The sequence below is a fragment of the Ostrea edulis genome, chromosome 10 (assembly GCF_947568905.1).
Source record: "Ostrea edulis chromosome 10, xbOstEdul1.1, whole genome shotgun sequence".
In the NCBI taxonomy this organism is placed as follows: domain Eukaryota; kingdom Metazoa; phylum Mollusca; class Bivalvia; order Ostreida; family Ostreidae; genus Ostrea; species Ostrea edulis.
The window spans coordinates 19493061-19565149 of NC_079173.1; the positions used below are offsets into that span (position 1 = coordinate 19493061).

Genomic DNA, 72089 nt, shown 5'->3' on the forward strand with positions numbered 1-72089 from the left:
ATTATTCACCAAATAACACCTACCGGTTTAACTAATATAATCCCCAAGATCTGAAGAAAAATTCGGCAAAATAAACAAGGGGATATTGTTTGAAAGCACACCTACAATGAGCGTTTCGTATAAACCGCCATTGTGTCGTATACACGGACATGGGAACGATGATTGCCGAACATAATCGGGTGGCTGAGACCGAGGCCATATACAAAGACGGAAACTGGCGCGAGTAACTACACGTGTCCTTTGTTTTAAAATATTACGTTGTTTCATGAATGACTATAGAAATACTATGCAAGTGTAAAAAGGTAATAATTACGCAAACGTGCCACTCAAATGAAATTTCGATTGTGAATTTTCTATAAAATTGGCACGTTAAACTGTTTACAAATCTAACACGTGTTTCGCTTTTTCCGAACTGGTGACCTCCAAGGTCAATGCACATCGGAGGTTACGAGCAGGAATTACTGTCAGGATGACACTGATTCATGAATCGACATTTTCTGCTGATTTCATAGGTTTATTGCTTCAGATTCACTTTGATTCTATTAAGTTATATATATTCAATCACATATATGTTGACTATTTGTTCTTTTATTTTTTAATTTATTTTCCGTCAGTTACAGCTTGTATTGCTTTAAGGTCATCTCCGAGGAATGTCACATTCATACCTGATGCCGAGCGTTTGGCGATGGAGCTGTTACTACCTGTTTTAACGACTTAGGTCTGTCGCGGCCGGGATTCGAACCCCGGCCTTTCGCATGCGAGGCGAACGCTCTTACCTCTAGGCATAATGATATATAGGGCTTTTAGTTTTGACCTTTCACCTTAGAATTTCAAAAATGATCACCTTTGTATTTAATTTGGATTGTTTGATTGATTTATGTTTTCCGCCACACTCAACAATTTTTCAGTTATTTGGTGGCGCCCAGTTTTTATTGATGGAAGAGAGAACCCAGATACAATGTACCTGGGAAGAGACCACCGACCTTCCGAGAGTAAACTGGGAAACTTTCTCACTTACCGGCGCGAGCGGGATTCGAACCCTAACCGGTGAGAGGCCTTGTGGTTTTGAGCGCGATGCTCTAACCATTCGGCCACGGAGACTCTGGATCCCAACGTTCAAATTCAACATAGGACACAATCTGGTCTAAACAGTAACGTTTTGGTTTCATACCAACAGGGGATGCTTACTCCTCCTAGGCACCTGATCCCACCTCTGGTGTGTCCAGGAGTCCGTGGTTGCCCAACTATCTATTTTGTATTGCTTGTAGGAGTTATGAGATTGATCACTGTTCGTTATCTTCACCTTAATCCGATGACATAAAATTATTTTAAAATTTTCCCCTGATTATTGTTTAACGTAAAGAAATTTTGCCGATCCATATAAACATGTGTTTGTGCACACCCAAGTTACCCCCCCCCCCCCCCCCCCCTCCAATGTGTTCGCTCACGAGCTAGCCTGTTAGAAGTTACGTTGTGTTATCAGGCTCCGTTGAAAAGGTACACTGGTGCATGCGCAAGCTGACGTTTTCCCTTAACATCCGTTTTAACTCAACTTCTATATTTTCTTTGTGGATCTTACGACTCATTAGGACATTCTCTAGCAGTCTACATTTAAAATGCGCAATACATGCAGTTTTGGTACGGGATTTATTTTACACTTTGCAGTGAATTTTTCAGCATACGATGACATTTATCCAGTGGTTCATATTTTCATGTATATTTGCGAACTCCTCGTTTCTAATTTTGTGTCTGACGCAATGTATAAATACCCCCCCCCCCCCCCTCTCCAATATCGCTGACATTCGAAGTAAAAAGATCTAGAATTCTGGTAACTTGAAAAAAAAAATCGTAAAGTGAATGGTGTATATAGAGAAGGTGTGGGCGACGTACGATTTCACACTAACCAATGGTATAAAGAAGAAGAATGTGTGTTTTAAAGGAGACTTACATTATATAATTCAGTTTAAGGAGGATTGATTGTATATTGTTAAACGTCCCTCTCGAGAATTGTTCACTCATATGGAGACGTTGCCAGTGAAGGGCTGCCAAATGTAAGCCTATGCTCAGCGCTTACGGCCTTTTAGCAGGGAAGGATTTTTATGGTGCCACACCTGCTGTGACACGGGGCCTCGGTTTTTGCGGTCTCCTCCCAAGGACCGCCCAATTTAGTGTCTCTTACGACAGGCAAGAAGTACTGAGGACCTATTCTAACCCGGATCCCCAAGGGACGTTTGAGGAGAAATAACACCAGTTCTATGGATGGAATGTGGAGATTATGAACAAAATTGTTTTGAAATGCGAGACTTCCTGACTTTAGTTTTAAAAAGCTATTAGAAGAAAGCAATCTGGAAGAATTAAACTCCTACTAGACTCGAACTATGATCTACAGCTCAACAGCCGACACGTTAACCTACTGAGCTACCCAGTTAGGCAATTAGATTTACTGAGCTACTCAGCTAGGCAATTAGATTTACTGAGCTACTCAGCTAGGCAATTAGATTTACTAAGCTACCCAGCTAGATTACTAAGCTTCACTAAATTACCCAGCTAGGCAGTTAGAGCTACCCAGCTAGGCAATATTTACTATTAAGCTACCCAGCTAGGCAGATAGATTTACTAAGCTACCCAGCTAGGCAATTATATTTACTAAGCTACCCAGCTAGGCAATTAGATTTACTGAGCTTCCCAGCTAGGCGGTTAGATTTACTAAGCTACCCAGCTTGTTAATTAGATTTACTAAGATACCCATCTAGGCAATTATATTTACTAAGCTACTCAGTTAGGCAATTAGATTTAATAAGCTACCCAACTAGGCAATTATATTTACTAAGCTACCCAAGTAGGCAGTTAGATTTACTAAGCTACCCAGCTAGGCAATATTTACTATTAAGCTACCCAGCTAGGCAGATATATTTACTAAGCTACCCAGCTAGGCAAGTAGATTTACTAAGCTACCCAGCTAGGCAAGTAGATTTACTAAGCTACCCAGTTAGGCAATTATATTTACTAAGCTACCCACTAGGCAATTAGATTTACTGAGCTACCCAGCTAGGCAGTTAGATTTACTAAGCTACCCAGCTAGTCACGATTTACTATTAAGCTACCCAGCTAGGCAATTAGATGAAGAGACATTATTTGTCGAAATGCGCATCTGGTGCATCAAAATTGGTACCGTATAAGTTTTACATTATGACCCCTGGGTCGAGGCCTCTGCTGGTGGACTGTTAGTCCCCGAGGGTCCCTACAGCCCAGTAGCTAAGTACTTCGTTACTAGCTTGAAAATACAGATGTATATTTAGTTGCTGTTATAAAATTTAGAAATTCATTTCAAAATTAAGGATTATCTCCCTCATGCATAGCTCTTATCCTTGGACGAATTTGTCTCCACTTGTTTGGCACGCTGTTTTTGGCTATATTTAGATCTAAAACTTCATATTTATTTCGGATTTCAAACATTTCGGTTGAGCATCACTGAAGAGACATTATTTGTCGAAATGCACATCTGGTGCATCAAAATTGGTACCGTATAAGTTTTACATTTACTAAGCTATCCAGCTAGGCAATCAGATTTACTAAACTAACGAGCTAGGCAATTAGATTTACTAAGATAGGCGGGTAGATTTACTAAGCTACCCAGCTAGGCAAATATATTTACTAAGCTACCCAGCTAGGTAGTTAGATTTAGATTTAAAAGGAATATACATGTATAGCTAATATCTATATTTTCATTCATATTCCATAAGCTGTTCTTGGCACACTGATTTTGACTGCGGATAACTCCGTTTACCTGATCAGGATATAGGGCTCATGGCGGGTGTGACCGGTCAACAGGGGATGCTTACTCCTTCTAAACACCTGATCCCATCTCTGGTGTGTCCAGGGGTCCGTGTTTGCCCAACTATCTATTTTGTATTGCTAAAAGGAGTTATGAGACTGATCACTGTTCGTTATCTTCACCTAGCATAAGGAAGTCGGCCATCACGATGATGTGTTATTTCCTCCTTAACTGGCTATGTAAGAATAGTTGATGTAGAAGGGGGTTACCACCCCTTTTACTTGGAAATTGTTACGTAAAATGCTGTTTTGTACTATTTTGAGGGTTACAATCCTCGTATTAAAAAAATGACGGGTTTATAACAAAAATGAGAGTGATTTGTGACGAGGCGAGTATAGTCTTTCAAAGAGGCGATAAGTTAATGTTCTATATCCCTACAAATACACCGAGTTCGGAAATTAATTGTTCGTATCATGAAATTCTACCTTTATTTTCATAAAGAAGCATTGTGTCAGCCGTTAAAAGCACTACTTTGTGTCTCGGATTACCAAGGCGGTAAAGAGAGTCCCTCAGTGCCCTCGATAACTGTTGATTTAAGTTTATAAATATTTTATTCAATATAGAAAACGCTTGAACAGCAGACTCTGTATGGGCCTTTGAACGTCATTCTGAATTCTGTTGATGCCATAATGTTCGCGCTCTCTTATTATACCCCCGCGAACGAAGTTCAGGGGGGTATATAAGGAATCACTCTGTCTGTCTGTGCAGATTCGTGTCCGGGCCATAACTTCTTTGTTCTTTGACATAGGCATGCCATATTTGGCACACAGGTGGATCACCATGCGATGATGTGTCGAGTACCTTCATGACCTCTATATGACCGTGACCCTTGACCTCAAGGTCAAAATTAAAGGTTGTTTTTTTTTTACAATGGATTTTTGTTCGGGCTATAACTTCTTTGTTCTTTGACATAGCCATACCATATTTGACACATGAGTGTATCACCATCAGACGATGTGCCGGGTACCTTCATGACCTCTATATGACCTTGAACTTTCACCTCACGGTCAAAATTGATTATAGGGTTTTGACATACTCATACCATAAGACATGGGTGTGTCACCATGAGACTGTGTCCTGCACATTCTTGACCTTTGATCTCAAGATCAAAATGATAGGTTTATACCATGGATTTGTGTTCGGACTATATCTTCCATTTTCTTCTACAAAGGTATACCATATTTTTACAGTCAGGGAAGAGGTAATTTATGCCTATTAACAACACCCTTTGGGAGATTGGGGTAAGCGGGGGTATTCTTAGTGAGCATTGCTCACTGTACCTCTTGTTTTGTTCATATTTTGCACATTAAATATTTGATGTCTTGTCTTCTCCTAAACATTGTGTAATTGGTGATGTTGTATGGTTCTAAAAATCATTTTAACAGAACTCGATTGTATGCAAAGTGCAGATAACGAACAGTGATCAATCTCATAACTCCTACTAGTATTACAAAATAAAGAGTTGGGCAAACACGGACCCCATGACATATCAGAGGTGGGATCAAGTGCAAATGGATATTTATAACTGTAACATTATACAATTATTGCTGTTTTTGAGGTCAATACGATGAATTAGCCACCTGAGGAGTACAATATTCACCGAACCCGAAGGGCGAGGTGAATATTGTACTTCGAAGGTGGCTAAATCATCGTATTGACCTCCAAAACAGCAGTAATTATTCTATTATATGATTAAATGATTAAAAAACCCTTCAAGATTGTTAATGTGACGACCGGAAAACAAACCTGCTGAAATCTTAGCCGAACCCAGTGAGAAACGCGGAATTTCATTAGACAGCAAAAATAAGTATAATCGATCGCGTCAAATTGGAAGTTCCCGACCTATTTTTGGTCCTATGTGGAAAAAATAATTCCTTATGTTCACCTGGAAGGTCACGTGCAGGTAAACATAACGTAGTATGATTTCTGCATTGTTGGATCTCAGCCAATTAGAGAGCTAGGAATTATTCAATCATATAATAAAAATATTTATTGCGAAAAGGTGAATATAACGAACAGTGATCTATCTAGTAACTCCTATAACGAACGCTAATCAATCAATCTTCAAGACATTTTCACGCGTAGAAGAAATGACAGCATGTTTTCTGAAACACACCGAGCATAAATAGCATTTCATGCACCCTCACGTGGAGGTTTATGTAATAAAAATCTCATTCATTCGCATAATTATTCAGATCTGATATATTTCCTGTTTCGATGCCAATGAAATCTATGAAAACGGAACATGAAAGATCCATTTTCAAATGTGGAGCAATAATGATAAAAGCGAAGCGTTGTGTCATTACATCATCATCAAAGATGATTACTTTTATCATTCATCAACAATTAAACGTTTATCAATAAAGGACAAGATGTTTAACCATGGCATGACAACAACCACTTCAAATGCACGATGAAAAACGATAATGTCGAGCAGTTATTTTTTTTTAATAAGTCAGACGTCATCAAATGATAAATATTTGTTATGAACCATAACAGTGCCGACGTTTTCATCAATTGTATAGGGAACATATCAAAACAAAATATGATATGTTTGAAATGATGGTTAATGTTTGTTTGGTTTTTTTTTGTTTTTTTGTTTGGTTGGGTTTTTTTGGAACTCCGCCGCAAAAATTGCAAATTTTGTTATAAATTGTGTAGTTTGTATCCCATTATCATGAAAACCTGGAAGGATTGATTCCGTGTGTCATGTTGACCTTGATAACAGGGACCACTCCTTGAGATGTACCCTGTGAAGCGCTGCTGATTTGCTTCGTGACCGAGATGTCGTGTGATCGAGTCCGACATAAAATGTAAATGTAGGTATGTTTTGTGACCCGGTCTGATACTTTGCCAAACACAGGACATTTCCGCGGGTCTGAAACCTAAAATACCAAGGCCCCATATCACGACAGGGGTGTTAGCATGATACATAGCCCATATTGCTGGGACCATGAGCGTAATGCAAAGGTCTAACTTTGTTGACATCTTAATATGAGGGGGAAACTTATTGATTGATGTTTTCCGCCACATTCAACAATTTTTCAGTTATCTGGTGGCGCCCAGTTTTTATTGGTGGAAGAGAGAACCCAGATACAATGTTACTGAGAAGAGACCACCGACCTTCCGAAAGTAAACTGGGAAACTTTCGAGCGGGATTCGAATCCGCGCCGACAGAAGTGAGAGGCCGTGTGATTTTGAGTGCGATGCTCTAACCACTCAGCCACGGAAACTTATTTAAGAAACATGAAGGAAATAAAGAAATACAAACGAGCAGTAATTTCAAATCAAAGAGTTGTTACAAAATAATGATCTCGTCAAATGTAAGTTAAAGAGACCAGGAATTTAAAAATTATCTAACATTTATTGGTATATAAAAATATTTCAAGTTTCACAGTGAATGGTTTGATGAAAGGTGAAGATAACGAACAGTGATCAATCTCATAACTCCCACAAAGAATACAAAATAACCAATTCGGTAAACTCTGACCCCTGGATATACCAGAGGTGGGATCAGGTGCCTAGGAGGAGTAAGCATCCCCTCTCGACCGGTCACACCCGCCGTGAGCCCTGTCTTGATCAGGTAAACGGAGTAATCCGTAGTCAAAATCAGTGTTCTAAGAACGGCCCAACAATCGGTATAATATCGAGAATTCCCAAGATCAACACAAAGTTACATTATGTAACAATGAAATTAGGAAACCAGTGCTAATATAGATAAACAAAAACACGAGTCAAGCCGTATGCAAGCAGATAAAATGGAAATATCCTATGGCTCTCTCGCATCCGTAGAACATGAGTCAAAGATCTTATCATATACGCTTAGCAACACAATAGAGAATAAGCTGAATCCGGAACGAATTTGATAAATCCGGAACGAGTTTCCCCGTTTGGTACCTTATCAGGTAAAACCCAGGTAAACTCGTCACGGTCTAATAAGGATACACTATTCGAACACGCACACGACAGTATCTAGAGTGGGACCAAAAGACGACAGAATATGCAAGTCAGTGCAATGGAAGATCCTGCGTAGTAACCGTAGATGACCCCCCACCCCCACCCCCACTCCCAAAATGACTATCCAGAAGGGAAACAGGGGTATATTATATCTTAGGAGTGACATTTAAAAACTGCAAGATATTATTTGTCAGGAATTAACAAAGAATCAACTAGCTTATATGCAAGGTGAAGATAACGAACAGTGATCAATCTCATAACTTATATTTAAGACCAAGGTGTCAACATTTCACATTTTGTTCTCTTCAAACTAAAAGGTTGTTTTCTGTAAGCTAAATTGAACATTCCTACGCAACATTCAGACCTGGGTGAGGATTTCTGGCCAGAAAGTGTGCAATGTAGACCTTGGTTTAGCGAACGTCGATGGGGAGAGATTTGCGCGTCGGCTCAAGAGCGTGATGAATGGTAAAGTGAAACCCGCAAATAGTAACGGATTCGTGACATTTGAAATAATTGATGATGAAGTTCATTAACTAATTTGCGCCCAACAACCAAGATGTGTGTGTGTTAACGTGGAATGTAGGAGGTGTAGTGATATCAAGTCTGCCTCTCACCTCTGTTAGACACTACAGAATGTAACAAAGCCGTTATATCGGAGCACAAGTTTTAAAAAAATCAACACAATGGTAAAATGTAGACACCATTCATAAAGAATATCTCAGCATTGCCAAAGTAGATGTCAATGACACATATACTGAATGTAATATTTATTTCATTGGTATAGATGGAGTCGGATTTTTTTATATAAGAAAATCCCTCATGCATGCAGTTCTAGGTTTTTTCACTCATATGGAGACGTCATCATTGCTGACGAAGGGCTGCAAAATTTAAGCTTATGCTCGGCACTCACGGCCTTTCAGCATGGAAGGATTTTTATGCCCCCGAGATCGGGGGGGGGGGGGGCATATTCTTTTTGTCCTGTCTGTCATTCTGTAACCATATCTGAAACTTTAACCTTGCTATTAATTTTTGAACAGTAAGTGATAGAGCTTTGATATTTCACATGAGTATTCCTAATAATAAGACCTTTCCGTGGGTACTAAACCTTTTGACTTTGACATTTGACCTACTTTTTTTTTTTTTTTACATTGCTCATAACTTCTAATTGAAATATCAGAGCTTTCATATTGTACATGAGCATTTCTTGTGTCAAGATCTTTCTACTGGTACCAAGATATTTGTCCTTGTGACCTTGGCCTTCTTCGGAATTGGCCATCATCGGGGACATTTGTGTTTCACAAACACATCTTGTTTTTCGTGCCAAACCTGCTGTGACATTTTCGCGGTCTCGTTTAAAGGACCGCCCCATTTAGTAGCCTCTTACGACAAGCAAGGGATATTGAAATTCAGATTGACTCAAAAAAGTTATCTGACTGGAACTGAAAGGCAGTAACAATAGTCAGAGGCGGATCCAGGAATTGCGGTTACCGGGGGGGGGGGCTTTTTTGAGGCAGGGGGTCTGAAGGCCTCCGGTGGGTCATGGATGAATCCCTGGTGAGGGCGAAGGCTCCTGGATTTTACAGATTTTAGAGGGCTTGAAATATGTCTCCTATTTAGGCATTTGTACTATTTTCCATCTTTTTTATAAGGTGAAATTAATAAAATGACGCAAATTTTAAGGGTTTTTGGAAAAAATTAAGTCCTCCCAATAACGTACTTCAAGAAATCAACAGATTTTGTCATTTATTTTCCGGGAGTGGAAGAAATTATTGCTTCTTTTATCGTTTAGTACATTTTTCTAAACAAGATACCACGATTTACCTTAAATTTGAAAATTTGAGGGGGGGGGGGATTTAGCAAATGCTATGGTCGTTATAACAATCTATTTGCCAATACAACCTATCACTGGGTCAAATACTGTCTGACGTGTTTCATGCCGATTGTTAGGCCGATCTTGGTACACTGATTTTGACTACGGATAACTCCGTTTACTTGATCAAGATATAGGGGTCACGGAGAGTGTGACCAGTCGACAGGACATGCTTACTCCTAGGCACCTGATCCCACCTCTTGTATATCCAGGAATCTTTGTTTGCCCAACTATCTGTTTTGTATTGCTTATAGGAGTTATGAGATTGATCACTGTTCGTTATCTTCACCTATCATTCTCTACCCAGAGTTATGTGTGCGCTACTCGCACTATACCTCTGTTAACGGCTTTTTAGTCCCCTACCGACGAAGTCGAAGGGGACTTTAGGTTTGCGGTCCATCCGTCCGTCAGTCCTTCAAATCAGTTTTTCGGACTTTTTCTTGACATGCTTGTAGATATTCATTTGATATTTGGTACATCGCTTTGCCATATCAAGGTACACATCAAGTTCGAATTTCGTCTCGGTCCGTTGTTTTTTCACTAAGTTATGGCCCTTGAACTTAGAAAAATAGCATGCATGATTAGTTTTCCGGACTTTGTTTTTTGACGTGCTTGCAGATGTTCATTTGATATTTGGTACATTGCTTTGCCATAACAAGTTACAGATCAAGTTCGAGTTTTGTCTTGGTCCGTTGATTTTACGTTAAGTTATGGCCCTTGGACTTAAAAAATAACATGAATTATCAGTTTTCTGGACTTTTTTTTAATGTGCTTGCAGATATTCATTTGATATTCAGTACATCATGATGATTGCTTTGCCTTTACAAGTTACAGATCGATTTTGAAGTTTTCCTTGTCTAGTCTTTGTACCTGGATAGTAGTTGATTTCCAACCATTCCTATCTTGGTTTCCCAATCTTCCCTTTTACCATAACCTTGGTCTCATAAAGAACTTTGAATATTGATGCAGTCCAATACTTTTTGCCTCCGGTAGGGGACTATGTATTGCTATGCAATGCTCTCAGAATGCTTGTTACAGAAATCTTGTAAAGCTTTCTAATATCCAACATAGTTTTGGACTAAATATTTAGTCATATCATAAAATGCTTTTGGTGCAATTAAATTGATGCTTACTGTAAATTGTTTAAAACCGGTGTTTTCTGATCCTAAATTTGGAACTACTTCGTACTATGCGTATGAATGTAGGATATGTAATGTAAATATGGAATCAAAAGTAAGAAAGGCTGTAAATAATGCTGTCACTTGATCCCAAGCGTTCCGTGTTTTAGCAACACCCACAGCTAAGGTAATAGCAAGTGTATTACTGTGTACTGGGTTATATATAAAATATATACGCTGTAGCCGTGTCATACAATGTGTAGGTCTACCATACTGGTCAACCATTTTTCTTATCTATGTAATCGAATCTTATTCGGGCTCGTCATTACAGGTAAACGCGAACGTAGATTCTTTGTACATCAATGTCCGGTTTAATTAACCTTTCATTTATCAAACCCGGCTAATTTACACGTCTGACATTCCATGATTACCCACTGGATCCTGTAGTCCTGTATATCGATTTTTCGGTCATGATACAAAGTCTTCCTGCATGCATGGGGACTATGGTAGGACGTTGCCTGCAGTTATTTCTCAAGGTCAAACTTTCATGAGAGTCATAGAGGAAAGTATAACGATTAGATTAAGATTATGAAGCGCGGTGTTCATAAAATGTTTCCCAAGGTGTTGATATCAAGTATATTTTGTCCCGTGGAGATCCGGTTTAGAATAGGTCTCAGTACACCTTGCATGTCGTAAGAGTCGACGAGATGGGGTGGTCCTTCGGATGAGACCGCAAAAACTGAGCCCCCGTGTCACAGCAGGTGTGGCATGATAAAAAAACCTCACTGCTCAACGGTCGTAATCGCCGATCATAGGCCTAAATTTTACTGTCCTTCACCGGCAATGGTGACGTCTCCATATGAGTGAAAGATTCTCGAGAGGTACGTTAGATAATAATCAACCAATCAATGTATTTCCACTGTATAACTAAATGCAGGTATACAGTATAAAGTGTTGCTCATACCTGCTGTTATCGAAACCTTATCGGCTGTAAAGGAGTGCCATGGATTTAGACCTTAGGACAATGAAAGTTTCTCTTATTCATACGCACAATGCAAAGTAGTACCAAGCCTGTCGCGACAAGGGACCTCGGAATTTAAGGTCTCATCCAAAAGACCGACTACTTCCGGGAGCGTTTTCCAAATATAACAGTTTGACACCCCCCTCCCAAAAACAAACAACAGAAATTAGGAATGGCGTTACATTTTCTTAAGTGAAACTACACAGACAAACTCGCATGATGATGTCAGAAAAATTGTTTACATTTCTTGGACTATCAAAAAGTACATCTTGCCCAATGGCGACCTGTGAAAAAAATAATAGTCTTGGAAAATATCGTGCTAATTTTTTGTTCGATGAAACTTTTGTTCGACCCATGGGATCTACGTGTCAGGCAATTTGATAGTATTTACGACAGAATTTCGTTATCCACTCCAAACAGCAGGAATTGCCACACACAGAACCCGATTTATTAGTAAATTATTGTCTGCATGCACTCTAGGTCTGGTAGAGCGCCTCATCTTATTGATGGTGAAATGATATTTCTTATTAGATTTACGAGGACATCCTATCGGTACATCGCGGGTCCTGCCTATTGTAATAAATAGTCTTGTACAGCTGCATACGAATGAAAGCAAAGATTGCGTAATTCAAAACGATGTAATTTAGAAGAAAAAAAATTCTACATGATTGACAAACTTTTACACTTTTATACTTTAAATTCTCGAGCTAGACGTTAAGCAAGTTACAATCAATCACTCTCGCTGTTGTCGCCTTGACCACCCTTCATTAGTTCTGGCTTTCAACTCGACATTAAGATCGCCGACGATGCATTACCACTGCACATTTTCATTCTTCTTACCGAGGGAGGTTGGTTGGTTGTATATTGTTTAATGATACTGACAAACAAGTTTAAGTTAAAGGGGTTTCAACAGGATGGGAAAACTTCCCCTACAGAGAGATATTCTCGCGAAAACGCGATTATCCCTCTCTAGCGAAAGTATGTATATCCCTTACAACTGAGAAAAACACCCGTGGAGTACATATCTTCGTGTTTCAAGTGAAAAGAATAAAATGTGCTAAAATATCTGATACTTTTGCAAATATTATGTAATTTAATCAAAACTGAATCACTCACTATTTACCTTGGATTTCAGACTCCTTCCCTCTTACGCATCAACTTTGATATGACATTTCTTGACTTCATTGTTAATTTTATAGAGACACGCGTCATGCTGAAAATGTATGTCGCACTTATTCAATAAAGACACCAAAACACCTCTTTATAGTAATGTTTATTTCTCGCTAAAGAGGGATAATCGCGTTTTAGTGATACAATCTCGCTATAGGGGGAGTATCCCAACCTGTTTAAAAGCCTCGTTTCCAGTCAGCATTTCGGAAATCCTATGGTCGTTATGATGATCTCATTTGCAAAATTTTTAATTGAATACATCCTGTAATTAGGTGGAATATGCTGACGTTTCACGGCCGTGCATACTAATTTTGATTACAGATTACTCCGTTTAGCTCATCAAAGTAAAGGAATCACGGCGGGTGTGATATATTCAATAACCCGATGTGTTAATTTTCTGAAAAGGCTTGGAGGACAATTGTTCTACACATCTTGTTCTCAACCATCAACATAAAAAATCCCGGTCGCGACAGATCTTTGTTAAACACCACTCTGATTCCATGCACAAGCACTATGAAGTTGAAATTAAAAATATGCTGGAGTTCCTCATTGACAATATTTTCGTAGTCTTTGGTGATCAGCTTTTCCAACAATCTGTTGCAACTCCCACTAGCACAAATTGTGCTACTTTGTTAGCTGACCTGTTTTTATAATCATATGAAGCAGAATCTAGAAAAAAATATCTTACTGTAGCCTTCAATGCGACATTTGGATATTTCGACGACGTATTATCTATTAACAATGCTAATTTTCATACATATGTCGATCTGATATATCCCTGTGAATTCGAAATAAAAGACACCAAAGACTCGTACACTTCTGCTTCATACTTAGATATTTTAATCAAAATAGATGTTCACGGCAATATAACAACTCAACTTTCTGATATACGGGATGAATTCAGCTTCTCCATCGTCAATTCCCAAATTTATTTAGCAATATTCCATTTGCACTTGCATATGGTGTTTATATCTCTCAACTGATTCGATATGCAAGAGTTTGTTCTGCGTATGATAAGTTTTTATACGTCCGTCAAAACACGGGACGTACGAGGGCTGTTCGATATGTAAAGTGTATTGTACCACAGCGCGATAACGCTTTGTTCGATTTCGTGGATGATGATACTCTTGAATAGCTCTATTCAATACCTTTTCAACGATATAAACACGATCCTTCATCTCCACATAGTTTTAAAATTATACCGTAAATCTGTTTATTTTTGCTGTCGATTAATTTTTAGCGTTTTTGCGAGTCAGTTGGATTTGCAAAAATATTTTTCTCAAAATTAACTCTTAAGGATGGGTATATATATATGTTCCTGCATAAATTCGCAAAAATGATAAACACAAAAATAAATATATATAGGCTTTTTATTCATAATCGCAAAAATAAATCGACGCAAAAATATCCAGATTTACGGTAGTCATTTCAATAGAGCCAGTCGTTGACCACTGTTGTAAAAATGGTTGGGAAACGGGTTGAGAATATTGAAGAAATTAGAACTTATATGAAAGTTCGCACAAACCTCGGTCATTCGGTAATGAAGATTTTTACTGCATTGGGGAAGGTGATGGATCTGATAAAGTATCTTATGAGACAGTTCGTAGGTGGAGAAAGAAATTTCTGCCTGGCTCAAAGTCCGTCAAAGATGTAGCAAAATCTGGCCGACCTGTGACTGTAACAGGCAAGGCAAAAGTCAGGGAAATAATTGAAAGTGATGGTAGATACACGATTCGTGATATTGCCAAAGCTGTTGGCATATCACTATCGCGGGCATTTCATTTTGAAACGTTTTTGGGAGTATGAAAGAGTTCTGCCAGATGGATACCGCATATATTGACAGATAACCAAAAAAGGGTACGAGTACAAACCGCTAAGCAATTGCTCAAAATGTTTCCCAAATTTAATCAAAGACAATTTGCAAACATTGTTACTGGTGATGAAACATGAGTTCACTATTTCGAACCAGTAAGATTGGAAACAAAATATGGCTAAAGACGGTAGAAGTCCTGTAGTTGTCAAAAGAACCATAAACACAAAGAAGGTTCTTTATTGCATATTCTTCTCATGTGATGGTATAGCCGTACAAATTTCGGTGCCGAAGGGCAAAAGTACTTTACCGGTCGGTATTATGTTACATTAAAAAACCTCAAGAAATATTATCATACCGGTACATGTAAACGACGCCCTTTGTCAGGATTTAGGCATGTTCGTCTACTTCATGATAATGCTCCATCACATACATCTGAGCTTGTGAAGCAATTTTTGAAGTCGGAGAGCAAAACTTAAAAAGTTCTTATCTGGTCATCGTTACAAGTCTAGACAAGCCCTTGGCTCAGTCAGTGCCTCAGAGATCTACCTAAATCAGCGTACCGTGACGCATTTCAGAAATGGATTCAGAGATTGAAATTATGTATTTCAAACCACGGAGAATACTTTGAAGGGATGTAGTGTTCATTTCACTATTCAAGTCGAATGCTTTTGAGATATCGTACAATACAAATTACATATCGAACAGCCTTCGTATTATGTTATGGCGCTGTTCGTCCGGATCCGAGGTCACGATTGTCAGACTTTTTTCCGTAACAGATGCATGTTCGACCTTGAAATTTGGTCACAATTTCTCCCTCAAGAAGTGTAAGAGTGAGTTTGCACTTCAGCTACTTTAGGGCTATAAGTAGGTCAAACAGTTTTCCGGACTTTTATTTTTCGTTACAGATACAGATATTGCCCTGAAATTTTATGCTTCCACTCTCCGAGGGGCGTATATTGTACCGTTTGTGGTACTCGTCCTAAATCGCGACAGGCTACTGTCAATCCAGTTGATGGTGCAGGGGTTTCAACAGCGTCGTTTAAAGTAAGAATTTCGCAAGATCTATGGTCGTTATAACAATCTAGTTTGCCAATACAACCTATCATTGGGTCAAATGCTGTCTGACTTGTTTCATACCGATTTTAGGCCGTTCTAGGCACACTAAGTTTGATTACGGATAGCTCCGTTTGCCTGGTCGGGGTGTGGGACTCTCGGGGTGTGTGACCGGTCAACAGGGGATGCTTACTTCTCCTAGGCACCTGATCCCACCTCTGGTGTGTGTGACACGCTAACGACTACTCAACTGTTCAATGACCGTAAGCGCCGAGCATAGGCTTAAATTTGATGCTCTTCTCTGGCAGTGGTGAGGTCTTCATATGAGTGAACATTCGCGAGAGGTACGTTAAACAAGATACAACCAATCAAGCAAATACTACAAATGTAGTAACCATTCTCACAAAAACTCTAAAGACTAGAATAAGAATGTTTGCATCTGCTTGACACGAGTAAGAATGCCAATTTCATCACCTATGTGCATACTTAGTTTTACTCATTCAGAAATATATAAGTGAAGAATTGGTAAACAATGACAGTCATTAAGATTTCCATCTGATTCGAGAGATGTTTTTATGAAATGGGCCACATTGGCCCAAGTGTTACATAAAATGGCATGCATTGTCATTTCGGTAAAAGGAATTATTGAAATTGTGAATTTCGAAACTCACTGCAAAGGCCCTTAGCACAAATAGTGTGTAAAAGGTTAAAATCAGTCTGTACATCATGCACTGTAATCAAAGAACAATAACTCGAGCATGAACGTTGGTTTGTTCTATCGTCCTTCTCGAGAATGTTTTCATTTATATGGAGACGTTACCATTGCCGATGAAGGGCTGGAAATTTGGGCCTATGCTCGGTACATGCAGCCTTTAAGTACGAAGGGATCTTTATCGTGTCACACCTGCTGTGACACGGGGCATCGGTTTTTGTGGTCTCATCCGAGGAACGACCATTTAGTCGCCTCTTTTCTACAAACAACAATGATTTAAAATGTACATCTTGAAAAATTTGTTACAATTTTTACAGTCATATTTAGGTACGGGCGAGTGTCACAGGGTAATGCACTTTGATTTCATTTGATATTAGCACGTGTGTACTTACATATGTATGTTTGTTTCAGACTATAATTTACAGTGCCATCAATACAATATTGAAAACAACGATTGTTTTTCTTTATGGTTACTTCGAACCCGATAACATATCACATATGATTGAGTTCAACATACATTGTACGTTGCGAATCTTGTTGTGTAGAAAGTTGATTTTATTGTTTTAGCTTACCTGAGCTGAAAGCTTAAGTGGGCCTTTCTGATCACCCGTTGTCTGTCGTCTGTCCACTTCATACTTTAGAATTCTCCAAAACCAGTGGGCCAATTAAAAAAAAACAAAACAACGCAAATCATCCTTGAATGAAGGGGATGCATGCCCCCTTCAAATATAAGTGAAATATTCTCGAACAATATTCAATCAAGTCAAAATATGAATATTGCGATGAAATGATTGAGAAGTCAATCATTCCAAAATCAAATTGGTAAATTTCCGGGGACAGATAAAGTAAATGCTATCCTAAAATTGTTATTCAATATTGCGTCATCACATTTCTAGTGTCTGTAAATTAATAGTTGCAGTTCAAAAGTGATGAACATCGTACAGTAAATTGCAATTTTGATTTAAGTCTGAGTTTATTTCATGATCCCAGGGCCAGGCCTTTGGGAGGTGAGAAAGTAATACCGTCAACGAATAAATTCTCCAGTTTCATACACTTAACAGCGACGGAAGTACAATGTACGAGGATCGATGAACAGATCCGCCATCAAATATGTAGGTTTGGTATATTTTGTCCATACCTACAACAGAAAATAAAAATGCCTCTTCACTATATCTACTTATTCCGGCTTGGTTTTAAATTTTACTTCGAACATTTCAAATCCGGATGCAAGTGAAAACCACTCTTACTTGTGGTCACGTGATCCCCACGCTTCCCAGTTTTTCTTCCAGCTGTGTTTGGGTGGATTTCCTGTTCAGAATTTAAAACAGTAGATTTGGTTGTTTATACATGTATGTAGTATTAATAATGTATATGCAGTATCAGTCATGTATATGTAGTATTAGTCATTTATATGTAGTATTAGTCATGTATATGTAAAATTAGTCGTGTATATGTAATATTAGTCATGTATATGTAGTATTAGTCATGTATATGTAATATTTGTCGTGTATATTTAGTATTAGTCGTGTATATGTAGTATTAGTCGTGTGTATGTAGGTAGTATTAGTCGTGTATATTTAGTATTAGTCGTGTATATGTAGTATTAGTCATGTAGATGTAGTATTAGTCATGTATATGTAATATTTGTCGTGTATATTTAGTTTTAGTCGAGTATATTTAGTATTAGTCGTGTATATGTAGTATTAGTCATGTAGATGTAGTATTAGTTGTGAGTATGTAGTATTAGTCGTGTATATGTAGTATTAGTCGTGTATATGTAATATTAGTCATGTATATGTAGTATTAGTCATGTATATGTAATATTTGTCGTGTATATTTAGTATTAGTCGTGTATATGTAGTATTAGTCGTGTGTATGTAGGTAGTATTAGTCGTGTATATTTAGTATTAGTCGTGTATATGTAGTATTAGTCATGTAGATGTAGTATTAGTCATGTATATGTAATATTTGTCGTGTATATTTAGTTTTAGTCGAGTATATTTAGTATTAGTCGTGTATATGTAGTATTAGTCATGTAGATGTAGTATTAGTTGTGAGTATGTAGTATTAGTCGTGTATATGTAGTATTAGTCGTGTATATGTAATATTAGTCATGTATATGTAGTATTAGTCATGTATATGTAATATTTGTCGTGTATATTTAGTATTAGTCGTGTATATTTAGTATTAGTCGTGTATATGTAGTATTAGTCATGTAGATGTAGTATTAGTTGTGAGTATGTAGTATTAGTCGTGCATATGTAGTATTAGTCGTGTATATGTAGTATTAGTCATGTATATGTAGTATTAGTCGTATTTATGTAGTATTTGTCGTGTATATGTAGTATTAGTCATGTAGATGTAGTATTAGTCGTGTATATGTAGTATCAGTCATGTATATGTTATATTAGTCGTGTTTAACTCGTATGTATGTAGTATTAGTCGTATTTATGTAGTATTAGTTATGTATATGTAGTATTAGTCTTCGTGTATATGTAGTATTAGTCATGTATATGTAGTATTAGTCATGTATATGTAGTATTTGTCGTGTATATGTAGTATTAGTCATGTTGATGTAGTATTAGTCGTGTATATGTAGTATCAGTCATGTATATGTTATATTAGTCGTATATATGTAGTATTAGTCGTATTTATGCAGTATTAGTCATGTATATGTAGTATCAGTCATGTATATGTTATATTAGTCGTATATATGTAGTATTAGTCGTATTTATGCAGTATTAGTCATGTATATGTAGTATCAGTCATGTATATGTAGTATTAGTCCTGTATATGTAGTATTAGTCATGTATATGTAGTATTAGTTGTGAGTATGTAGTATTTGTCGTGTATATGTAGTATTTGTCGTGTATATGTAGTATTAGTCATGTATATGTAGTATTAGTCATGTATATGCAGTATCAGTCATGTATATGTAGTAGTAGTCGTGTGTATGTAGGTAGTATTAGTCATATATAAGTAGCATTAGTCGTGTATATGTAGTATTAGTTGTGTGTATGTAGTATTAGTTGTGTGTATGTAGGTAGTATTAGTCATGTATATGTAGTATTAGTCGTGTATGTGTAGTATTAGTCGTGTATGTGTAGTATTAGTCCTGTATATAGTTGCGTATCTAGTTGTTTATCCCTTTCTCAAGTTACAACAGAAGGAACTTGATGATTCAACCGTTACATCTTGCATTCATTGGTCGTATTTCTACAAGATTTCATGATATGCTATGTACATATATAAGGAGATAAGACTCGAACGTGTAAAATTATGTTAACGTATGATACGGGGAATAAGTAAATACGCAGATGAAAAAAAACCGCCGGAGCAGTCAATTTCGTTAAAATATTCACAAATAGTCGGTTGGTTGATTGATTGTATGTTTTTTAACGTCTCTCTCGAGAATATTTCACTCATATGGAGACGTTAGTGGATACAAATCCATTTTACATAGGTTTCCTTCACAATTTTTGTAAAAAAAATGTCCTATCATTAAATCGGAAAAGTTTTTTCTTCAGAATAGAAGAAAGTATATAACTTGTTCAGCACATTTTATCAACAACTGTTGTATTACATTCAATTTTTCTATTTTGTACTGCTTATAGGAGTTATGAGATTGATCACTGTTCGTTATCTACACCTTTCATTCAACATAGCAAATAACTGGTCTGGTTCATCCAGACGCCCCTCAGCATATACACAAACGTCGCGACGACCCAGATTAAGCAGTACCATCCAAGGACAGATCACTCTAAGCACGAACAGTACGCAAACATTTCATCTTCCTTAGAACTCCCTTGTATTTTTCAACCGGACAAGAACGAATGTCTACTTTTCAGTCTTGAATTTAGAAATCTTTCCGTGAAACACAAGTACATGTATTTCTTAGTTACGAGTAGTTGTAAAGGGGAAAGTGCATTGAGTCTTTATTGAAGTTTTTGTTAGTGTACATAGTTTCCTTAATGAAAACAAATTACTTACTTTGCTGCAATCTGATTTGTTCTTTTTGGTGAAATGGTGGCCATCGATTTACTTTTCTGTAAAGGATTAACCAATCTATATTGAGCAATATTACATGATAATACATGGCACCAATTGCTTAAATTTTTTCCGACACTTCTAGACAAAATCGTTAAAATTATTCAACCACTATGTGAGAAGAAACTTTTGAGCTTATTCGCAAAGAATGTTTCAAAGGTACACAAATGATCAAATGACCTTCAACTTTTGACCTACAAACTATGGAGTCACCCTGTGGTCATATGTACTCCTCATAACAAGGTATATGGTTATATAGCTCAAACTGCATTTAGTAGGATTTTATCATCCAGAACCATTTCTTACCTCATGTGACCTACCGACCTTCACCTTTTGACCTCAAAGTCAATGAGGAGGGTCATCAAAGCGATTTGTGTTGGGCGTTCCATCGCTAAAGCCGAAACTATTATTTATGATTTGATATTTGATAAATTCACATCTCTAGAAATCAAGGTTTTAGAAATAAACGAACGACAGAGGGACTGAGATGAAGATGAAAGAAAGGAATCATAATAACAACATTTCGCAAGTTCTATGGTCGTTATAACGATCTTGTTTGCCAATGCAACCTATCATTGGGTCAAATGCTGTCTGACGTGTTTCAATGCTGATTGTTAGGCCGTTCTTGGCATACTGATTTTGTCTACGGATAAATCCGTTTGCCTGAGCATGATATAGGACTCACGGCGGGTGTGACCGGTCGACGGGGGATGCTTACTCTTCTTAGACACCTGATCCCACCTCTGGTATATCCAGGGGTCCGTGTGTGCCCAACTCTCTGTTTTGTATTGCTTATAGGAGTTATGAGATTTTTCACTGTTCGTTATCCTCGCCTTTCTTAAATTAAAGCCAAATAATGACACACTTCAGGGGCGGATCTAGGAATTTATGACACATCAATTACTGCAGGAGTTTCATGCATTGTAAGCCTGCTATTTGTGATCAACCGAGCCAGTGTTTTAGATACGTACTTAGCATTCGGTTTATAGGATCCGTTTTTACAAGGGAAACTCCCAAACCGAACTATCAGATACGCCCACAATAGCACCAGACCAGCCAACATAACACAGGCTATCGTCACCCAGGCAACGTTCCGAGAGTCCTCCAGGAAGGTCATGTATCGGTCAGTAGTGGTGGTGGGGGCCGCCGTGGTGGATTCAGGAATGACCACGGTCACGACCGCCGTATCTGTCAATGAAAAACGGGAACGTTAATCTTCTATCACGAAGCATTCAAAGACAAATATGAAATACTATGGAGTAAATTGTTACTTTTTAAGAGCACTCTTTGTTTTCTTATTGACGTAGACTAATGAAATACTACAATGTTTAGCGGCTGGAGTGGCATTTTCTCAACTTTGAATACACAATTCATGTGCACCTATTACTGTGCGTATCTATTGCAGAGATATGACGATTTAAACATGAATTTTAACATATTTATACTTTATATATACGTACATGTAATATTTGCGAACACAAATTGGCTAATATATGTCTCTGCGACATATTGTTTTTAAAAAACGGAGACAATTGTTGAGACTTCTAATTATAAGAATGGAGTTTATTTCATCCACATTTTTACGGGGGTGGGGTGTCACACTTGGCCTAAGAGTGTACATGTACATGCGTATAATGCTCGTTCGTTTCACAACCAAAGGAGTGTTTCTATGCAGGCCCAAAGACAGAATCAGAAACGAGATTATCATCTGCATGTCTAATTTCACCACTGATCGATATCTAAGTAGAATTATTTATGTAGATCAGTAATGTAACCCACTAGCCTTGCAGTCCCCCCGTGTCCTGCACGATGGTCGTTATGCTAAGCGTGGTTCCGGATGAGAAGGAAGTCAATCCATTCTTCACGTAGAAGTCTCCGTTACTCTGGACTCCGAAGTACTCGTTGCCCAGTCCTGTCTGGTTCAGCGAGTAGGAAACTGTGCCTGTTAAAATAACTTCCTGTTTAGCGAGTACAAAACTGTGCCTGTTAAAATAACTTACTGATTATCGAGTACGAAACAGTGCCTGTTAAAATAAATTCCTGTTACAATAATCTCCAGCCAAATATTACTGACAATTTGTTGGAAGACATCCGACACAGGTGATTTGTTCGGAGACTTCACAATAAGAAAGAACACGCCATTTTCTTATACAAAGCACACGCCCATTTACTGCATAATTTGAGTACTTCAATCCAAATTAAATCTCTAAAACTATTTGGTGCAATGATAAGAAATAGCAGTGTTTCGACTGTGCGCAAAACTATGGGTTTCTGTAATCTAATGTCTGACTTGGAGTTCTCGAAAAAATCTCAAACTTAAGTTTGAGTTTTCTTTTATTTGAGCAGTCAAAATTGGAGCAAAATCTCAGCCTGAAGTTTTCGATTTAAGTTTCTTTCGAGAAATTCAGGCCTGTATTGTATACATATATATGTGCATGATAATATATTTTCTTTTTAATTGTTTTTCGCTTTTATGCACCTTTTGAGATCATAGACTCAACCACTATATCATACTTCGGTTATAAACTTGCGTACAAAATCATATTATTGGAAAATATCACCTCCATCGATGGCATCCATTTGGAGATTATATTTTGAATTCGATTCAAATTGACAAAACGGTGTTGTTGTGATTTTAACCACGTGAGGGTATATGTGCATACTCTTATTTTTGACTTTTAAAGTGATTTTGTCTATTCTCAGTTTGTGATCATGGAGCCTGGCTATGGTGGAGTTCGTCTTAGTGGCGAATTCAATTTGATAAAGAGATAACCTGGCACCTTGTTTGTTGATCTTTTTAACAAATAAGGTCACTTTGTGCCAGTTCGGCAGAGAAAGTACCATCAAGGGCCGCAGCCCCCTCTTTAAAAAAAATGCTGGATCTGTCCCAGTGTTTTCCTGGGTTCTGGTAAAAACTGTAATATAATTCATCCACTACCCACCGAACGTTCCAACATCTCCGTCGGTGGCAGGTACAGATCCCAAAACGGTTCCAACACCAGTGTTAGGCTGAGCGTAAAACGTGTAGGTGGAGCTACCGAAAGTGGGCGTGTTATCATTGATGTTGTTGATGGTAACAACCAATGAAGCCGTATCTGTGAGTTCGCCATCTGTCACCGTCACTGTACACGTGACGCTGGAGGCTGTTCCAGTTTTATCTAAATCGTAGTCATGACTACAACCAAAAAATATTTGAATTGCATCATTTGGGATATTATAAGTTCAATTATTAGATACATATACAGGCTTGGATTTCTCGAAAAAATCTCAAACTTATGTTTGAGTTTTTTTCTACTTGAGCAGTCAAAATTTGAGCAAAATCTCCGTCAAAGTTTTGACTTCAGTTTCTTTCGAGAAACTCAGGTCTGATCCAAGTTTACAATGTGTACCTAAATGTAACAACCCCTGTGTTGGAATTCATCAGAAATGTCGAACAGTCGATGGAGTATGATTGGCTGGCGCCGGCGTCTGGATCTGTGACGTCAAAAGAAGGATTCCCCACAGTGGACCCTGCCTAACAAATAATATACCGGGTATTACATACGCAGCATGTGGTTGTGGACGCCATCTCGTCCAGTTCTCAATGGAATTATGTATTTTTTTGAAAAGTCTACTTTGAGGAACTAAGGTTACCAGAGGTTCCATTATTTGGAAATAAACACTCGGAACCATTAATGGCGGGGTGCTCTGCCCTCCTTCACGAACTTCGTTATTTTGATAAAGAAACAATGACGTTGGTGCTATTTTGTGTTTGTTTTTGACTTGAAACAAACTTACCGATCCCTCGTTACCAGAAATAGCACAAACAAACTTACTGATCCCTTGTTACCAGAAATAGCATAAAGAACTTACCGACCCCTCGTTACCAGAAATAGCATAAATAAACTTACCGATCCCTCGTTTCCAGAAATAGCATAAGACGCCTTCCCGAAGACGGGAGCCTCGTTTAAGTCTACGATGGCGATACTGAGCGTCTGTGAAACAGAAGCTTGTCCATCTGTGACGGTGATGATGATGGCAAAAGTGGTGCTGGTGGAAACCACTGATTCGTAATTAATGTTCTGTGTAGAGGACGTGGACACCAAACCAGCTAGAGAAACCGGCAAATAGAACAATTTCTAGTCAAATAGGGTTTATAGACGTCTCGCTCATTAAAGGAGATGAGTGAATGCAGTCGAAACTATAGCGATCGACATGATAACGTTCTTTATAATGTTTTGATACAAACAATTCATAGCGTAAACGTCCACAAAGACATGTGAGCATCTTCAGATGATGTTTAAATTCCTTTAGGTAGCAGCGATGAATAATTATATGCTCCCTTTTGTTGGTACTTAACAATGGGGTACAATGCATGTGAAATGTACATACAGAAGACCGTAAGTATATCGGAGCATACTAAAAGTTAGAATATGTACTTGCAGTTGGTTTACAATGCTTTAATAATTTGATGAGAGAGAGATCGATCTGGCCGTTTTCTGAGTAGTTGCAAAATTGCCATGATTGTTTCCTATACTGAATCTTGATACTTACTGGCCGTGTTGAGTGAGAAGAGAGTGGACCCTAGACTTGGATTGTATGAGGCAGAGTACACGTGGTTATCTCCCGCATTCACGTCCGATATAGAAACCTGGAACACGGACAGTGAGAGGGCGGAATTCTCCGAGACGGAGATCGGAGAGGCTAGCGGAAGATTAGTGATAATCGGAGCTGTGTTTATACCTGTCAAATATATCGTCAATCAATTTGAGCAAGTCGTCAATGGTCTATTTAGATCAGAAAACGGATACAGCAATGCAGATATTGTGGCATTGCGCTTTCTTTTATTCAATTGCTTTTTAAAATTAAAAAAAAAACAAGACATAAAAATCCACTATTGATACAGAACACCACCATGATCTTTATTATGTGTGATACCAAACGAGTTACGACATAATTCTTGTACTTTTTGGTGATTAGTGAAGTCTTACCAGATATTATGACAGTAAGAGTACGGGGTCCAACAAGAGTGTTGCCATCATAGACATATACGAACAAATCATACCCGGGCACTGTATGCTGAGATAAGTCAGATGTAGCCAGGATTTCGCCAGCTGTAAAATAAAAATTCAGTTTTTCATTAACAGAGCCTAGTCTCCATATGAGTGAGAGATTATCGAGCGGGACGTTAAACAATACAAACCAACAAACCATATATAGCGGGACGTTAAACAATACACAACGAAGCAATCGAATAATACTAAGGGTGGTGTGACGAACCCACAGTATGAAATTAATCTGTTATGTTACAGAGCAAATTACACATTTAGGCAAACTATATCTCCCCTCTGTAAATGATGTCTGCATATCTTACAATTGTGGATGGTGAATGGACAGGCAGCAGGGACACATGTCATGTTATAGTACAGCTGGCTGGAGTCCGAGTCCGTGGACTGGACCGTGTAGATTACATTACCCGTGGTGGTGGAGTTAGCAGCAATAGTTACGGTGGCTGAAATAGTAAATAAAACACATTCACTGTCATGATCGTGTGCAGGATTGGACAAAACAAGATGGCAGATGGCATTTCCAAACAAAGGTAGGCTCTTAAAACTCTTCATTTTACCGACTTATTAGACGACGAATTTATGAATTTAAAACACTGCCTGGCCAGGGAGGCATCATTAAGTTGATTGGTTGTTAGAATTCTTACTCATGTACACGAACAACTCTAAATTCATTGATCGAAGTTGACGATGTTGCCTCGATAGAATTCGAAGCGGGCGAAGATGTTTCTAATCATGTTTTCAAGCATTTAAGAAAGATACTTTCGGTAAAATAAACTTTGCACATATCTTTTGATGAAAACTTGAACCAGTGTATGCGATTTGTTCCTTAAATTGCCTTGGTTAGATAGATATCTTGACTTGAACATTTGCTAATGTGCAGGATTGTCTTACATAAAACAAATTCTATTTATCTGGTTATTTAAAGTTCAAAACACATATATGATACTAATATGTCTGGGTTTTCTATCTGACAGTGGAGTGTTCTGACCAGAGGCAAACTCATGAAATAATAGAAATTGTTTTGGTATTTTGCAGATGTTTTCTGAAGTAAGACAGCCATACCCTGCTTTCCAAGGAACCAAACAATTACTTTCCTTGTATTGACATGGTGAAAAATTGGGAAAGTCAAGAAAATGACGAAGACCTGCAGAATGTCATCAGTGATATTGTTACAATTGAACGTAGCCAATTATTATCCAATATTATCTATGACTGAACTCATAAGTAGTTAAGGAAAAATGTTTTAATTTTTTCATTCAGGTTATAATCCTTTAGGTTGAAATAAATGCCTATTGTTTGGAGGTTATTTCACATCTCTCGGGATGTTCTAGATGTCAGATTTCCTAACTATGACACTTGTGCTTTCCTTTTTTTTTTTAATTTGAATAAATGTACAGAAAAATGGAATGTTCTTTCTGTGATATTTTGCCAATAGTTTCAGTTGAAAGTTACCCCAAAAAAGAAGAAAAAACTGCAATGATTGAATCTGTTTGTTTATAATGAATGTGTCATTCATGATCTTGCATGTGACATTCAGGGATTTTTTTTACATTACCTGACTCACAGTGGACCCCCCCCCCCCCCCCCCCCCCAATCCTGCATGACTTTACTACAATGAAACTACAGTACACGACACGAGTTTTATGCGTGTTCCACGCAACGCGGTGGAACAAATTTGCCCTAAACACGGTGGTCCTTTAAAATTGTCGGCACCTTTGAAGTCCTATTTTTCCGCGCGAGCTAGACATTGAAGTCCACGGAGGATCTCCGTGAATGCCACCGTGCATCTCCATGGATGTCACCTGTACCTCTGTCGATGCCACCGTGTACCTCCGTGTGATAAAACAAAGAAATATTTTCCGAAGTGATTCACCCAAAAAACCTTTTCGCTTGGCCAGCATGCATACCCCCACCCCATTACTTATTTAGAAATTAGCTATAAATCATTCAATTCTTGTAATTGTTGTTTAATGATACGTTGGTGTCTTCGGTACATATCCGTATGTAGACTTCCCTGCAGACGTTTACACCTTTTTATGAAACGCCCAAATTCTCGACATCCTGTATATAAACACCTGTGTTATTCCTACCACTCGTTGGTACATTGTTTCACGGCACGTGCAACACAATTTCACCAAATAAAAGAAGGGTCATGAACAACGACAATCACATGCCAGTAATTTCAATTTGATAAATAGCAGTTCAAAGAAATGTGTACCATAAGCAATGGTTTATTTTTACGTAAAGTTTTCATTGTAATTAGGAATACATGTATGTGATTAAGGTCAGCTATATACATGTACATGCTTATATTCGATATGAATTTCATTATGTACTCAACTGTGAAGCAATGTGAGCAAAGGATCAAATTTTCATCACCTAAACAAATAAAAATTAAAAGTATCTTTACTTTTAAACAAACCTTTAGAAAACTCCGTACTTTCATTAAGAAAATAATGAAATAAAATGTGCTCCCCTACCTAGAATGCCCATACTTCACATTAATAATAACACGTTTTTTTAAAATAGTTTTAAATAGTTTTTTTTAACTTGATCAATACTTTATTACACGCATGTATTATTTACTAAATGTATATATAACAGCATTTTGTCTTTATATTTTTGTATACCATTGCATAATGGTGATGAGATCCAATAAATTGAATTAAGTACATGTAGCCTTGAAATATCATAAAGTATAGAGTTGACAACGATTGAAATAAAAATGCAGACGTTTTCTCGTTTATTCAGTAACTCAATAACTTGCGCGTTTTCTGAATGAAAGTTGTAAAATAAACGTACTAGGTTTTGGTCAGTTATAACATAATAAGGGGGTAAAATTCATCTAATCTCCGTTAGCAATGGGTTTTGAGTCAACTGTGCCTTCGTGGACGAATAATTACGGCTAGCGAAGATGGAAAAAAAGCCTAGATAGTCCGCTTGCATTGACATGTATTATGAAGGCGAAATCGAAGAATTATCCAGTAAATCCCATGATGTTGCAGTATATATAGCATGTATTTATTTTATTTTTGACCGAGAGGGAGATTATACAGCTAAGCACGTAACATCGTTTTAGAAGGGGGGGGGGGGGGGGGGGGGGTCATTCATTAGTCCTAACCCGGACCAGCCGAAAAATTTAAACATGTAAAGAAAACAAAATGGGAAATAAAAAAAAAATATCAGAATGAAAGGGGATGGACAATTAATCAGAAAGAAATTGTACTTTCAAGATTTATACTAAACGTATTAAACTTCCCGTATCTGCATAACATTCATGAATATCATAATCAATGCTTACCAATGCTCTCTCTCTCTCTCTCTCTCTCTCTTGCTTTCATTACCTAATGCATCTAAAGATTAAATTAAAGATTTTATTAATCGATAGCGTATATGAATAAAATCCAATAATCGTTAAGTCATTTCTGTTTATATTGATATTAGGTGTTTTTTTCATGAACTAGTTGCGTTTGACACCGAGGATTTACATCCTTAAATATTGATTACAAGCACGTAGAATCGGAGAGGGTGTACTTTGAAAACTTGAAAGTTAAGGATATAGCCTCCTAGCTTGTAGCGACCTACCCACTGCACGATTTAAGAACTTGAAGTCGGAAGGGGAAATTGAGACAGTTTCAGACTACTCCCCCCCCCCCCACCACCACCACACCACACCACACACACACATGCTCCCAATTTAAGGTTTTCGTAATCGGACAATTTAAGCAACATTTTTGTTATTTTATTGCTTGTCAAGAAATTTACACAACTTAACCGGCAACGTACCCCTTCTGATACATTGAAAAATATAAGTAATGTTAGCACGGGGCTCTATAAAGTTCAATCTGCAGTTTGGTCATACTTCGTCATTCAATATTAACTTATTCAAAATAAAAGAAAAATGTTTGTCGGGTTAGCGGTACTATGATGTATGACTATAACAATGACCTGTGTATAACTTGTACATTCCATGCAAATTCGAAGGGGTTTTCGCCTCAGTAGAACAATGGGGGTCAGCTAATCCGTGTATTTGAAATCAACAGAAGTGCTAACTTCTTGCGGAAAGTGTGAAATATATTGGGTCGGCGTAAGATACCTGTGATCTTAGACTAGATCTGATATCGCGCCGACCCAATATATTTCACACTTTTCATGAGAAGTCAAAACACAAACTAGTTAACCGTAATTTAGTAAATACTGTGACAAAGACCCTAGGAATTTGCATGGTATAAACTTATTATACAAAAATCATTTCATTATCCAGACACTCCCGATGAACTTTTTTTTTTTTTAATGAAAACCTCTATCAAAGTACATCGAACATAAGTCTCGGTCAAATGTAATTAACTCGGGATTTTAAAAATAAATCATCCGATGTTTTGTATTTTTGCTTCTATTAATTACGTAATAAATTAATTCCAATTTGTTAATCATCGACAATGCTCTAATTTCTATATTGGATCAAGTTATATTTGTCAAGATGCATATTAACACAATGTGATGGAAGTAATTATGTTAAACAGCGCATTTGTCAGAGAGAGAGAGAGAGCACATCGGTAATTATTAAATATCCCTATCACATGTCGTACATGTATGTTTTTCATTTACTGAATATACTAATTCGCATTCAAAACAGGAATTGCTTGCAAGTACACATTATTTAAACATAGAACTTAAGAATATTTTAATGAAGAAAGAAGACTAAAAGAAAAAAAGAATTCAAAACCAGGTTTTCTTAAAAACATAATATATAGTGTTTGGTATCGTTGGAATTGGCTCAAAATGCTGAAAAACAATATAAGTATCAGGGGGGGAAAATATTTACATATTTTTTTTCTTAAAATGTCACCCTTATCTTGATTATTTGGCCTGCGGCACATTTTCACATCTTCCGCAAGGCGCCCGTGGCCAGAACAAAGGGCTTAGCAGCTGTGTGTATTCGCAAATAACACACACCGTGGAACACGGGGGACACGGTGTATCTCCGTGGATTTTCCACCATGGTCTTTCCACGGTGGGGTGTATAAAACTCGTGTCGTGTACTGTACATATGCAGAGTGAATTTAATACATGAAAGGTATATCATGTTTTAATTGTCTGCTGGATTTGATAGAAAGCTTAAAACACTTTCAAAACACAAATCTAGTAGATGACTGCAATAAATGTAATATTTATTGGTGGAAGGTAATGGTGGAAGATTTTTTTTTTAATATAACCCCTCTCCCTCCAATATTAGGTCAAAGTGCAACAAACAATAATTTTATATATATCATTATGTAATCATTTCTAGGCTTAAAGCTTTTTAACGATATGAACTATACCTTGGGAATTAACAAATGACGGCGGGTTGTCTCTGTTGCAATATGAACTATACCTTGGAGATTAACAAATGACGGCGGGTTGTTTCTGTTGACGTATACAATGAAGGTATCCTGCACGGTGTCCTTGGTGTCAGTACAGGAAATACTCAGTGTGTACTGACGTGCTGAGTCATAGGACAGCGTCGGCTGGGCCTTGATGTAAATACCGTAGTACGCTGTAATATGACGTAAAATACTACATTGTAACTATCTACGCAGTATGAATCAATATCACAATGAATAAAACTAGCTATACGCCGGTTTCGAGATGCGTCTAAGTTATTTCCCTTTGGAGAACTCTCGTACATAATAAGGCGTGAAACAACTTGTTTACATGCGGGGGTGGGATAAATATTCATCACTGCATAAATGAATGTGCCCAGTAAATTTTTCATACGGAGTTTCATCTCCTGAATTTGACTGATACACAGACTAAGTAAATGATAAGTATTCAGGGAGTAATTAAATACATGGAATTGATTTTACATTGTTATTTCGTTGCTCGTAGGTATCATACCAAGGCTATTATTGGTAAATATGTTTCTACTTTAGCAAAACATTTTTTTCAATAGTATTTTGTATTTCCATCATTTACATATTGAAAGAGAAGCTGCTTTTATTACATTTTATCGTCTTCCTCACTGACGGTAGGTCCTCTCTGTCTCATCTAGCCATTCAAAGTTCCACTTAATGCACCTCCTACACAGAAGAATTCTCATCTCGAAACTGGCGTATTAACGTATGCTCCAATATGGCTGTACTATATGAATCTAATACATATGTAGCTGGACAAATGGAGTGAGAGGGCAGAGGAGTGTGTGCGCGTGCGTGCGTGTGATGTTTAAATAGTACATGCTAATCCAACATTGAAACAATATGGGCGTTGGTGTCAGTAATATTCTTACTTGTGGTGCCATTGAGTCTAGTGAAGAAATTGTCTGTGGTGGGGTTACTGTTGGCTATACTACACGTCACGGTGTCCGACAGGGACCCGTCCGTAGTAATAATAGTATAAAGGAGCTTTTCCGTATCGTGGTCCTCGCTGATGTCCGTTGTAGAAGGTAAGTTCGTTATAACAGGTGCCTAAAACAATTCGTGTGGTAAGTCATGTCACTTTTAAGTATTTGCAAGAAGTGAAACATACAGCATTGTTGATTTTCCTCCGTTATAGTAAAAACATTTGTCATTGCAATGCAATGGGTGGATATGAAGTCAGCGCGGACTTCCTAGTAAACATCGACTTACTAGCTCTATCGCCGTAAGGGCGAACATTTTTCAACGCAAACGATTTGAAAACATGGGATTGAAATTGCAGTTTTTTAAAGTCAATTTCAATTCACCTTGGTTTGAACATATTTATTGTATATATAATACACAAAAGGTATGAACATAATTTCTAAAAATGAACTTAGTAATACGAATGCAGTTCCATCCTCGTATGATTTATCAATTACAATTGTTGAAAGTGGAGAAACAGTATTTTTCTCTCACAAACTACGCATTACACCACAGAGACTTGCTTCCGTTAAAAACTGTAAACTATAATTTATTTTGACATAATATATGTTGACACGGGCCTCGGTTTTTGCGGTCTCATCCGAAGGGCCGCCTCATTTAGTTGCCTCTTGCGACAAGCAAGGGATACTGATGACCTATTCTAACCCGGATCCCCACGGGAAAGCTTTCTCAAGATTCATGTTCAATGTTTAAAAAATTGCTTAGATCAACAATGCGACATGATACGTATGTCAACTACTGGTCATTGATGGTGCTGGTTACATATTTAAATATAGCCAATCAGAAGAAGCGTTACATACGGAATTGGTTACAGTGACTGTGAGAGTCCCTGTGTCAGTTCTTCCGCAGTCATCAGTAACTCTGAAGTTCAGGGCGGTGTTCCCGTACGGCAGCGCTCCAACATTTCGCACCTGACCTGCAATGTGAACAATGTACATGCGGTCTAAACTTTGTATATTGTGATATAAAGAAACTGATTCCTAGGGTAATTTACACCTTTTCCTATCGTAAATGTTCATGTCTATGGGAAAATGTCACCAAAGGCATAGCTAAACAAAGCGGAGGCTTTTTGGATCCCCAGAGCTATAAGTTAATCAGAGATTTTCTGAACACCTGTTGTCCGGCCTCCGTCTTTTAACTTTATACATTTTCAATTTTTTCAACAGAATCATGACGTCAATTTCAATCAAACTTGCCATAAAGCATTCGAAGGAAAAGATTAACAATAATGTTCAAATGGTGCTATAGGTAACAGCGACCGGTTTATTTCTTTTCAGAATGTTTGATGATATCAATCTTTCTTATTATAAATATAGAAGCGTGAATGTCATACTTGCATATCAATGAATTTAAAATATAAAGCTACCGTTTGAGGTATCAAAGGAGAAGGACGATGTGGTTGTCGTTATTTCTGCAGTGAGAGTATCAAGGGGATCGGCATCAGTCCAGGTTACGGTAAAAATCAGACTGTTTGCGGTCGTGCTGTCCGGAAAAGTCACAGTGCTGTCCAGGTTGGTGATTGTTGGAGAATTGCCTTTGCAACAAATTAAATAATGATGTTATTAGGACAAAATCTGACATAGGATCTGGATATTTGGATCGATAGGGACAACGTGGGTAGGATTTGAAATCATTGTGATGATAAAACTTAACTGTGACGTGGAATACAATGCAGAATATTTCCGATTTGTACAACTTTTTGCAACCAAAATAATTGTAATAAATATAAAGGTATTGAGACGAGTGAGTAACAGAGCAAAATGCGAACATCAATAGCAATCAAAATACTGAACAATAACCAGTGGTCTGGCACATGTATGTTTCTGAATGATAACTATATCAATGTTTATTCGGTATATACAAACATACATACATAAATACCAAGGATAACCCACGAAAGCTCGAAAACTTATTTCCAATGGGGTCCTTTGACGCACGGATGTTTGCGTTAGGGGGTTATTTATGTGGTAGGAAACCGGAGTACCCGGAGGAAATCCACGTGTCCGAGCGGGCGACCGCCATACCCTCTCACTGACAACCACTGGCGATCACAGGGATCGAACTCGGGTCGCAGCGGAGAGAAGCGAGAGCGGTGCCTCTGCGCTACCCGGACACCCTTTGGTGTACAGGTGCTCTGTTTTTAGCATGTTTCTGAACAATGAACACAGGTTCTCTATGAAGAAGTAAAGATAATGAACAGTGATCAACCTCACAAACCCTATACGTAATACAAAATAGGGCTTTGGGTAAACACGGTCCCCTGGACACACCAGCGGTGGGATCAGGTGCCTAGGAGGAGTAAACATCCCTTATTGACCGTGTTTTAGAACAATGATCATATGTTCTCACTTTGATGCAATCTATATGACAGTGGAATAGCTGTTATCTAAAAAATTAGTTTTTCAAATTTACATTGTATTTTTATTTCTCTCAGAAGTCCAAGCCGTTGAAATTGGGGTAGTATATTTATCAAATTCATATGCACATTGTTCCTGTGGAAATCGTATAGCTATCAATACAGGTGGTAAAGCTATCGAGGGCAAAAACATCGTACAAAACAACAGAGACAGAATTTTGACGGGGTGCGTCACGAACAATTCATCATTTAAGTGATGAGAGATTGATCACTGTTCATTATCTTCACCTTACATCATTTAAATGATGAGGAATGAATATATTATTTTTTTCATTGAGTAGAGGTATACCACGAAAAAGAGACAGAAACTTTGCATCATGCGCTACGCGAAATGATGCAGTTTTTCTGTTTCACCCATTCCTTAAATAATCAATTTCAAGCCATATCTTGATGGAGACTACGTACGTTGTGGTCCCACATCGGTTGGAAAATCTTGACAAATAATTTTTTTTTGCCAATATAGGAGCTGACCCCCCCCCCCCCGACCCGGAGAAATTTCATTTTAACATGACATACCCCCTTCGGAACATTTATAATCCCCCCAACAATACAATTAATCCAACATTCAACCACGTCGACTGATCGTAAGTTTTACCTGGCCCCAGCTGTACGTTAATTGCGTATTCCTTCCTCGTGTCGGCGGTCTGGGAACCCCAGTCATACGTACTGCCCACCGTCTGAGCACCAATAGTAGTAGAGTAGGTGTAACCGTCAGTCGCGTCACCCTCCACCTTGTGAGAAATCATTGGCTGTCCAGCAGTATAGCTAAAACAGACATACACTGAGAAATCATTGGCTGACCAGTAGGGCTGGGACGATTCAGGGTTTCCTCGATTCGGTTCGGTTTCGATTCAGAACAGCACGGTTCGGTTATTTTCGATTCGGTTCATGTTAGGTCCAATTTATCTAATGACAGCACAAAAATTAACAATTTTAATGAGTAGCATATTTGATTTCATTTTATTCAAGTTATATAACTATATGTCGTCATTTGTAAACATCATATCTATTTATAATGGCATTTTATAACTTTGATAGAAAAAAGAAAACACTGACAGTCTTAGTCTATTAAGATTTGTTATATTAATGTGCTGCATAAGTTTTGCATTATTAAACAAATCTATAGTGCATCTAAAATGTATATGATATTGTTTTCATTGATATGTAAAAATTCAACAATTTTATCAATTGAGAGTCTTTGAAAATCTCTCCTTTATTGATTTACTGCTCTCATATTAACTGTCAAATCTGTGTCATTACCTACGATGTTGATTTCACTCCACCACTGACAGAAATACTATTTGTCATGTAAAGATAAACTGCAATGATCTTACGGATCATATTCTGTTGGTATCTGAGTGGCGAAAATGCTTACGCTCAACACAGTAGTGATTTAAATCTCTGTTGCATGAAAAACCACATGTTCTGCACATCACTCGGACGCCATATTTGTTGTTTTGGTGTATGTAAAATCTAAACCGAACCGAACCGAAATCCGGAATTTGTAATCGGTGCATCGAATCGAATGGCATGAATCGCGGTGCACCGAAATATTCGGTGCACCGCACAGCCCTACTGACCAGCAGTATAGCTAAAACAGACATACACTGAGAAATCATTGGTTGACCAGCCGTGTCACTAAAACAGACATACACTGAGAAATCATTGGCTGACCAGCAGTATAGCTAAAAGAAAGATGCATTGAGAATCAATTTATCAGCTCTTCTGTGATGGAGGTACGTTCAGTGTTCTGTTGAATACAAACAGTCTCTCACTGGAAACCATTATACTGCGTCAATACTCAGTCTCTCACTGAAAACCATTATACTGCGTCAATACTCAGTCTCTCACTGGAAACCATTATACTGCGTCAATACTCAGTCTCTCACTGGAAACCATTATACTGCGTCAATACTCAGTCTCTCACTGAAAACCATTATACTGCGTCAATACTCAGTCTCTCACTGGAAACCATTATACTGCGTCAATACTCAGTCTCTCACTGAACATCAATATACTGTGCCAATACTGAATTTGAGTAAAATCCGATCTTTGATCTCTCCGTTATTATATCTGTAGCGATATAACAATAATGGAGCGGATCAAAGATCGGATTCTAATCAAATTGCATCAATATTCAAACAATCCCAACCGCTGCGGTGGCATAGAGGTTAAAGCGTTCATCCCGCATACGGAAGGTCGGAATTCGAATCCCGGCCGAGACATACTTAAAGACCCAACTTTAAGTTACCACCCCCAAATTGTTAGCCGTCTGTCAATCAAACATTTAACAATAGATCTCAGGTGAAATGACATCTGCAGAAATTGTGGTCTAGAGCTACCCCAGAGAGGTGTTTTGATAACAAAACAGCCAGTACCTACATACATTCTTTAAATCTTGAGGAAGCCCTGTATACTAGAATTTCGATAGCATTGACCTGTCCATAACTGCTATGTTCTCGAAATTCAATTGTTTTTAAAAAGACCCCTGAACAATGCAATTTTAATATAATTGTAACCCCCCCCCCCCCCCCCTTTATATACATGTATTATAAATTACACAATCAGAAATCAAACAATGATTTGCCCATTAATTTCTAATTTTTGTAACTTATTGGAATAATTTATATTATCAATTTATGATAGCTCTATATTTATAAAAGAAATCATTCATTGAGCCAATGACTGAGAGTAAAAGAAAGAAAGAGGAGGGGGTGTGTAGACTGTGTCATCTAGCCATAGGGATACAACCATTATACAAACACTATGGCCACAGAAACACTACTGACAGCCCTGAGACCCTTCCTGTGTACATCAAAAGTATACACAGCACCCTGATCTCTTGACCAGGTAAATAACAATGACCATAGATGAGCTCCGCCCACATCCAGTGATCCGTGAAGAAACCGTACGGTATTTTATTTTGGTATTTCAGTCGTTAAAACAGACATCGACAGTTCCATCGCGAAACGCTCGGCATCACGTGTGAATGTCACGGGTCCTCGGAGATGACCTTAAAAGCGGATGTCCCGAGTCACAGTAGGTATGGCACGCTAAAGAACCCTCACTGCTCAATGACCGTAAGAGCCGAGCATAGGCCTAAATTTGAAGCCCTTCTCTGGTCTTGGTGACGTCTCTATGTGAGTTAAAAATTCTCGAGAGGGACGTTAAGCAAGATACAATCAATCAATCAAAGTTTCTCAATGAGAATCATTATAAAGCGTAAATTTTCAAACGGTCTCTCATGTCCCATAATTCTATATAGTCAATGTCGTCAATTATCACAATCTTATTTGGTCAATATCGCCTTTACTCTTATTGGCGTCAATACCCACAATTCTATAAATTCAATGGCGTTAATACCCACGATTCTATATACTTACTGGCGTTCGGAACTCCTCGAATGTTTCGCGCACTCGACATAGATCTTGGATGTAATACGATGCCATCCATGAGTGAATTTGATGCACCTGATCCCACCTCTGGTGTGTCCAGGGGTCCGTGTTTGCCCAACTATCTATTTTGTATTGCTTATAGGAGTTATGAGATTGATCACTGTTCGTTATCTTCACCTTGCATTGTTAACTATGACGTACGTAACGTCGTGCAGTAGGCTGTGACGTCAGAGTTGACAATGCATCAAATTCACTCATGGAAGCCATCGTATTACATCCGAGGTATATGTCGAGTGCGCGAGACATTCGAGGAATTCCGATTGGGCGTTAATACTCACAATTCTATAAATTCAATGGCGTCAATACCCACAATTCTATAAATTCAATGGCGTCAATACCAACCATCCTATAAATTCAATGGCGTCAACAGCCACTATTTTATAAAGTCAATGGCGTCAATACCCACAATTCCATAAATTCAATGGGGTCAATATTCACCATTCTATAAATTCTATAAACTTAATGATGTCAATACTCACAAGCCTATGTAGTCACCGTCCTTCACTGAAATTCTTTCATTTGCCGGGACACTATAGAGGTGTTCATTGTTAGCATCTGCGAAATTGAATGTAACATGAGGATGGTGTGCAGATTATCTGACTACAAAGCAGGATATCTTCGAACCTTTGGTCCTTTTACTTACTTTGGTAGAATTTACTTTAAAACTACGACACTATGATAGATAAAACTAGAATTTATACATATTCTACACGACATGCGTACTTGTGGTGGTAAAACTATTTTCTCCAACTAGTTTATATTGTCCTGTGGTCACGGGTCGCCATACTTGAAGCTGGACGGTCCCCGTGTTGGTTTTGACGTAGAACTCCCAGCTATTCACCACGCCGCAGCAGTTAATCTGATACTCATTGTCAGTAGCGTCCAAAAGTATCCCCAGTCCTGAAGTACAAGTACCCTGATGCAAGCCTAACCAGATCTACCTAGTGTGCACAGGGACAATGCAATTTCTCCAATTTGAAAGTTCGTTAAGTTTATAAAAGATAACACTAACTAAGATACAAATGATTACTTAAAGAACAATAATGATTTTGAAATATTTCTGAAGGTTTGTTGAAAGTCAATGTGAACTTATTTGAAAGATAATCAGCAGTGGCGTATCTAGGTTTTAAATATTTGTAAGTAGGGGGTCTGAGGGTGACAGCTCCCCCCCACCCCCCACCCCCAGAAGCTGAGGACATTTTTCGTAATATGTAATAAACATTTCACGAAAATATTTGTAAGCACATGCTTACAGTGCTACACTGTAGCTACGCCACTGATCAGAATTACATGTAGGCTGTTTTCAAAACCACATTTTCGATGTATAATCAAAGACTTATTCAATATTATCGTTATCAAAGTATGAATGTCAAACCCTATTCACATTCATTCTATCACAGGTATATGTATTTTTGTACACTTTCTTCCATTTCACTGCATATTTGTTGAACCCAATAGATGAGCTCATTCCGACAGGAAACACACGTACACCAATAGAGTTGACGACCTCACCATACACCAATAGAACTGATGACCTCTACATACACTGATAGAATTGATTATCTCACCATACACCAATAGAAGTAATTATCTCACTTTACACCAATAGAACTGATGACCTCACCATACACCAATATAACTGATGATCTCACCATACACCAATAGAACTGATTATCTCACCATACACCAATACAACTGATGACCTCACCATACACCAATAGAACTGATGATCTCACTATACACCAATAGAACTGATGACCTCACCATACACCAATAGAACTGATGACCTCACCATACACCAATAGAACTGATGAACTCACCATACACCAAAAGAACTGATTATATCACCATACACCAATAGAACTGATGATCTCACCATACACCAATAGAACTGATTATATCACCATACACCAATAGAACTGATGATCTTACCATACACCAATAGAACTGATGACCTCACTATACACCAATAGAACTGATGACCTCACCATACACCAATAGAGCTGATGATCTTACCATACACCAATAGAACTGATGATCTCACCATACACCAATAGAACTGATGACCTCACCATACACCAATAGAACTGATGACCTCACCATACACCAATAGAACTGATGATCTCACCATACACCAATAGAACTGATGACCTCACCATACACCAATAGAACTGATTATATCACCATACACCAATAGAACTGATGACCTCACCATACACCAATAGAACTGATGAACTCACCATACACCAATAGAACTGATGATCTTACCATAAACCAATAGAACTGATGATCTCACTATACACCAATAGAACTGATGATCTTACCTGTCCCAAAAGTGTCTATCCTGTCGTCCTTTCCCTTTGGGTTGCCCTCGCCTCTGACCCGATTACTGGGACATTGTCCTATAGCGAAATCAAAATATACACATCCTTGTGATGAATGCAACAAAAATCGTTACCTTTTATATAAAAAGATCTTGTGTAATATTTTACAATAATTAATCCGACTTAACTCGATATGAGTTAATATTTGTTGTTCAGGCAAAGAAGCTTAACTCTCGTAATCAATTAAATTTTTTAAATTATCCCGCCAATACCTATTCTGACACGTTCCCCTTTCTAACCCCGGTATTTATATTGCACATGCGCTACTTACTAGTCCCTTTTGAGTTCAATGTTGACGAAAACCCAACATTGATGGATTGATATATTGATTGAGCGAAAACATTGAGTGAATCATTGATTGATTAAAATATTGACTGACTGATTGATTGTTAATACTGCAACATAACTATTCAAAAGTCGTTCTAGATCATGCATTTCATCATTATGATAATATATACAATACTGATGTTTATGTATAGTTGAAAAGTGAAGATAACGAACAGTGATCAATCCCAAAACTCCTATAAGTAATACAAAATAGAGAGTTGGGCAAACACGGACCCCTGGACAAATCTGAAGTGAGATCAGATGCCTAGGAGGAGTGAGCATCCTTTGTCGACCGGCCACACCCGCCGTGAACCCTATATCTTGATCAGGTAAACGGAGTAATCCTTATTTAGAATACGTGTACCAAAAACGGCCGAAAAATCAGTATGAAACAGCATTTTACCCAATGATAGGTTGTACTGGCAAACTAGATCGTTATAACGACCATAAGATTTGCGAAATGCTTACTTTAATTGAGACTGTTGAAACCCCTGTAACATCAACTTGTGGGTCAGTAGTCTGCCTTGATTTCAAAACTGATCACACACAGAGCAAGCTCTTACGTATCAAATCATTTAGGGGATATAAACATCATATGCAGGTGATGATGAAATATTGCTACGTAAATGTAGGAAGTTGACGATGGAGAAGCTGAAATCATCTCGTTTGTCATAAAGTAGAGTTGTTAGTTTGCCGTCAATATCTATTGTCAAAAAAATATCTAAGTATGAAGCAGACGTGGGCGAATTTGTGGAATCTTTTATTTCGAGTTTACCGGGATATATCGAATCGACATATGAATGAAAATTATTACTTTTAATTGGAAATGTTTTATTAAGTAAAGCAATAACAAACATCGCCAATAAGTGCTTTTGTTCCGTTCTGTTGAAGTAATTGTGCTATAACCAAATTGCAATGCCTCCATTAGTTATAGTTTACAGGCTTTTCCTTGTCTGACATTACTTAATGATCGCCGCCACTCATTCATTTTACGTAAAATTAAGTATGTCATCAAATTGACATAAAACATGAGAAAGAAAAAAACATGGCCTGTATATCTGGTTAATTTTCTATGTTTGCTTTCGGTTTTTAAATTCATAAATAGTGTTAGTTTGTTGATTGCAGTAATTGATTTTTTTGTATCCATTGATCTATTCAATTAGTGCAAACTATTACATAATGTGCAGCGATACTCATAAAGAGATAGCTGTTTTACTTTATTTCGATTGAAATCATTATATGAATTTATAGCCAATTCATGAATGATTTTGGTATGCATAGTTCTGAATTGTGTTGATTTGGGATGTCTTAAATCACTTGAGTCTATTCAAATCACTGGATAACACCAGGAACAAAGACAACATTTGTGCTCTGCAGACATATATTGAATTTGTTAGGTAACCATCAACAGCTAGGGATCTGGAAAGGATTATTATACAGTATTACCGTGAAGCACATTATAACACAAACACGCAGTCGCGCTGTCTCATACATGTACATATGTAACGCCGCACTGTACCACAACACACCGCGCAGTACCATAACCCACCGTGCTACAGTACATGTCTCTATTAAAGTTGGAATCCTAAATGATTATGTTTAGATTGCAAATAATTCTGAAATTTGCTTTGGACTGGATTTGTTGCCACCTTGCTGAGGAAAAAAAATAACACGGGGGGGGGGGGGGGGGGGGGGCTTTTTATGCAAGTGGCCGTAAATCCATTATGCTCGCAAAAATTATGATGTTTGTCTAACTTTATAATTATTTACAACTCGCTGATTATAAAAGTCTGACCTTCATTTTCTCGATCTATTTACATTAATTCCATTTAATAAAAGCAGAAGCTTTCGTTATCTTCGACCCATGATAATATTGGTCATTTGGAGGGATGTCGTTTATTGAATGTTGGCGAATTACCTCCACAATCATGGACAAAGACCGGTTTCCGTGGTCTCCGCTAAGATTTTCTCAGTAAAATTAGTAACGCCCAGGAGCTTCTGATGACCTGAATTTGCTCTCTGTGCCCCCCCCCCCCAAGGAAATGAGTGTTGCTAAGGAAGACGGAACAGATAAAGAATAAGAATTATTAATGTAGCTAAGATAACACAAAAAATCGGAAGAAAATACTTTACTATGATTAAAATCTAAATTGTGAGAACAACGACATCTATGGGTTAAGAATGGAAAGAACACACGTACTTTATACCCCCCCCCCCCCCCCCCCGGTGGCAAAACGTCATTAACGCACATTTACATGTAAATGTACACATAATACAGTGTATGTGTGTACCTACAACAGGGGGGGGGGGTGTCACATGTATGTATATAACAACGACAATTCATATCATGATTTTAGTAAGTCAGCAAGTTGTGTTTGATATATTATTTTTTTTAAGTAACAGAGACTTTGTGACTGCGCATGCAGCACTCCAACCCTGAATGGGAAGGACTTCTACATGTAACAGTTTATTTTTTAAACTAAATACTTGTATCTTAACATTTAGATTAATAATGAGATGACATTTTAATTCCATTCAAGCATAAATTGTCTGTTAGTCTTTTAACTATTTCATATGTGATAATTTCTGATACTATGGGTTGTAAACTTCACCCTAGTTTTCAGTGGTTCTGTTTCAATCTTTCTTTTCCGCTGTACATATGTACGAACTTTCACATAAACTCATCCCAAATCCTTTATATACACCGGGCTCGTTCGCTTTAAAATTTAATGTGATACATAAATAAATATTGTACCAGGTGTAGAACTAAATTCAAATTCAGTTATCTTAAACCTACAAATGTAGGCTATGTTTGGGGGAAATTGTTGGAAAAAATTATTTTAACTTTTACTATGTTGTTTCGGGGGGGGGGGGGGGGGGGGGGTAGGTGGGGGGGGGGGGGGGGGGCTTTTCTTCTCTGAATATAAAATTTGAAAAAATTCAAGACTTTTATGATTCTTTTTTTTTTATTTCATTTTTTTCCCTTTATAAATATTTTTCATGGCAAGTTAATGATTTTAAAATACTTATACATTGGTATGAATGAAGTATATGTAACAGTAGATTCTGTGGATGACTTCCTACCCTCTCTGTAATTTCTGCCTCTCTTGTCCATGATAAACCTTCTATTTTGCAAAATGATGACCTCCTCATATCATTATTGCACAAAATATGTTCCGTTTTCCGTTCCGTCTTCCGTTTCATTTTCCGTTCCGCGTTTTAGCAACACCCCCAGGAAATTGTCCAGAAAAGTGACTGACCTACGTGCCTTTTTTGACATGCACTTTTGTTACTCAGCCTTGACTACAGCTAGACATCACAGCTTTAGATGTTTATGTACCTAGCAAGTTCAATAATGTCTGAAAAGCAACGCGTTATATTCAGACCAGGTCATCTGTAACCCTGTTTAATTTTTTTTTTTTAATCCACTTTAAAGATTGACGTCATCTCCAAACAACACAATTCAAAACAGTTTCTGAATAACTTTGATAATTTATTCAAGGAAGGTAAATACACAATATAATTCAAATTCATCAAAATTTCACAGCTCTTTCTTTATAAATACCCCTACTTATAATTTAATAGCAGACCCTGATATAAATCATTTAGTAGAAATACAGAAAAACCAACTACTGTAATCAACAAACAAAAATAATTATTACATCTAAAAGCCAAAAGCAAACATAAATAACTGATTTTTTTTCTTCTTGATATGTAAGTGGATTTTACGTCATATGTTTACCTGAGAGACCGATCATAAAAGAGGGCCTAACAAAATAGCGTTCGTATACTCATATTAATGAATTTATGGCAAATTAGTTTCATATTGTATAAATCAACATCAAGGGTACTTAACTATCCCTAGACGCAAACTCAGGTGTAACTTCCAGCATGAGAATAGGTCTACCATGCAAGAAAAAAAATGTTGTTCTGTTCATGCTTATGTTGTATTGGCACTAACAGACACACCAAGTATAAACGAATCAATCTTGAGTAAATTTTAAGAGCAAAAGGGTCATTCTTAAAACACTGTAGTTGAATAGCAAGTATTATGACCCCAGTTTTTCGTTTTAATTTCCTAATTCTTCTTCAATGTAGCTATCAAAAATACACTTCCAAAAAATTTGCATCACTACAAATCTCTGGTGCGAGCCTCTTTAATCGACCAAAAAAAAAGAAGAAAAAAAAAAAAAAAAAAAAAAAAGCAGCCAATTATCACGTTATCGGATTGTAGATAACACTGCATTATGATGTTTTGTGCCGTTTAAGGATGTACTAGCTGTCAGAAGAAAGGATGTAGACTGTGTGTGTGTGTATGTGTGTGTTTAATTTTTCGAATCCTAGGTGTGAGAAAAATTTGGTTGTCGACGCAAGGCTATAAAAAAAAGATAGGGAAACAATGCCGATGTCCACGTACTTTTCCAAAAAACAGTGAGACAGAGACCCAGTTAAACTGCGAGAAAATGTTTATATTGAAGCTAGGCACTGCATGGTACACAGTATATACATTCTGTTCTGGTCTTCATCTTTTCACAAAATACACCCCCCGGCTCCAACTGATCTCGTAACAACAAATAGTTGTGCCAGTTTCTGCAAACTATAGTAGATTTACCAAAAAAAATGAAAGATCGAAAATAATTCAACTTGCTCCCACTTCCTAGATCGTGTAGATCACGATTTAAAAAGAAGAAAGAAATGATATTGATTTATTAGAATAAAGTATTGTGATTTCTACTTTAAATTTGATTATCCTTTTATTTATTTTTCGAAATACACAGTAGGCCTAGTTGTCAACGATGAAGTACAGTGTATGTATTTTTCTAATCCAAAAATAAAAAGTAAGTTCGCAGTTTATTAACGCCAATTACAGATGTTAGTAGTCTTACCAAATAGTGTTTAGACAGCGACCCGTGTAACGGGCATTCTGACTATTTAGGAGCATTCTTATTCCTTTACATTTATTTATACACACACATGATATTTGTGACAAATTTCCGATTAAACAATTAAAATCTAGAAATATACAATTAGAGTAAAGAGAAACCTTATTAATTCATATAACTATTCTTTATATAGATATTCAATGTAAATTTAATATACTTGTGTTATAAATTAAGAAATTTTAAGGTTATTTACTTCTTTAAACAAACTAAAATAAAAAAATAAAAAAACCTGGATATTTTGTGATTCTCGCAAAGCCATTTACATGTCTTTCATATCCTAGTAATTTTAATTCTTTTTCAATGAGTGCAATGCAAAACCACTGAGCCACGCAATACCTTTGTACGATAGTTTAAGGTAGTACTCTACATCGTCATAATGGCTGACTTCCTTTAAAAACATGGATGAAAAAATCGATATCAGCAATATAAAACTTTTACTTTTCCATTTAAATACCTAGCTGAGTAGCTCAGTAGGTTAGAATACCGACTGCTGAATTGTAGGTCGCAGGTTCGAGTCCAACAGGGGTTTTAAATTTTTTTCAGATTACCTTCTACTAAAATTGTATTTTTTGACAAAATAAAGTAAATTTGAAAATTTTCAACTTCAAAATATTGTTGTACATATCCTTCAATTTTCATCTACATCAAATTTCTCTGGTGTAGCATACCTCCTTAAAACTCTAACCAATATCCTTTGACTTAGATGTACTCATGTCAAGGTTCTATATACAAATAATCGAACAATCTTTTCCCGACACAAGCCAAATGGCTTGGTGAAAAGTACTGACACTGAATCCTCCAAAATGGAGAGAGGATGCAGCCTTTTGTCATAAGAGATTGTCAGGGGTAGAGCATTTGGAGTGAAGTTCAACATATAGCTTATTCTGTTATTTCATTTTCAGACATTTCGGCTGTTTGGAATATTTGTGGCCAAAATATAAAGTTATGTGAACAAAACATAGTTCTTTGAAGTTTGCAGAATGATTTCCCCCCTTCAGATAACAGAGACTCATTGCAACTACATGAAATAGATTTTGACCCATACCCCTATCACAATCTGACAAACCTTGTAGTTGAAATGGTAAACTTAATTAAAATGAATTCATTGTATAAGGTTAATCACATATATTTTCATCACAATATTCTCGATCACTGTTCATTACATGTACAGTGTATCTTCACTTTTATCATACTAGTGATATTAAGAAGGTATCACTATGAAAACCAAAAAAGTCTGTATTTACTCACGATAGCACCATTGTTAATGTTATGGCCAATTTAACTTTCTACAAAACATTTTTCCGGATTTTTCACTTCCACATTTTCCCGGATTTATTTGAATATTACATATATCCGGTTTAGTTTGAATTTTACATTTTTTCGCAGGTGCACGAGCTTTAGTTCAATTTGCCAGCCATGAAGATTTACTAATCACCTATGCTGAAAGCCCCACATGTTTTCCTATGAGAGAAACTTCAAATATGTGAATAACATACACACAAACACGTAAAAATGGGCTTTTTCATTATTTTAATATATCTATAAGTGTGAATGATAGAGTGAGAAAGTACTTAATTATTTTACATGTTTTTTATATCATCCTCCAGAATTAGGATATAATAAAGAACTTTAAGAACACGAACCACCAGCTTGTGTCTTCATTAAAATACACGACGGTTACATATATTTGGATACTTACTACAGTTACTAGTGAATAATAAAGATGTGCATTTACTATGAAGTTGACTTTGAAATGGGGGTATCAGAACAGTTTATGTAATTTAGAAGGTTGTCAATGCCTATAAATATCTTTTCAAGGTTTATGTGAGCTTTACGCATTATACAAACTCGGAAGGATCTTAGGACAAGGGTTATGCTGGTCTTATATTAGGAAGAACTTATGGCGAGGCCTAAATTCAAAAAACGCTTCGAAAAATGTACTTAGGACTATTGGTTGGTTTGTTGGTTGTCAATTGTTTAACGTCCCTCTCGAGAATATTTCACTCATGGAGACCTGACCATTGCCGGTGAAGGGCTGCAACATTTAGGTCCACGTTTGGCATTTATGGCCTTTGAGCAGGTCTTATCTGAATGAGAGGAAAGAGCGTTCGCCCCGCATGCGGATGGCCGGGGTTCGAATCCCGGCCGCGACAGACCTAAGTCGTTAAAACAGGTAGTGACAGTTCCATCGCCAAACCATTACCAAATATGGAGCGCTGCAAGGTCAAAGAGTGCATTGACTGTTCGTTTAAAGCAACCAATTGTTCTGCATGATACAAATTACTTTGGTTTAGTTATTTGATTCTAGGTGTTATAGAGATGTTGATTGGTAGATGGACATTGGTCACTATATAGTTTATACCGTATTATACAGCATAAACTGGTTAATGCCATTGATTATACGGTAATCAAAGTTGTCATCATACAGAGTTGCAAAACATTGCCGGGATATCACTTCCCGATTTCCTGATTATAAATGACATTAGCAGAAATAAATTGTAAGGTATAAAGTTATTTTTTTGGACAAGTTTACGGTTTTTATTTTATAAACAACTCGGGGTTAATTGTGTGCTTTGTTTGTTTGTTGTTTTACGTCGCATTCGTAAACGTTTCACTGACGTAGAGACTTCATCAGTCAAGCTTAACCTGACCAAAACCAGGTTTTAGAATAAACGGGTCAACAGTAGCATGTTTTGACACGCACCCTGCCGAACTCCTGCAAACATACATTATTTCAGTGATTTCACCCATCAAAATTTAGTGTGTCACATTTATATTTGTCATATTGATTGTGATAGCATAATTCGGTTAGCTAAAAAATTTATAAATGACTATTTTTTCCATATACATGATCGGACTATCAACTAAATTTACGGAAAATATGCATCATTGCTTCGGTTTACCGGCTGTTTATTATTTTTATTATTATTCAAAACCCCTTTAAATTGATATAGTGTACCTCGATCACCCAAAGAAATGTTGAAGTAATCTCTTAAATAGAAATTTAAATGAAATATCTATTGATGAAATTAATTCAACGGGACTGGCTTACTTGGTTAATGATATTATTGACTACCTGTCACAGACTGTCCGCCTAAATATAATTAAATGGGAGGTCTACATGACTCCGGGATCAAAATTCAATAGAGGAATAATTGATAAGGTTACGCGGTATCACAGGAAACGATGTTTACTTACAGAAATAAATTTTATTTGTGAAAATTCACGAGGTTATGAACTGCGACACTTCTCGCCGTCATACGTCATGAAGCGCGTGTATTTTTCGAAAATGAAATTTATTTCTTATTTTTACATTTTACTTTCATTTCTGTGGGAATATTTCCAGACCTTAAAATAGACGTACTATATTTATCACGATTTACACGCGTATTGCTTACAACTGCAAAGCATTCATGAGGAAATGGTATATTAAAGGTGAAATAATTGGAAATGTAAATGACCGCACAGAATGGAAAACAGGTACCACAGGAGGAAGGGGGATATGTAAGTAATTATGACTCCTTGTCACGTGGCTATGTCACATTAATCAAAATCGCTAATCTTTGTTCGTATATCACTATTAAACCTTATCTAAACTGCACGTTCTGTTATGCAATATTTTAAAAGTTAAATCGAAATTCAAAATTTTATTATTTGATGTATTTGTCACATTAGCTAAAGTGTAGATATTTACATGGATGTAGTAGGATACGTTTTGTTTTTTAGAATATCAAATGTTTTGAAGTTAATTAATCAGCTTATCGGGTTTCAAGAATTACAAAACTTGGAATACGCCTGAGAGTTTGTGATAGAATATGATTTTGGTTTAGAACTGTATTTTGAACGTGAGTGGTGAGAATTTTTTTTTTTTGAGTACTGAGTATACAGAATAATAAATACTGATAACAGTGTCTCCCAAACTTTTCTCTGGGTTTTTAATTTTATTTTTTGGCTATTTTTAAAGAGTTTTTTCTTCTACACATGTACACATATCATTATTAACTAAGTATATAAATTGATTAATCAACATAAAAAATACACCATTATAAAAAATCGTACATATCTTTGTTGGGGAATATCTTATCTTATTATTTTTATCCAGGATTTATTTATTTTGTTGTTGTAAATCTGGGACAAATGCTAGGCTTACTAACATGAGAAACAGATTTATTGACCGAAACGTTGTTTGTTATGGCAAATAAATATGTCTCATATTTGTAAAACAACTTACAGTACCAACGCGTAAATGCTATTTTTTGATTGTAAAAAAATTAAAAAAAAACTCCTGGAAAGAAAAGGCAAATAAAAAAAATTTTTTTTTTAAGAAAATGAAATAAATTAAAAAGCAACCAAAAATAATTAAAAGAACATAAGCAAAAATACAAAAAGTTCTTTGTTTTGTTGGAAGTGTAAACATGTATAAATGTGAACTTGTTTTTTCCCCTTCTTCTTCAAAACTGAATATGTATGTTGTGCAACAGTTTCATTACCACAATATATTATCAAAATATTATGGAACTTCATAACATTTTAACTAAAGGTATAACGCTTTTCTGAGATGAATGAATCTCAATTAAGACAAAGTCGAAAGGAAACAAGACGACTTACCTCGGATATCACGGTATAAAATGTGAAAAATGAAACAGAAAAGCAGTTTGGTTTTGAACACAGCCATCATATACAGAGGTTTATCTCCCACTGCTTTCAAACCATCCGACCGGAGATTGACATCCACAGAGGGGGGATCGTATAGTCACGTGTCACTGAAACCTTGTACTGGTTCATAGTGACGGAGTATAAAAAGAGTTGTACCTGTGTTGCTTCAATTGTGAATTTTCATTTAAAGAAGTGTACTTTAAGTTTATTTACCATAAAATTATCCAATGAAGAGGGGATGTTTAGAATACACCGTGCACATTGTTCGTAAAACTTAGTTTATTCCGATTCAACTTTAGAACTCCGTCTTATCATTATTGTTCTTCTGACGTCAACAGATGAAACATTTAAAATACAAATAATAGTTGATGACTGTTTAGCACTGATGTTCATATGAATTATGATAAACACAAAAGATGTGCACAAACAAAATATGGAGAAACCAGTTCTATTTGTAAACATTACAAACAACAATCTAAGTTTCTTTACATGTAGTCCAACAAATCTGAGCGAAATGAAGCAAGAGTTCATCAATTCCAAACAAAAGCTCCGTAGGGTTATTCCACATAACATTTTAGGGTTCAAAATTGTATGTGTTTATATCGAATTATACAATAGCGGATCCAGAAATTTTTCAAGGATGATGAAGTTTCTACCATTGTTTGTGCCTTTTCCACTCACGAAGGTGTGTTTGTGTGTGTTAGGGTTGAAAAAGACCAATTGCGGTAAAATGACCTTGTTTTTGAAGATTAACATTCAACAAGGGGGGGGGGGGGGGGGGGGGTTGCAACCACCGTAACTCCCCACCTCTAAATCCACCCCTTGACTTCTGAAAACTATCGTATTTGTTTTGCGAGAATGACGGATTACGCATAGGTACATTCGGAAACAGAGACAAAGGAGAGGACAAATATCTGGCATGTCTATCAAAAAACACCAGAGTGGCAGAACCAATCATTGGTTTAGAATTCCATTTCTGATGATTACAAGTACATTTTCGTATATGCATAAGCGACATATTTTGCTCTATCTCAAGGAATGTGTCGATTTCAATGAAAGAAAAGTGACATGGAAGAAGTTTGTTTGTCAATATCTTTAAAAGTTTTTAAAATACAATACTTGGTAAGTTTCTCGTTTATTCGCAGTCTCGCGTTATAACACGAAAAATTATTGTTTTTAGCTACGAAAATCAGCTCAATTTGTTTTCGTTTCTGAGGGAGAAAAAAATCAATCGAAAATAATGTGGGGGTGTTCCTATCCATTGACTCGCTGCCTAACATAGCTACAAACGAAATAATTTGAAGCTGCGAGTTTTTGGGTGATATGGGGATTTGATGAATATTTGAAGGTGTGTTTGGACACACATATAGAAAGAAAATACATTAAGGAATCTTCTATATTAAATTTCTGAAACATCGATGCAAGAATACAATGATATCAGGTCTCAACCATGCGCACCTTTTGGTGCGTCGTAAATCGAAGGTTTTTATAATGGTTGGATCTGTTGCTCTCTGATCTGTCCCAAGATTTTTTTCAGAGAGCTACAGTTCTGCACTAATAGAACATATAATTAATATACAAATTCTATATTACGAAATACCCACTGGTAGATTATTGGTATTTTAGATTATTGATCAGATAAGTGGTATTAACTTCCTTTTAATTTGTTGTACAAATGTGCATTTATCTTTAATCATATGCTGCACACCGAAAATATATTAAATACACAGGACAGAATGACTAAGGTATTCGTTTGAAGTAAACTCTTTCTTCCAGGGTGATGGACTAGAAGTTTCTACACTTCATGAAGCGTCTTAAAAATGCAAGCATCTATTTTTTAAAAAATATAAAATAGAGTTCTTTATTTTACGAGATATACTTGCATTTGTGAGTTGCTCGGATTAGTGGATTGACGCGAGTAAGAAGAGGAACACAAATTTTCCAACTGGGAAAAATTAAATTTCTATTTGATGAAGTGAAAAAAAAGATACTTTATTAATAGGCTGTCTAACGTCGTTGCAAATGCAGCGAAGAACGAAGCGCAGGAGAGTATTTGTAGGAAGATACGAAGAACGAAGCGCAGGAGAGTATTTGTAGGAAGATATATGCGTGTTATTCGCCCATCCCCTCACGGACAGTGGATGATATTAGGAAGAAATGGTCTCCCTATATTAGTGACATCTCAATTGCGCCTGGAGGTTATGAAAACCGTCGTCGCTTAAGTAAACTAGCGGGTTAAAAACTTCTCTAAATATCTTTTCAGTTTCTCTGAGCTGTTCACTTCAATATCACGACTGTCGCCTTGTTTATACAAACTTAGGATGATCTTCGTGTACATGGGTTATGCTGTCCTAAAGTGAGGATGAAGTTATGGCTAAATTTAGGAAAGCGTTATGTCAGCTTTCACTAACTTATAAAAGCAGAGAGAGAGAGAGAGAGAGAGAGAGAGAGAGAGAGAGAGTCGGAGTCGTGGAGAGAGATCTCCAATATATCTTATTAGCAAACACTGGTCATTGTCAAAAAAGAGTGGATATATATGCTTACATGTATATAATTATTGTTGATATTAATCTCAAGGATGGGGTTGGAGATGCCCCAGGACCCAGGACAATATGTCAGACTTGCAGAATGGAAAATACTCAAGTGCATTATCGTAGAGGAATTCCGAAAACAAGTGCATTATCGTAGAGGAATTCCGAAAACAAGTGCATTACCGTAGAGGAATTCCGAAAATTAGTGCATTATCGTAGAGGAATTCCGAAAACAATTGCATTATCGTAGAAGAATTCCGAAAGCAAGTGCATTATCGTAGAGGAATTTCGAAAACAAGCGCATTATCGTAGAGGAATTCCGAAAACAAGTGCATTATCGTGGAGGAATTCCGAAAACAAGCGTATTATCGTAGAGGAATTCCGAAAACAAGCGCATTATCGTAGAGGAATTCCGAAAAGTTAAAGTACGTTTCTGATACACCCTCCCCCCGTCGTCATATAAGAATACAAGAGGCACAGCAGTTTACAGATTAAAGCATTGATTACTAGTTTACATTTAACAATTCTATTTACGTTTAGCATTTCTACATTTACGTTTAACATTTTTATATTTGCATTTAACATTTCTACATTTACGTTTAACATTTCTACATTTACATTTAACATTTCTACATTTATGTTTAACATTTCGACACTTACATTTAACATTTCTATATTTACGTTTAACATTTCTATATTTACGTTTAACATTTCTACATTCACGTTTAACATTTCGACACTTACATTTAACATTTCTATATTTACGTTTAACATTTCTACATTCACGTTTAACATTTCTATATTTACGTTTAACATTTCTACATTCACGTTTAACATTTCGACACTTACATTTAACATTTCTATATTTACGTTTAACATTTCTATATTTACGTTTAACATTTCTACATTCACGTTTAACATTTCTATATTTACGTTTAACATTTCTACATTCACGTTTAACATTTCGACACTTACGTTTAACATTTCTACATTCACGTTTAACATTTCGACACTTACATTTAACATTTCTATATTTACGTTTAACATTTCTACATTCACGTTTAACATTTCTATATTTACGTTTAACATTTCGACACTTACATTTAACATTTCTATATTTACGTTTAACATTTCTATATTTACGTTTAACATTTCTACATTCACGTTTAACATTTCGACACTTACATTTAACATTTCTATATTTACGTTTAACATTTCTACATTCACGTTTAACATTTTTATATTTACGTTTAACATTTCTACATTCACGTTTAACATTTCGACACTTACGTTTAACATTTTTACATTCACGTTTAACATTTCGACACTTACATTTAACATTTCTATATTTACGTTTAACATTTCTACATTCACGTTTAACATTTCTATATTTACGTTTAACATTTCTACATTCACGTTCAACATTTCGACACTTACATTTAACATTTCTATATTTACATTTAACATTTCCATATTTACGTTTAACATTTCTACATTCACGTTTAACATTTCGACACTTACATTTAACATTTCTATATTTACGTTTAACATTTCTACATTCACGTTTAACATTTCGACACTTACGTTTAACATTTCTACATTCACGTTTAACATTTCGACACTTACATTTAACATTTCTATATTTACGTTTAACATTTCTACATTCATGTTTAACATTTCGACACTTACATTTAACTTTTCTATATTTACATTTAAGATTTCTATATTTACATTTAACATTTCTACATTCACGTTTAACATTTCGACACTTAAATTTAACATTTCTATATTTACGTTTAATATTTCTATATTTACGTTTAACATTTATATATTTACGTTTAACATTTCTACATTCGTGTTTAACATTTCTATATTTACGTTTAACATTTCTACATTCACGTTTAACATTTCGACACTTACGTTTAACATTTCTACATTCACGTTTAACATTTCGACACTTACATTTAACATTTCTATATTTACGTTTAACATTTCTACATTCACGTTTAACATTTCTATATTTACGTTTAACATTTCTACATTCACGTTTAACATTTCGACACTTACATTTAACATTTCTATATTTACGTTTAACATTTCTATATTTACGTTTAACATTTCTACATTCACGTTTAACATTTCGACACTTACATTTAACATTTCTATATTTACGTTTAACATTTCTACATTCATGTTTAACATTTCTATATTTACGTTTAACATTTCTACATTCACGTTTAACATTTCGACACTTACATTTAACATTTCTATATTTACGTTTAGCATTTCTACATTCACGTTTAACATTTCTATATTTACGTTTAACATTTCTACATTCACGTTTAACATTTCGACACTTACGTTTAACATTTCTACATTCACATTTAACATTTCGACACTTACATTTAACATTTCTATATTTATGTTTAACATTTCTATATTTACGTTTAACATTTCTACATTCACGTTTAACATTTCGACACTTACATTTAACATTTCTATATTTACGTTTAACATTTCTACATTCACGTTTAACATTTTTATATTTACGTTTAACATTTCTACATTCACGTTCAACATTTCGACACTTACATTTAACATTTCTATATTTACGTTTAACATTTCTATATTTACGTTTAACATTTCTATATTTACGTTTAACATTTCTACATTCACGTTTAACATTTCGACACTTACATTTAACATTTCTATATTTACATTTAACATTTCTACATTCACGTTTAACATTTCTATATTTACGTTTAACATTTCTACATTCACGTTCAACATTTCGACACTTACATTTAACATTTCTATATTTGCGTTTAACATTTCTACATTCACGTTTAACATTTCGACACTTACATTTAACATTTTTATATTTACGTTTAACATTTCTACATTCACGTTTAACATTTTTATACTTACGTTTAACATTTCTACATTCACGTTTAACATTTCGACACTTACGTTTAACATTTCTACATTCACGTTTAACATTTCAACACTTACATTTAACATTTCTATATTTACGTTTAACATTTCTACATTCACGTTTAACATTTCTATATTTACGTTTAACATTTCTACATTCACGTTCAACATTTCGACACTTACATTTAACATTTCTATATTTACGTTTAACATTTCTACATTCACGTTTAACATTTCGACACTTACATTTAACATTTCTATATTTACGTTTAACATTTCTACATTCACGTTTAACATTTCTATATTTACGTTTAACATTTCTACATTCACGTTTAACATTTCGACACTTACGTTTAACATTTCTACATTCACGTTTAACATTTCGACATTTACATTTAACATTTCTATATTTACGTTTAACATTTCTACATTCATGTTTAACATTTCGACACTTACATTTAACTTTTCTATATTTACATTTAACATTTCTATATTTACGTTTAACATTTCTACATTCACGTTTAACATTTCGACACTTACATTTAACATTTCTATATTTACATTTAATATTTCTATATTTACATTTAATATTTCTATATTTACGTTTAACATTTCTACATTCACGTTTAACATTTCGACACTTACATTTAACATTTCTATATTTACGTTTAATATTTCTATATTTACGTTTAACATTTCTACATTTAACATTTCTACATTTACGTTTAACATTTCTACATTTACCATTTCTACATTTACGTTTAACATTTCTATATTTGCAAATAACATTTCTACATTTACGTTTAACATTTCTATATTTACAAATAACATTTCTATATTTACAAATAACATTTCTATATTTACATTCAACATTTCTACATTCACGTTTAATATTTCGACACTTACGTTTAACATTTCTATATTTATAAAAAAAAATTTACATTTACGTTAAACATTTCTACCCTTACGTTTAACATTTCTACCCTTAAAACCACGGATTTTGACTGCGTTGGTTTTCCACAAACACCCCTAGGTTTAAATTTCAGTAGTCTGTTTGATTTAAATTCACTAAGTTCTGATATCCTTAGTATAGAACACAGTAGTGTGAATTAAAAAACAAATTTAACAGATAATAGTACTTTCCTTTTCATTACTTTACATCACAAATGTTTTCATGTCACGACAAGAAGTGAAATACAGGGAATAAAAGCCTCAAATGGGAAATGATTATTTTTCATTCTAATTTAAGCACCCTTTAAATAAGTATGAAAACGCTTAATCTGTGAATTGTTAACTTCAATACAATCTAATTTGTAATGTACATAATATGTAAGAAAATGATGAATTCAAGTCTCAAAACATATCTTAAAGTACGAATTAAACAATCACTTTTATAAGTTTGAAGGTTAAGCATTGTATTTAAGAATCTGAGGGGAAAGTACGACCCTGTGCATTTGTCTTTGTTGTCGGTTAACTCTTTAAATTCCCTTTAATTTTTCGATTTCTTCTTTAGAACGACGAAACCCTTAAAGTCAAAAATTTTGCATGACAAGTTTAAACCTCCTTATTTAACAAGGGTCAGAATTTGTGCAAATATTGACTTAAGGGTGATAATGGGTTTATAATTTTGCATAGTAAAAATTGTTTTACAATCTTGTTTACAAGAGCTACACAGGTACAATTGTCAATATCGTATCAAAGCATTTTCACGTAGTATAGATCTGAGTTAGTTCAAACTATGATCCAGTCACGACGTGACCAAGACTCCCTAATTTTAAGAGCAGAAGGGTCAATGTGAAATACAATTAACCCAGTATTGTTCTTAAACCACGTTATATTGGATAAGGCTGTATATATAAACGGTCCACGGATAAATATTTCATACCTGTAGATTGATTGATTGAATATTGTTTTGCGTCCCTCTCGAGAATATTTCACTCATTTGGAAACGACACCACTGCCGATGACGGGCTGCAAAATTTCGGCCTATGCTCGGCGCTTATGACCTTTAAGCACGGAGGGATCTTTATCGTGCCACACCTGCTGTGACACGGGACCTCGGATTTTGCGGTCTCATCCGAAGGACTGTCCCATTTAGTCGCCTCTTACGACAAGCAAGGGGGTACTGAGGACCTATTCTAACCCATGTAGAAGTGGATATTAAGGTATTCAATGTATAACGACGATTCTTCATATCCAGTGAATGAATGGTGGGATTTTTGTTATCATGGTGTCATTTTGAAGAGTTCATTAAATAAAAATGTTCCACCATAGGAACTTTCGAATGACCTTTCCATACAGCGATGTTATCGATGAAAAACTTATACGGTACCAATTTTGATGCACCAGATGCGCATTTCGACAAATAATGTCTCTTCAGTGATGCTCAACCGAAATGTTTGAAATCGGAAATAACTATGAAGTTTTAGATCTAAATATAGCCAAAAACAGCGTGCCAAACAAGTGGAGTCAAATTCGTCCAAGGATAAGAGCTATGCATGAGGGAGATAATCCTTAATTTTGAAATGAATTTCTAAATTTTATAACAGCAATTAAATATACATCCGTATTTTCAAGCTAGTAACGAAGTACTTAGCTACTGGGCTGTAGAGACCCTCGGGGACTAACAGTCCACCAGAAGAGGCCTCGACCCAGGGGTCATAATGAAAAACTTATACGGTACCAATTTTGATGCGCCAGATGCGCATTTCGACAAATAATGTCTCTTCAGTGATGCTCAACCTAAATGTTTGAAATCCGAAATAACTATGAAGTTTTAGATCTAAATATAGCCAAAAACAGCGTGCCAAACAAGTGGAGCCAAGTACCTCAAAGATGATGCAATTATTAAAAATGTATCTAAAAAATAAAATGCTTTCTTTTGTTGTTTTACCGGGTAATGACATTGCAAAAAACAAATTCACAACCCGTGTATGTTAACACGTAGCTACGTCAAGTACCTCAAAGGATCATTCAATTTAATTAAATGTACACTTCAATATAGCAACTTTACGTTGATTTCTATATGTTAGAAAAATAACCCAAAAGAACAACACAAATGTTGTATCTAGGTGATTTCTACAGGCAAAGGATTCTTACAAAACAAGCATTAAAAATACTCAGATAAATCGCGAGTTCTTCCCCTTGCTACGCAACACAGTCACTGTAATGAAAAATCCCATCTCGAATTCATCTGTACGGAGTTTTCGTGCTTTATAAAGCATGGTTGGTTGTATATTATTTAACGTTCCAATTGAGATTTTTCACTCATATGGAAACGTCACCATTACCGGTTAAAGGCTGCAAAATTTAGGCTTATGATCGGCGTTAACGGCCTTTGAGCAGGGAGGGGTCTTTATCGTGCCACACCTGCTGTGATACGGAGCCTCAGTTTTTGTGGTCTCATCCAAAGGACCGCCCCATTTAGTCGCCTCTTACGACAAACAACGAGGTACCGAGGACCTATTGTAACCCGGATCCCCACGGGACTTTTTAAAGTTAAAGTAATACCACACGATGGATGAAAGAATGTGTGAATGCAGCTTCAAAAGTGTTTTGTTCAGCTGGTATATGTACACTGGGGAAACACAGACTGTAGGAGTTTATTCCGTAAATGTATTGACAATTTCATCCCATTTCATGAAAGGAATTGTATTTAACTGAATAATGCTAATGTAATATTTGCTGGCAAATACTGATAGTGTGATATACGAAAATAAATATAGTGCGTTAGTCATTGTTGACAAACTTATTAGTAGACAAAGCGAAATATATGAATAAAGGTTGATTTACTTGTTTTCTGTGCAGGAAATGTTGAGAATTTTATTTCCTTCGTCAAGGTTTTTTATTAAAATGGAAAATAATGATTTAATAATAATCTAAAAGAATGCAATCAAGATAGGTCGGAAACAGGATAACAATCACCACATTAAAGTTATATTCTCTAAATAACCAGAATATACACATATTTCCTTTTAAAATAAAAAGTTGCTAGTATTGTTTTAGATAGGGGAAAAGGGATTCATTTTGAATTTCATCTATTTGTAATGCATCGTTTAAGTTATTCAACTATGGTACATAAACCCAGTTTACTAATTTTGATACCCAAAGCTGAACTTAGCAGCAACACCCCCACTGTAATTGTGTTGTTGTAAACAGTGGAGGTGTTGAAAATTTTATTAGTCATTCAGTCTTCCCAAAGCCAGTGGTGAATTAGTAGGGGCTGGCCTTAGTCAGACTGATTAGTCGTTCATCATGTTAATTTTATATTTGATGTTATATATAAAAGTATTTTATATTTATTTTATATATATATATGATGTTATATATAAAATTAATATATATATATATATATATATATATATATATATATATATATATATAAAGCACAAACAAACAATTATAACACAGTGCTTTAGGAACATAACAAAGCTTCCTTTTTAGGGAAGTCGTTGTGGCCGTGTGGACTTTCGCACTGGTTTGACAATCTTGCTAGGCGGTGGGTGCCGTACGTCGCTGGTTCGACCCCGGGCTGGGGCGAAAATTTTCAGTACCTAGTTGTGATTATTTAGTGCTTTATATATATATATATATATATATTTTCCCTGACCATTGTATCTATTTAATATAGATCCGACAGTTTTGGATACTGAATGTTGTTGGTTCTTCAGTGCTTTATATATATATATATATATATATATATACATATATATAGGTAAAAAAGATACACGAAGACGTTTAATAAAGCTTTAGCGATTTCAATTCAAATTTTCAGAAGCTTTACATTTAGTAACATAGCGACGTTACGTCACAAACAGCTTTTACCGATCATTGCAAAAAGTAATTATTATCTATCTATCTATCTATCTCTATATATATATATATATGCTCGGTTGACAGGTATGCTATCAATCGAGGTGCGTGGAGTGGGGAGGGTGGGTGTGTGTGTGTATGTGAGACTATGACCAAAACATAGCATTAAGATTTCTGGTACGTTATAGATTTAGTGAACACAATAAGAAAATCTGGTTATACTGTTCAGACAATTGATAAATCATATTTAAAAAAAACAGTGGCAAAAAATGTTTGGAGAAACACACATACGATTGTTGTACTACAGTGACTGTTACAGCTGTTTCTGTGTTCGGTTTGCAATTCCCAGGTTATGTTCAACACCTCTCTTGAAATGAAAAGACCTGTAAAGTTTAGAAATTTATTATCAACAATCGTGAATATGGATTTATAATAGTTGATAACAAATTAATGAATAGAACCAGAGGGGAATGTAAGATGTACCCAAAATATATTACCAGAATCACGAAAATCAAATGAGTACTGAAATAATAAGAAAACCTAAAGTTATTACACTAACAAGCTTCCATACACTACGAAAAAATATAACGTTAAAACACTTTATTATACTTTCATGTAAAATACTCGAACCTGATTGGTCGAGAAGCATTTGAAAAAACATATTGTTACCCTCTGAGAACAAAAAACACGTGCCCCAGGGTGATAGTATCTAGCAACGGGTAACAGTACTTGACAACGGGTGATATTATAAAAAATTATCACATGCGTCAAATTTATGCGCGTACGGTTCGCCGTAGATTGCTAGACGACGTCGTTTGAGCGTTTGTAATAAACGCGAGTACCCACATCGAAATACGAAATATCGCATGACAGTGATTGATCAAATGTCAACAGACGTAAGATTTTCTGCTTTCCAGTTTACATAACATTTAGTATAATAAAACAAATATTGCATGTAGTTGAGGGTAACATTAAAATTTTCACCCCTCGAGAAACCATTGTCATGTTACCCTCAACTACATGCAATATTTATATAATGTAATATAGAACAAGGCTAAATATAAACACAGATACAGTCTTCATTTCACCATCTACCGTGACAAGTTATCTTCATTTAATTGTCATATCTGTTCCGTATTAGACACATCAAAACAAAAGTAGGTACCATATATCCTTTTGTGTTTCGTAACCCAAAAATGATCAAAGAATTAGATAGTTTACCTGAGGAATATGTTTTGGTTCCAGCTGACAAAGCTTGTGACAACATTATCTTTGTAAGGTTCCTTATTACAACACTGTATTTTAAACGAATTTGGCATTTGTTCCACATTTCATAATCGTACTTATATTCCAACTATCCTTTCTTAAGATGGAATTCTTCAAAATAATGCTTCAGTTTTAGACACATTCAATATCCCAGTCAATGGGATGGATGAGTATGAGTTTACCTTTACTGGATTCCTAAACTTCACAAAAAACATTACAAACACAGATACATTGATAGATGTAGTAAATATTCTACGAAGCCCCTATCTTTGCTTTTTATGAAACTATTAACAGCTGTGAAGGAAAAACCCCAATCACACCGTGCCACAGCACATGTCAGAAGTGGTGTAAATCAAAATAAATGTGGATTCTGGAAAACTCTAAAGAACTTTAAACAAATTTGAAACTTTTCTCAAATCAACAACATCAACACATAAGACAAGATTTTTCAACACCTTACACGAACAATCCTCGCGATAAAATAAAGAGTTTTTTTTACATCATAGATAGCTAAGTACTTCGTTACTAGCTTGAAAATACGGATGTATATTTAATTGCTGTTATAAAATTTAGAAATTCATTTCAAAATTAAGGATTATCTCCCTCATGCACAGCTCTTATCCTTGGACGAATGTGGCTCCACTTTTTTGGCACTCTGTTTTTGGCTATATTTAGCTCTAAAACTTCATAGTTATTTCGGATTTCAAACATTTCGGTTAAGCATCACTGAAGAGACATTATTTGTCGAAATGCGCATCTGGTGCATCAAAATTGGTACCGTATAAGTTTTACATAGTTACTTCGTCAACAAAAATGGAAAACGGAAATATTCGTATCTAGTGATCAGTCATTCCAAAAATTACTTTGTTAAACACCACTCTGATTCCACGCACAGGTACACTGAAGATTAAATTAAAACTTTGCTAGAGTTCCTCATTGACAATAGCTTAGTGGTCTTTGGTGATCAGGTCTTCCTACAGTCTGTTGGGATTCCCAAGAGCACGAATTGTGCTCCTTTGGTAGCTGACTTGTTTTTTTTTTATTCTCATGGAACAGTGAAAAGCTTTTACATACATACATAGTACATTCTTGTACTATATAAAGAAAAAATAACTTGCTGTACCCTTCAACTTGACATTTTGATATATCGACGACGTTATATCTATCAACTATAATCATTTTCATTCATATGTCGATTCGATATATCCCTGTAAACTCGAAATAAAAGACACCACAGAGTCCTCCATATATGCTTCGTACTTATAAATTTTATTGAAAATGAATGGTAACGGTAAACTAACAACTCAACTCTATGGCAAACAGGATGATTTCAGCTTCTCCATCGCCAACTTCCCATATTTATGTAGCAATATTCCATTATCATCTACATGTTGTATTTTTATCTCTCTCAACTGATTCTTCTACGTATGTTCAGTTTATAAATCGAGGTAGACTACTGACAAATAAGTTGATGTTACAGAGGTTTCGACAGCCTCGCTTAAAGTCAACATTTCGCTAATTCTGTGGTCGTTAAATAACGATCTAGTTTGCCAAATTTAGCGAATACAACCTAGTGTCGAATCAAATGCTGCCTGACGTGTTTCCTATCAAGAGTTAGGCCGTTCTTGGCACGCTCATTTTGACTACGGATAATTCCCTTTACCTGATCAAGATATACCGGGTAGGGTTCACGGCGGGTGTAAACGGTTGACAGAGGATGCCTACTTCTCCTAGGCACTCAATCCCACCTCTTGTATATCAATGTTTGTCTAACTCTCTATTTTGTATACCTTATACGATTTCCTGTTCGTTATCTTCACCTTTCATTTATTGTTGTTCGTTATCTTCATTTTTCATTGGGACAGTCCAAAGGGTTACAGATCCAAAAGATGAAGAAAAAAAAAATTACGGCGCAGAAAAAACGCGTACGGTTGAGGACTTATATCGATGTATTCTTGCATTGTCGTCTCAGAAATTTGATACAAAAATTCGTACTTGTGTCATTTATCTCTGGTCTATCCCAATATTTTCCCAGAGAGCTAGGCTACTGTTCTGCAGCTACTGATGTCATAACTATAATGCATTCGGTGTCGATGGCACATTTAACGAATTTGTTAAATGAACCAAGTAAATATTGATGCAGTATGGGATATTTTAAATGTATGCCACGGAATATGCACACACACACACACACACACACACACACACACACACACACACACACACACACACACACACACATATATATATATATATATATGCGAAACACTGAAAAAATATCGATATTATGAAGATATGTTAATTTCATACATTAACAATTTTGTGTAATGGGAAAAAATCTATTCAGCATGTCTGTCCGAATTTCCTCTGTCATACAGTGAAGGATAACATCACGCCGCATACTTGTAGATACTATTAATTACACTGGGTGAAAGCTGATAAACTACGTACACGGCAATTATGACTAGAATCGTTTGTTAAGTAAACTTTCAAAAAAAACTCTAGAAAGTCAGTGTAAAATGTAAAACACTGACTCAGAGATGGTTTCGTATTTAGATACTAAAAGTGGGGTTGTTCTAGAAACACTTTTAATAAACTTTAGTCGTTTTACCGCTATTATCGCCAAATGTTTAAACCATGGGGTAGTGTTTTTTTTCTCATTTACTAATAAGGTACATACGTGATCTATTGTAGCGGACAGTATAAGAAGGAATAGAGAGCTAGCCTTTCTAGTGATGTGGTACAGTGTCTCTCTTGATCACGCAAGTTAAGCAACGGTGAGCATGTTTAGCACTTGGCTGGGTGACCGCTACACGTTACAAATTGGTGGCAGCGGTGGGATTCTGGTGTTTGGTGGGACTTCTTCAGGTAGAGTCTCTTCGGAACTCTGGGACTTCGTGTCCATGTATGGACGTGGTTTCGTCTGGGGACGACGGGTGGTTGTCGTCGGTAACGGCAGATGCCGTTGGTGAAGAAGTGCCAAATATTCAGAGAGAGCTCACGCTAAGCTTCGGGACGAAGCTTCCCCGAGTTGGGGGGAAGTGTAGCGGACAGTATAAGAGGGAACTAATACTGCCTCGTTAGAGAGCTGGCTTTTCTAGTGATGTGGTATAGAGTGTCTCTCTTGATCACGGAAGTTAAGCAACGGCGAGCGTGTTCAGCGCTTGGCTGGGGACCGCTACACGTTACACTATTAATGACGTTATACGGAAGCGCATATTTGTCATGATGCAGAATGTTCTCGTGTAGAACTACTAGGAGTTCTAGGAGTACTTTTTATAAACTTTAGGCGTTTTACCGCTGTTATCGCCAAATATTTAAACCATAAGGTAGTGCTTTTTCATTTTCTATTAAGGTACATACGTGATCTATTAACTATAATTAATGATATCACAAGGAAGCGCATATTTGTGATGATGCAGAATGTTCTCGTGTAAATACCCAAACTAGTTTTAAAAGGTTAGTAGCTCCCTCCCTCTGTGTTTGACATATTATAAAGACCGTGCAATTTTCATGCATAAATGGAGTATGATCGGCGTAAACATACTTGCGAAATTTTACTTATATACACTGGTCATAATGAAAAGAAATGTATAACTGAATAAAAAAAAATTAAAAAAGAAGCTTCCTTGTCCTCCGTCAGATTTAATTCGGATCGTTACCTCTACATTAACGTCCCTACGCTCCTTATATACATCTGGCTCTTGCATCCTAAAGCCATGTTTCAATACACGTATCAACACTTCGCCGCGAGTTACGTCCATTTGCTGGGTCAGCCAAAGGTCAATCGGTGAAAAACCAAGTTTTCCTTATTTACCTTACCAAATGTCAGATGTTATTACTTTGAATTTTAGCCAATTACCAAATTTTCATACAAGTTAATTGGTTGCCCCAATCTGGGGCATTATTTTAGTTGACTGCATTTGATGGAAAAATAACAGATATCAAAGCTACAGATAGGAAAATTACGAAGGTCAAGGTATGGAAATATGATTTTTATCCGGGAGATGGCGGACAAGGGACGTAACTTGCGCGAAGTGTTGATACGTGTATTATCCATTCCTACTGAATTTTAATCGGTAGGTCGATACACATACATTAATATATTGGTACTTAGAGTATCCGATTTATGGTCTTTAATGACCGTTAAATAAAATTTATCTAATCGTATAAATACTGATATCTCTTGGAAATGCTTATAGCGCATGTACTTAATTCCATTCGAATCAGTACACAAGATTTCTTATGATATGACGTAAGAAAAACAAGATGTGTTTGTGAAACACAAATGCCCCCGATAATGGCCAATTCCGAAGATGGCCAAGGTCACAAGGGCAAATATCTTGGTACCAGTAGAAAGATCTTGTCAAAAGAAATGCTCATGTACAATATTAAAGCCCTAATATTTACCCTTTAGAAGTTATGACCAATGTAAAAAAAAAAAAATTAAAAGTAGGTCAAATGTGAAGGTCAAAAGGTTCAATACCCACGGAAAGGTCTTGTCACAAGGAATACTCATGTGAAATATCAAAGCTCTATCACTTACTGTTCAAAAGTTATTAGCAAGGTTAAAGTTTCAGACAGAATGACAGACAGGACAAAAACAATATGCCCCCCGATCTTCGATCTCGGGGGCATAAAAATTTGAATGGATTTTCCAGAAAACGGAAATACTGCTTATAGTGTTGCTAAATCATTTGTTTATGAAATCAGAGATTATTTTTCAAATATGTCACACGTCCAATAAATTCAATCATATCTTCATCATCGCTTCTTTCCTGAAAATGTCCTTGTCTCCGCTGAGTTACATTTTCGTTTTGTGACTTGTTTTACATTCCGTTCTGTATTAGTAACTTGATCTCCTTCACCTTGTAGTTTGGCTTTCGTTTCGTTTTCTCGAAATATTGATTATCGAGTGCGAACGTCAATTTACCATAACGTCTATATTCATTGCAATGTCCTAATAGTATATGATGCAGATATAGAAGAGTCTTCGTTGTCTTTTATTTCGAGTTCACTGTGATATGATTTGTCGAAAAGGATGTCCAAAGCTACTCGCAGATGGTAATGATTTTGTTTAAGGTATGCGTTTCCTTTCGCAATAAATAATGACGAACATTTTAAATTAGAATGTTTTAATATGTTTGAAACGTCTTGCTGAATATGACATTGTAGATAAGCTTGTAGACATACGTCAATGCCCTCAATGCATATATAATTGTCTCTTTAAAAGACCCCACATTCTGATTTCTCCACAGAACCTCAACTCTGGAACTTTTATCGATGAAAAACATTAACGTGAATGGGTAATTGAATACAACTGTGTTTGTTTGAAGGAAGAAAGCAACTGTGTTTTGAAAAACAAAATAATAATAAGAATGCAATAATGTTTCCCTCATATTCTATAATGACTACGGTATTAATACAAAGCACTAGGACGAAAGATCATTTTTGGTTGTCCTAAATCCTTTTCGATGTACTGATGAATTGCGTAATCAAACCCATGCTTAGCCTTGAATTTGTAAAAACAAAGTATAAAACTGTTCACGTTACCTCGAAGACTGAAATAGATGTATGCACTAAGGTTTCATTATAGAGAAAACAATCAAAGCACAAGGTTTACAGCCGATAATGAAATGATTCAAATCTATACTGCAATTAAATCTGTCAGGGTTGGTTTTACTTAGTGATGGGTCTTTGGTATTTACAAACGTCGAAGATTATTATTTCAAATGAGATGTGATGAGAAAATTAGCAATATATAACTTGAATTGATTATTGTATGATAAAAATAAAAGTAACACATTCTTGAGATTAATTATAATATAATTGCAATCATGAACATAAGTTATTAACGTTTTTTATTTGATTGATTTAATTTTCAACTTCATTAAATTGCATTTCTTGTTAATTGTTTAATTGCACACGATATTAGAGTGGAAATTGATTTAAACAAATTCGGAAATGTCTCTTTTCTCCTCATTTTCCATTGAAAACTTCAATATAGTTCACAATTTTGAAATGTCCCTGCACTCACCAGAATACTAAACTGCGGTTCTTTACGTAAGACTAGTATGAAGAACATATACTGCATAATTAGTTATCAGTGACTGTTTACCTTTGATGAAGTTTAAATGTTGTTACAGACACTACCGCCGCTCCCCCTAGTGATGAGAACACGCCCACTAATGCCGCCTTCCACGTGCTCAGCGTGCAATAAGAATCGCCATCAGTCTGCTGACAATCATGTAGCGCTGGACAGCCGGACTGGATACACGGCGTCATGGAGCCTGCCACTTTACAAAACATATTCGTTTAATATCTTACATTATCACTCATACTTACTAGTCTTGGTTTTTATTCCAAATGACACATTTTTTATCTTTATCTATATAATGAATTGGGGAGATGTACAAATGTCATATATCAAAGTAACATATGTGGCGGTTTCCCCAAATGGAGATACAAGCGAGTACTGGTAAAAAAAAAAGCCCGGAAAAGGTTAACCAAACGCCCTTTTATCACATTAAATGCAATTCACGGTAACTCTCGGTGTGTTTTATAGAGTTAAACAACCACCACAGCATATTGTTTACGTTCTCAGATTTCTTTTGCCAATACAAAATTCTTAAAATACCCCACAATTAATTCTGAAAGTGGATATTGTAACAAGCATTCCATATGTAGGAATACACGTCCCCAATCGCTCCCAAGTCAAGTCGTGCGCATAATATTCTGCGTGAATAATCTTACCTTAATAGTTATGCATAATAAAATTAAATCAATAATACTGAAATGCAGCACTAACCAGATAATAAAGTACAGCTTCCTCAAAGTGAGGGAAACCAAGTGGGAGAGACTGACTGACAGACGGACGGACGGACAGAGAGACAGCAAGTAGAAGAGAAAACAAAATCCTCTTCGGTTTTACTGGTAGAGGACTAATACATGTAAAGCAGAAAATTATGTAAACAGAATCCTATAATGCATTCAATGAATTCCATAAATCATTTAGCCTTGTAAATCTTTTCATACCTTGTGCGTCAGATGTGACTTGAAGGTGTATCCTGTCATATGCCTGTAGTCCACTAGTGATGTCATCCGCGACACAACGATAGTACCCAGAATCCGATGACGTCACACTCTTGATAATTAACGATGGCGATAAAGTCGTGGGGTTGTTGTACTTAGCTGTGTTGCTAGTATCGATTGCTGTTGTAGTAGAGGTGTCTTCATATTGCCATTGAATTGACGTTACTGTTCCATATACTCGACATAGTAACGTCACATTCGAACCTGCTAATGACGTCACAGATGAACCAATTGAAATCGACGGAGGTGTGGAATTGGAGCCTGTACAATGATCAATCAGCGTTTATATTCTGATAATGTAATAAAAAAGGATTATAAAAATTGGTAAAGTGACTATGTGTCTAAGTAAAGATAATATTTAATTTATTGCATATTATCTAGATAGGTCATTCTATGACTTTATACTGTTAATTTACTGCTTGATATATCTAGACATGCCATTGTAGGACTTTAAACTGTTAACTTACTGCCTGATATATCCAGATAGGTCATTGTAGGACTCTGTCCTATTCCTATGGAATTCACTGCCAGGCAACGGTAGTTACCAGCATCCGAGATCTGTACGTTGTGTATTGTTAGGGATGGAGAAACAAGGGTGGATCCACTATATTTTGTGGTGTTTGTTAGATCTATATTTGTTGTTACACCTGACTTTTGATATTGCCAGAACACTGACGTCACACTTCCTGTCACGGTACACATGATATTTATTGTAGAACCGACCGATACAGTTCTGCTCTGTCCAACCTCTGCAGTTGGCAAACCTGTAGGGAGAAAATGATACAAGATAATTATACCGAACAATTGCGTCCTGTTGGAATCCAGGTTAGAATAGGTCCTCATCAGTACCCCTTGCTGGTCGTAAGAGGCGACTAAATGGGGCGTCCTTCAGGTGATACCACAATAAACCGAACCCCCGTGTCACAGCAGGTATGGAACAATAAAGATCCCTTTCGGCTCAAAGGCCTTAAGCAGCGTGCATAGGCGTAAACTTTGTAGTCCTTCACTGGCAATGGTGACGTCTCCATATGAGGGAAATATTCTCGAGCGGGGTGTTTAACAATATACAACCAACCGAGCAGTTGCTAGGTCCCTTGCTCGAAGATCGAGGAGCAAATTATTTAGGTATATCTTTCTTTATATTTACCTTGGTTACAACTTTGTAAATTACCAAAACTTTGTGTTAATTGTCAATGAGACAAGGAGAAATAAAGTACAATTACACCTAATAGGGGATTTCTTTGCCATCTAATATACGAAGGCGGGTCAATAATTAACCAGCCTATCCCATTTCCTATTGACCAAGACGGTCACAATTTTCATGCCTTGTTTCAATATATGTTTTATACCTGGGTACAAAATTGCACGAGATATTGAATGTCAAACATGGCTAGTGATGCAAAGGCATCCTTTTCATCTAAAGTTGAGTACCGTGCTATAATTCGGTACTTGTATTTAAAAGGTAAAACAGGCAAAGAAATATACGGTATACGGCGAGTTAGCCGATGTTTATGGGTCTTCTGCACCATCTTATGCTCAGGTTAAATTCTAGGTAGGGGAATTCAAACGCGGTAAAACGTTTTTAGAAGATGAAGCCAGTTTTGGACGCCCACTGGATGCCATCGACGAAAAATTTCGGGATCTGGTATACACTGATAGATGAATTCAGGTTGAAGAAATTACGCAGGCATTAGGCATTTCACATAGTAGCGTTTCAACAATCTTACATGGTCGATTAGGTATGCGGTAGCTAACAGCCCGTTAAGTCATTGAGTAGTGATGAGCAATTGGCAACCAGAGCATCAGTATGCAGCGCCTTGTTGAAGCGTTTTAGGTCAAAAGATGATTTTCTTTAGCGTCTGATGACTGTAGAAGAGACTTGGGTTCATTATTATTAGCCAGAGAATAAAGCTTAGAGTCATCAGTAGGTCTGGCCTGAGTCCCCGAGGCCAAAGAAGTTCAAGATGCAACCATCTGTTGGCAAGGTGATGGCCACAGTATTTTGGGACGCAAAAGGCGTTATTTTATGTTGGACTTTTTACCCAAGAGAAGTACAATAACTGGAGTGACTGTGAAAACTTGCTAGACTAGCTGAGAAACGCCATCCGTGAGAAACGCCGAGGTAAACTCTCTAAAGGTGGTTTGATGCAATAGGACAACGCGAGAGTTCACACTTGCAAAGTTACAATGGATGATGTAGAGCGAAACGGGAATGAATTAATACCACATCCTGCCTATTCGCCTGACCTAGCTCCTAGCGACTTCTTCCTATTTCCAAACTTGAAAACGTATATCCGTGGACGTCATTTCTGGTCTAACGAACACATCGGGACGGCAGTTGAGGAGTGGGTCAATGGAAAGGACCCTGACTTTTCAAGTTCTGGGCTGATGACACTTTAACACCGTTGGTCTAAGTGCATTACACAAAAGGGCAACTACATCGAAAAAGAAGAGGTGGATCTCAACCGGAAATAAGTTGGGCTGATTACTTATTGACTCGCCCACGTATATACATCAACTCTACAAAGCCAATTCGACCAAACTCGAAGTGGAACATTCATGTTTTTATAGATCATTTTCCTATTGCATTTATGCAAGGTGAAGATAACGAACAGTGATCAATCTCATAACTCCTACAAGCAATACAAAATAGATATCTTATAACTAAATAAATATGATTAATTGAAAAAGACTTACTACTGCATGACATTTTCAATTATTTAGTTTGATATGGTATTTACACCGAGAGATTAGCGGGACTCGTATATAGATTGCAACTTTTTGATAGCTGATGCAATTTGCATATTGAATTTATTACCAGATTTCTTGCGAATATTTGTTTATTTTTCCCCGTCGTGTATTTTTCACTCATATTGAGACGTCACCAACTGTAGGTGAAGTACCAGAAATTTATACCTATCCTTAGCGCTCAGTGTCATAGCAGTGACGGTTATTTACCGTGCCAACTCCTGCTGTGACACTCAGTGTTTAAGGTCATATCCGAAAGATCCGTGATTCTCGCTTCTAAATGCCGAGCGTTTGGCGAAGGAGGAATTGTAATGTCTTAAGTTTGGCACGAGTGGGGCTCAAACTCAAGACCTCCCGGTTGCGAAGCAAACGTTCGACCACTGAGCTACCGCGCCCGGTTTGCGAATATTTCACGAGCTATTTTGTTTTCATAATAAACAAGCTGTTCTTTCTGAATTACCATGTTTCCGACTGTAGCGGAATCCATGCCATTTTGATAATAAG

At 36.3% G+C, this 72089-nt stretch overlaps 2 protein-coding genes across 2 annotated transcripts in view; both read right to left on the minus strand.

Moving 5' to 3' along the window:
• Nucleotides 1–15658: 15658 nt before the first annotated feature.
• On the minus strand, nucleotides 15659–50449 carry LOC125665251 (cadherin-23-like). The gene is made up of 21 exons (XM_056152167.1): nucleotides 50155–50449; nucleotides 40217–40294; nucleotides 38616–38792; nucleotides 38372–38447; nucleotides 35033–35202; nucleotides 33388–33555; nucleotides 32822–32937; nucleotides 31910–32087; nucleotides 31019–31180; nucleotides 25950–26087; nucleotides 25567–25689; nucleotides 25130–25318; nucleotides 24487–24686; nucleotides 23986–24110; nucleotides 23539–23771; nucleotides 22380–22538; nucleotides 21568–21784; nucleotides 20540–20595; nucleotides 17797–17857; nucleotides 17122–17687; nucleotides 15659–16808 (listed from the first exon to the last, which is right to left on the minus strand). Exons 1-20 carry the CDS (start codon nucleotides 50222–50224, stop codon nucleotides 17654–17656), a joined length of 2730 nt encoding a protein of 909 aa, XP_056008142.1. The 5' UTR covers nucleotides 50225–50449; the 3' UTR covers nucleotides 15659–16808; nucleotides 17122–17653.
• A 17339-nt stretch (nucleotides 50450–67788) lies between these two features.
• LOC125665252 (hemicentin-1-like) overlaps nucleotides 67789–72089 on the minus strand; it is a 39331-nt gene continuing 35030 nt past the window's right edge. The window contains exons 9-11 of the mRNA XM_056152490.1: nucleotides 69305–69601; nucleotides 68781–69098; nucleotides 67789–68041 (exon numbers count right to left, since the gene is read on the minus strand). Of these exons, the coding sequence (XP_056008465.1) occupies nucleotides 67860–68041; nucleotides 68781–69098; nucleotides 69305–69601 (797 nt within the window). The 3' untranslated portion in view covers nucleotides 67789–67859. The remainder of the gene's footprint in view (nucleotides 68042–68780; nucleotides 69099–69304; nucleotides 69602–72089) is intronic.

Coding starts and splice junctions, on each gene's coding strand:
- LOC125665251 (XM_056152167.1), bottom strand. CDS start 50,224: ATGATGGCTGTGTTCAAAACCAAACTGCTTTTCTGTTTCATTTTTCAC. Junction 26,088..31,018: donor GTCATTTGTTAATCTCCAAG/GTATAGTTCATA, acceptor TTACTATTTCAG/CCACCGTAACTATTGCTGCT. Junction 22,539..23,538: donor CGGAGATGTTGGAACGTTCG/GTGGGTAGTGGA, acceptor TTATTTTAACAG/GCACAGTTTCCTACTCGCTG.